Raw genomic sequence first — 72,089 nt, 5'->3', positions numbered from 1 at the left:
GATCAGTACCCGCATGCAGACAAATCACTATTCACTGCACAGTCCAGAACACTATGCAGAGTAACTATTCACAAAAAGCAAGGGGACAAGACACTGTTCATATATATATATATATATATAAACGGATCTGATTTTCTTTACAAAACTAATTTTTTTATCTATACAAAAATAGATTTGGTTTCTTCTTAATGAATCAAATCACTTTTTTTTTTTTTTAATTCACAAAAATATATCTGAATTTTTCTAAAAAAGAGGATGCATTCATAAGATAGATTAATGTGACTTTGTTTGGTTAAGAGTATCATGTATGCAATATATCATTCATATCATGCATAAAGGCTATATTGGTCATTAGAGTCTAGAAGACCAGAATCTAGGTGCCTAACACCTTCCCATTCTGTAACCTAGCCTCTAAATTTAGTTCTTTTGGATAGGTAGACCTGTGCTTTGTCTTTCTTTTACTTTTGGGTAGAATGTAACTAGGACAGAAGGTCATGTATTCGTTTGGTAGATTGTAACTAGGACTCAGAGCCTTGTAAGATTCAATTTATCAAGGTTGTATTTATTTTTATTCAATCAATAACAATGAAGCATTTCAATCATGTAAATTTGTATTTAGTTTTTTTTTCTTATTTTTTTATAAAAAATAAGTGGTGACTCCACACCACTTACCCAAAAAGAGAGGTGCCCTGAAAAAGCACCCGAAAATCTATTTTTTGAGAGCACCCCGTTTTTCCTGGTCATTCACAGGGATCTCTGGTTATTTTCCTTTTAAAGGGTGTTTTATTGGGTTCTATACATCTATTTGTATTCACTTCTTCCATGCCTCCAAGGATGAAGGGATATTGACTGGTATGGTGAGAACCATAAGTCAGAACCAAGTGCAGATCACATCTCCATGCACTCTAAAGGCGCAGAATCCTTAGGAGAGGCTGGTCATCATGAGAACAGGGGGATCATGGCCGCCATTGAAGATCTTCAACGTTCTCAGGCTGCCATGTAGGCAGAGTTCCAATCCCTGTATAAAGAGACAACCATACCTCAAGCCCCTCAAGGTGGTCAAGGTCCTCAAGGATCTCCTTATCTAACTAAGGAAGATATACATGCTATTTTGTTCGAAGCCAAAAAGATGGAAAATGCTGTTTACATTGACACTAGACCTCCTTATCCTGAAGAAATAGCTAGGAAGCCTTACCCTACTAACTACATGCCCTCTATATTTCTTGGGTATGATGGCATAACAAGGAACGCTAGGGAGCACATCAGATGGTATGTAGATGTGCTGACAGCTTACTCTCATGACCATGAGTTGAGGCTTAAAGACTTCTCTAAGTCCTTAGAAGACCGAGCTTTTACTTGGTATACCAGTCTTGCACCAGGGTCAGTTCTAAGTTGGAACGATTTGGCAACACAGTTCATGAAAAAGTTCATTGCTTTGGAAGAAAAGCTCACATTGTCAGATCTGCAACATGAGAAGCAAAGGGTGTTTGAGGAGTTGTTGGAATATATTCGCAGGTTTCGAGATCTCTCTTTGTTGTGTTATGACCCTGTGGGGGAAGAAAGACTAGTAGATGTTTGCATCGCGGGTATGTTGTATCAATACCGGCCTTACCTAGAGAATCTTCAGATCTCTAGCTTTACAAGGCTTGTGGAAGCTGCAAGGAGGACAAGTATGTCTATGAGGAAGCCTTCAAAAGGTTTAGCTTCGCAAGTTATGAGTGCTCCTAGACAACCATGGAGAAGAGAAAACAAAAAGGTGGAAGTTGCTATGGCAGAAAAGCCTAAGAAGATGGTCAAAGGAAAGAAGAGGGAGAGAGGTGGAAAATTCCCCTTCCTTTCATTGTGTCTACTGAAGAATTGTATAGCATCTTAGAAGCTTGGGTGAAAGATAGTGTAGTGGCATTGCCTGAATGTAAGCATGAACCTACAGAAGAAGAAAAGTGAAATCCACTTTATTGTAGGTGTCACAGGAGATGTGACCACCATACTATGGATTGCTATGCTTTGAGGAATATTTTCCATGATAGAGTAGTCAAGGGAGATTTAGTTATCAAGGCAGGGAAGAGGGCTGACCCAAGGATGCATAGACTAGAGGTAGCAACGACTTTCTTCATGGGTTGTGAGGATCCTATGGAAGAGAAAGCGGAGAACATGGCTAGCTATAGCTCAACACCTCCACCTTTGGTAGATGAAGAGATGTTAATGAGAATTCAGCAAGAAGATAAAATACACTTATTTCTTGAAGGAATAGGTCTCAGACCAATGGCTAGAAGGCACAAACCTTGACCAAGGTGATGGAAAGGAATCATGAAGTGGCCGTCGTTGAAGGAAGTTTGATGTAAGTGGCATATCAGGAAGCAAAGGATTCAGTCACCTTTTTTAATAAAGATCTAATCAACTGAGTTGTTGATGGCGACAAGCCTTCATATGTTACTTCCTTTTCGGGAGCATCCTAAATCAAAAGGGCATTAGTAGACACTGGGGTATCCACCAATATTTTGCCTCTACCAACTTTTGATGCCTTGGGAATTCCAAGGGAAAGAATTATTCTTAAGCCAATGCAAGTAGCAAGAATAGGGGCCTTACAACAGAGTACCCTTGGGTATGTGTCTTTGGATCTTAGGGTTGGACCACCCACTCTTATGCATGTGATGTAAGGGAATACATCTTACCACATCATTTTAGGTTGTCCATGGTTAAAGGCGTATAAAGCGATGGCTTCCACATATCATCAATGTGTGAAGGCCATTTGGAGGAACAAGCAAGTGGTTATTGAGGCCATTGAGATGCCTTTTGATAGAGCAGAGCTTCATTTTGCTGAGGCAGCACCTTACTGTAGCAAGTTACTATTTTTTTTTCTCTCTCTCTTATGCCAGACTGCCAAGTCTCTCTTTTTCTTTTTCTTTCTCATTGCCTCTTTACCTTTGGCCGTCTCCCTCTTTCTCTTTTCTTTCTGTCTCCCTTTTTCTCAAAGACAATGACATATCAGGCTCCAATTTAATCAGCATCACCACCATCTCCGCTTGCTAGATCCTCTCAAGCGAAACCATCAATGGATGGTTGTTGATAATTAACTCACTTGGAAAGCCTCCGCAACCTGTGAAAAAGGTGAGGTTTTCCACCATGATTACAGCGGCTAGGTTGTTTTGTGGTTGTGGGTCTGGGTTATGGGTGGGTTTCAGCGGCCTTGGGTGGTTTGCTAGGTCGTGGGTTTGAGTTGATTGGGGTGGCTTTGGGTTGTGGGTGTGGGTTGATTGATTTAGTGGTTGGTTGTAGTGGTTTGTTGTGGGTTATGCTGTGGGTTGAGGTCGTGGGTTGTGTCGTGTGTTAAGGCCGTGGGTTGCTGGGTAACGATGGTGGGTTCAGTGGTTGTGGGTTTGTGGTGGCTTGGGTGGTGACATTGAGTGGGTGGTGACTTGGGTTTTCTAATGGTGGTGGTGACTGGTGGTGATTGTGAGTGGTGTGTTGGTTGTTTTTGCTTGGAGAAGAGAGATGCACACAGAGAAAGAGAGAGAAAGAGATGTCTCATGGAGAATAAAAAAGAATTAAAAATATTAAATAAATAATATTTTAATGAAGTGGTAAAAAAATAAAATAAAACCTTTGATATTGGGTGTATAATAAAGTCGGGTGTTAAAATTAATAAAATAGTGTTTTCAGTTGTTAAAAACTATATTTTTTGACATGTTTGATGTGAATGCTCTAAAGGTTTAGAATGAAGATATTGATTCAAAAAGAATTCTAGACAAGTTATATCTGAGTGAATGGAGTTCAAATCATCCCTTTATTTATTAAAGAAAAGACAGCATAAATTACAGTTTTTCTTGTAAATGTTATTACTCTAAACTTGTGTTTATGGAATAGGAAAAAAAAAAACATATTTGAAAGAAAAAATATATTTTTTTTTTGAGTAAATAATAATACTTATTAGAACACATATGAAAATAGTAATACTAGTGTTTTAAACTGAGTTTATAATACATTATATAACCAGAGTACAACTACAAAATGGTCAAATCTTTGTAGTTGTAGACTGTAGTTATAAACAGCGGACACTAGACACACACAACCAATGTGGGATAAATATCCCTATTTTTTTTTAGTGAACAGTAATACTTATTAGAATACACACGAAAATAGTAATACTAGTGTTTTAAACCGGGTTTATAATACATTATACCGGACTTACTATTTTTTTCCCATATTTTAGATCAAACTAGTTTTTGATGGGTTATTTATTTATTTATTGTGTTCTAAAAAAACTAAGATATTGTCAAGATTATCATATTTAAGTTTATTTTAGTTGGGTTTAAAAACAATTAGGTTTAGGGGTTCAAAATTTTATTTTAAGAGCGTCAAATAAAAAAAATTATATAAATTTTTTTTTTTTTTGGCCCAGCTTAGGGGGTTCATTTGATCTAGGGACGGGCCTAGTTAAGGGCCCAAAGGGGCCTGGGCCCCCTGGTCCAAATTATTATTTTTTTTTTTTATACTTTATATATATATATATATATATATAATTTATATAGTTGCTCCCCTTCCGAAACATTAGGCCTCCTCCAATTAGCAACTATCCAACTCAAAAACTTAACAAAAACAATAAAAACATTCACAATGGTGATTGTATTTTAGCAGAAAGAAACTATTTTACCACCAAAAAATTATGTATTATTGGAGAGGCTAAAACTAATTTTCTTATAACTACAATAAACTGGTATAAATACCAGTTGACTGTAGTAAGTTGTTAAAAATAAAATACAATATTTTATTAAGATTATCTCTCTACCTTCAATTTAAAAACTCTAATTCTCTCTCTTCCTTTATTATTTTAATGAGTTGTTTATATTATTTTAAATGAAGTGGTAAAAAAAAAAAAAACATTTGATGTTGGGTGTATTGTAAAGGGAGGTGATAAAATAGATAAATTAGCTTTTTGAGGTGGTAAAAGCTAAATTTTTTAACACCTCTACTATGATTGCACTAACTTAAAAAAAAAAAAAAAAAAAAAAGTTTTTTTTTTTTTTTTTGGTAGATGATTGCATCTTAAAGTATTAAGATGTTAACACTATAGTGATGTCTATTTAGAGTTTTTTCCCCCTTCTATTATGGCCCCCTCTACCTTAAAATTCTGGGTCTGTCCCTGATTTTGATCCCCCTGAATTGTACCTAGAGCCGCCCATTAAATTCTGGGTGTTTTATATGCATCTCGTGCTCTTTTATGCAATGTTCAAAACAATTAAAAAAACAAGAAGAACTAGATCAATCATCACCAGCCTAAGTATTGCCATAAATTTTCTAGCCATCAAGTTACTCCTACTATAAAAATTTTCTTATTTTGAAATTAAATTCAAAAAGATAATTGAGACTTAAACCCTTATGTGTTATAATGGTTGAATGATTTAGCACCTTTAAAATAAAGATGAAACAAGATTAATATTTGTTTATTGTTAAAAATATTTTTCTTTAAATAAGAGTTGTCTAAGAGTTGACTTTAAAAGTATGAGAATTTTTAAATTAATTGTGCCTTTTAATTACGATTTTAAGGTTTCATAATAGTTTATTTTAACATATGATTCTTTACAAAAGCCAAGTACACTCGTAAGAATACAATTTAAAAATGAACATGTGTGAAGCGAGATTAAATAGTTATTATAGATTGACGAAATTACATTATTAGTCCTTAAAGTTTACTTTGTGAGCGTTATTAATTCTTTTAAGTTTCAGATGAGTGTTATTGGTCAATTTGGTTTAAAAAAATGAGAACTATTAATCCTTTAGTTAATTTCTCTTAAACGATGAATTTGCCAGGCTAGCATGTAAATCATTATTTATTATTTATTTTTTTGTTAAAAAAATTCCACACGTGTTCCTGTGAGCTGTGACTTCCCCCTAAGCTTTATCTTCCTCCTCTCCCAGCTGGTGGTGCTGTCACTGTTGCTACCGTTGTTGCAGCTTCAGCCACTCCCACTGCGATTAGCCACTGGGGATTCAAACTGTTGTCATTGCCACTAAATCAGCAGCACAAAACATCTCTATGTCCTTCGCCAATCACCACGGATCTCCACGGCTAATCTTGAAGGATCTTTATGTATCTTTGTTCTTAAGATTTGTTTCCAATGGATCTATAAATAAAATAAAGAGGTTTAAGTATTATATTTAGATTTGTTTTCTTTTGAAAAATGTTAAAGATTGTTTTTTATTCCTCGGCCCAACCAATCTTTGTGGGGATCAACGGTTGCCTTTTAACAAGAAATATTGTATTCATTGAATCCTTTTGTTGGGTTTCGTGCACCCAATCAATAAATATTTGTGTCCAATGAATCTTGATATGAGAGAGAGAGAGAGAGAGAGAGAGAGTTTTTTATAAGACTTTGCATGGTCAAAGGTGGATCTACTCACTTTGCCAGCAGATTTGGGTTGCCTTTGATGTGATTTGGTGACTGGATTGGAGGTTTGGAAGACGGCGGAGCAGAGAAAGAGGAGGGAGGGAGGGGCTGAAGCCAATCTTTCTTCTTTTCTTTTCTTTTTTTTAATTTTTTTTAATATATAAATATTAATGAAAAATTACGAAGCAAAATTAAATAGCTGACATGTCATTACATACCCATCAGTTTTTGTCATTAGATCCATGTAGACAATAATCCTAACAGATTTTACAAAATGACTAATGGTGTTCATTTTTTAAACTTAAGGAACCAATAGCACCCATTTGAAAGTTAAGGGACCAAATGCGCTCATAAGGTAAACTTCAAGGATTAATGGTGTAGTTTCGCCTTATACATTCATATAAAGGTCATTCTAAAGGTTTAGAACAAAAATATTGATTCAAAAAGAATTCTAGACAAGTTATATTAGAGTGTATGGAGTTCAAATCATGCCTTTATTTATTAATGGACAGTCAACATAAATTACAGTTTTTCCTATAAAAGTTAATACTATAAACTTGTGTGTATGGTAAATAAAAAAGAAAAAAAAAACTATATTTGAAAGGAAAAAAAAAAATTGATTCATACTATTATGAGATTGTTAGCGTATCATCCTGAGTAGAACACACATACATGGTTCTACCCCTTGGAAGTAAGCCTTTGCTTAATGGATCAAACCTACCACTTGGTTTAGGTCTAGGAACTAACTTGGCCCTTTTGGGGCTCTTATAGAGAGGTCTATGCATCAGATATTAGGTTCGGGATTAGGGTATGAAAATGGGAAGATGTTTGGCACCTAAACCCGCTTGGCTTGTGAGTTAGTCTTCATTATGTGTTAATGGAAAAAATTGCCAAACAGACTATTCCTGGGAAAAAATTAGGCGCGTGGCACATGTTCAAAGTTATTTAGTAAGTTAGACTGTTTTTGAAAGTCGAGTTTGCCAAACTCGACTTTGGGCTGGAAAACAGACACTATAGTGGCGTTTTTTTAGTGGCTATAGCAGCGTTTATAGAAAACGCCACTAAAAAAAACGCCACTATTGTGTCTGTATTCCAGCCCAAAGTCGAGTTTGCCAAACTCGACTTTCAAAAACAGTCTAACTAACTAAATAAGTTTGAACGCGTGCTGTCCGGCTAAAATTTTTCAAAATTTTCACTGTTTGGCAAATTTTGCCTGTGTTAATAGGTCATATTTTGTCAAAGACATTATTAAAAGAGTCCTAATCCCAAAACATAATCACAAAAAGCATATATTAAAAAGAACACAAAAGATATGTCAAAGATAACACACACACACACACACACACACACACACACACACATATCTATATATATAATAATAGGTAAAATTGAGAGAAAATCCAATTAGATTTCAAATTGGAATTCAACTAAAGTCTAATTTTACACTACGTGTCCCATCCAATCTAAGTTTTTAAATTTTTGAACCAAGTGAGTTAATTCAATGTAAAAATTGGATTTCAATTAGAGTTTAATTTTAAGACATGTGTCCCATCTAATCTAAGTTTTTTAATTTTTGTACCAAATGAGTTAATTTAGTGTAAAAAAGAGGAGCCCTATATGAATAAACCATAAAAAAAAAAAAAAAAAAAAAAAAAAAAAAAAAAAAAAACATAAATTTTGAATTATTTTATATTTATGAGCTTTTTTTTTTTTTTTTTTTTTTTGTAGAACTAAAAACAATTCGAGTTTATAAGTCATCTATATATATATATATATATATATATTAATACGTAAAACTGAGACAAAATCTAATTAGGTTTTAAATTTGAATTCAATTAGAGTCTAATTTTGCGCCACGTGTCTCATCTAATTAAAAATTTTAAATTTTTGAACCAAGTTAGTTAGTTCAGTGTAAAAATTGGATTTCAATTAGAGTTTAATTTTATGGCACGTGTTCCATTTAATTGAAATTTTTAATTTTTGTGCTAAATGAGATAATTTAGAGTAGAAAACAAAAAGTCCAATATAAATAAATCATAAAAAACATAATTATATATCTAACACTATATATAAAATTAGAGGAAGAGAGAGTTTAAATGATTTTATATTGTCATCAATATATATATATATATATATTAATTAATAAGCAAAACTTAGAGAAAATCCAATTAGATTTTATAACTGAAGTCCAATTTTGCGTCATATGTCCTAAATTATTTATTTTTAGAGAGAGTTTTATTTCTTAATTTTGGAATCAAATGTGGGACCATATCATAAATATCCACATTCTCCAATCTTCATTTCCCAAAGACCTTACCCTTGTCCTTCCCTTTGCCTCTGCCTGTTGAGAACATTGCACCAAATGTCTCAGCTCTTAATCCACCTCCTCTCCCATATGAGAACAGATGACTGCTCCCAACTACCCTTGGTGGTACCAACCCCCTTCGAGGCTGCAAAATACACAGAAACTCCATATCAAGATCTGATCCAGTGTTTTATGTAAGTATAAAGGGTGGTGTTTGTGTTTGTGTATATACCTAAGATAGAGGTTTTCTTATGTCCCATGTTTCCTTAGGAGTATGAGAGGGCTGGCTGCATGAAAACCATTGAGCTGTAGGTGCTTTACTTGGTGGTGGTCTACTTGAAGTTGAAGCAGATGTTTCAGTTGGTTGCCTTAGTGGCTGCCAATGTGGCTGGTTAACTGGTTGACTTACTTGATGGGTGGTTGGCTTTCTTGTTGAATGACTAGCTACCCCACTTGTTGGTTGATTGGTTGTCTGCTTGGCCTTCTTGTTTATTGGTCCAGGTGGGTGTCTTGCTTGTTGGTTAACTGCCTTGTTTGCAGATCTAGGTGGCTGTCTTGCTTGAATGGTGGTTGCCTGTTTGGCCTTCTTGTTTGCTAATCTTGTTGTCTGCCTTACTTGCTCATTGGTTGCTTGGTTAGCTACCTGAGTGGTTGGCTACCTTGCAAACCTCATTGGTGGTTGCCTAGGTGGCTGGCTGGCTGGCTTGTTGGCTGTCTAGTTGGCTGGCTGGTTGGTTGTTTGGCTGGTTGGTTGGCTGGTTGGCTAGCTAGCTGGCTAGATGGCTGGCTGCTTGCCTGCCTACTTGGCTGGTTGGCTACTTGGTTGACAAACCAGGGTGGCTGCCTTGCAAACCTCTTTGGTGGTTTGCCTAGGTGGCTGATTGGCTGGCTGGCTAGTTAGTTGGCTGGCTGGCTAGTTAGTTGGCTGGTTGGCTGGTTGGCTGGCTGGCTGGCTGGTTGCTTGTTCCTTATCCCTACAAATAGAATTGCCTTGCAACAGAAATAGATTTGTAATATAATTGTCATAGTGAACACATTCTTGCTTTACTAAGAAATTTTTTTTGCCTCTCAAGTCTCTACCTCCTTTGTCATGGTGTCTCATCAGTTATTCCAGCCTTACACCTCCTTGAATTATGCCCCTCCTGATGGCAAAACCCACATTTTATAGCTCTATATGACCTAGAAACTTTGTATGAGTTGTTTGGCTCATCTGCATCTTTCTTCCTTTTCATTGATGGCCTGCTTGGAGGCTTGTACACAATTGGAGCAACAGGGGCAGGAAGGTTGGTTTCAACCCATTCATCTTGGCCAGGCAGTGGAGTAATAATCTTCTTATATGCATCCACATAGGCATCCTTTCTAAAGCATGCATGCACATAATCCTTAGGCCTTTCCAGGTTCTTATAAATTGCTGCAACACCATGTTTACATGGGATTCCTATCAAATCCCAAACTCTACAAGTACAACACTTTCTTGTAAGATTAACCATATGCCTCTCATACTCATTATCAACCTCATATATATAGCAACCTAATGGAATAGTAGAAAATGACTTAGAATCAACTTTCAAATGCTCAAGCTTCTGCACTATGTTTGGACATATGTCACTAGTGAATTTTTTAATCCCAGACCTCTTACTGTACATTCTAGTCATCAACCTAACCCTAATTCACTCTACATAGTCCCTTAGCTTCCCATACTGCAACATCTCATCACCTAGTATGAACTCTCTAACTTTCCTCTTAGTTCTATACACTTGATTTATGCTCAAGTCCACAGACACATCCTGCATAACTCGATGCTTCACACCAGAAACTGCCCAATCAGGGTTTCTGTTGAAATCATCCAAGTATTTTCTAGCCACATATGTAGAAGTGACCTGGCTATGCTTGAATGTCCTCCCACATGTATAAGTTGGAACCATAGTCTTTATCTGGAAGGTTAACTCCCTTGCAATCTGTGATGCATATACCCTCCAACCACATTCATACTTGCAGTGCACAGAAACTTTGGTCTTCTCATTAAGCTTGAATTTAATGTCCACAGGCTTTTTCATTGCATATTCCCTCAAGGTAGCCCTAAACACCTTCCCATTTTGGAACTTCATACCCTTGCATAACTCTAGGTTACTCATGCCAGTCTTCTCATTAAACTCTAGACATCTCATCATTTCATCCTCATCCTCTGAACTGTTTATGCTTCTAGTGTCATCATCATCAAGAGCTTTTTCAACCCAATCATTATTATCACCAGCTTGATCACTGGCAACAGCTTGATTATTGGCAGTAGCTTCTGGTCTCTTCCCATTATCTGTAATTGGCTCTCTCACACCATCTCCCTCATTTACATTTTCAATATCTCTTTCATGCTCTCTCATATTGGGCACCTCATTGTTCTGAGCACCAAATCTATCATCAGGATAATCTGGTCCTTCATACCCTTCCTCTAGCTAATCAGGTTCATCCACATGAACAGCTTGATCATTGCCAACAATTTGTCCATGGGTAGCATGGTCATCCACATGCATAGCTCCACCAACACTGCCATCCCTTAAACCCTCAATAGGTTCTTCACTAACATCATTTTAGTCAATCACAGATGATCTAACAGTATTGGTCACCTCCTCACAATCAATATCATCCTCACAATCAATATCATCATCTTCATCATTCATTTCCCATGACTGGTTTATTGCAACTGGTTGATCTGGTTCAACTATAGGTTCTTCAATAGCAATTGGTTCAACTTCAGGTTCTACATAAAGTGTGATTTCATTTATTAGCCATTCAGCATATAGTTCACACATGTAGGTCACATCATCATCTAAAGTAATTAACCTTAACCCTTGCTCTAAGTCACCATCAGGTATTAAATAATAAATCCTACTATTAATGGGTCCCCCAGTCTCAGCAACAATGTCTTGTATCTTAAAATGACTTAGTAGATCTGGATCAACATTAGCTATTGTAGATACCTCACTACCTACATACTCTAAACCAGGGTTCCACTCAAAATTCCCACTATGGTGAATGGTAAAATCAAAACGAATTCCAACAGCCATCTGCAGGAGTTAAAACACATACACAAACAATAGCAATTAAATACATAACCAACACACGCATAGAGAGCACCAATGACAAAAGCAAAATAATTTTAGTTGCACAACAAACACCAGGTAACGTGGGGTCAGAGACAAGAAACACAACCAACTAAACAATTTGTCTCCATGGGACTATAGACAACCTAAATATTCCTAGGGATCACAGTCATCAATGTCAACTATAAAAGAACAAAACCTAAACAATGGTAAACCACTAATTTTATGACAGAAAAACTTTAATCCGAATCACCTTCATCAATCGTTACATATTGAAAAAGAATAAACACAACAATGGTAAACCCTAGAAACTCATTTCATACTTGATATAGAGGGAAACCCAGGCTTCAGCTTCAGCACACCTCCTCCTTGCTTGCAAGTGTTCGGAAATTAAGCTTTGACAATCAAAGTAAAGAGAGAAAGGGATTATGGGTTTAGGGATTTTTGGGGGTTCGAAGGTAGAGAGAGGGAAGAGAGCTCAGTCCTTTTTTAGGGTTCTAATTGCATTCTAATTTTGGCTTATATAGTAAATGAGATTTTCTAACAGAAAGGGCAGAGGTGGGTAACGGGGGTCTAACGGAGCCCACATCATGTGGGTTAAGTGACAACTTTTAAACCACAGGTGGGCATTGTTAAAATGGGTCAAACCACAGGTGGGTAAAGTGCAATTTTTTCTATATTATATATATACTAAATTTTTTTTAAAAAAAATCCGGAGTGCACTGCCCACGTCCAACAATAGCTCCGTCGCTGGCCACAAATACTACCACATTATCAGATATGGCAATTACAGACAAACTTTCATGTTCTGCATCTCCTTTACCAAATCTTTGAACCCAAGTCAGTTCTCCTTCAATAATCCCAATATCCCTAATCCTACATCTCCATTCTCCATCCCAAACCATATTAAAAAAAAACACATTTGAATTCCCTCCAAATAAGCACCACCCACTATGAACACAGAAAGGATAAATTTGAAGACACTGTACCAACCATGACAGAGATATTGAACCCATCAAAAGCCCAAAACCCTGACCTCCAGCTCCAAACTCTAGGACCCTTTTTCAGAATCACGGCCAAGAGCTTGGGAAGGCTGAGGGGCTAATAAGGGTCTGATTGCAAGGGACAATTCTTCCCTTTGGTATTGGTTTGTTCCTTGGAGCTGTTGCTATTCGATATGGATATGATTGCGGTTGCAAAACAGCCGAGTTACTTGCAATCAATGACTCTGATCTTTACCATTCCAAGGTTTTTGTCTACCCTATAATCTTCACCTTAATCTAGATTGTCCATTTGATTGAAAAAAAAATGCTAGTGGAAAAGCAATACTTACCTTAATCTATTCGCAGCCAGTAGATATTTTCTTTTTGTGTGGTCTCCCTTTGTTTAAAAGTATAATGTGTCGAATGCAAGCAGTGCCAGAGTTACTCGGTTGTTTCCTTTGCATTTCTAGTAACAATAAGTTAGTGTCAATAGGAACACATTTTTTTTTTCTTTCATAATTGCTGAGTTAACAAGTTATGAATTGCTGAGTTAACAAGTTATGAATTATAGAAAATTAAGGGGCTGTTTGGCCAAGGTTTTTTCATCACTCATCACTCATCACTCATAACTCATCACTCATCACTCAATTTTTCACACCCGTTTGGCATCATCACCCAATTTCCATCACTCAATATTTTTCACACTATTTGTGGGCCCATACCTGTCAGCCGGTGCAACTTTTTTTTTTTTTTTAGTACCCAAACTCACCGAAGCTAAAAAAAAAAAAAAAAAAAAAAAAAAAAAAAAAAAAAAAACCAGAATTTTAGACCGAACAAGGGAAAAAAAAAAAAAAAAAAAGTCAAAAGGTGGTCAAAAGTTGCGACTGTGGGTCCCTCCATGTGTGTTTATTTACGGAAATGCCATTGAGTTATGAGTTATGGAAACTGAAAACAGCCTTTTTGCTATGATGGAAACAAAGTTATGGAAACAGAGTTATCGTCTGCCAAACAACCTTTTTGTTATGGATCCCACTATTTTTGAATCATGAGTTATAGAAACTGAGAATTGAGTTATGGAAACTTGCAATCCAAACAGTCCCTAAATCATGCTAATAGTTATCTTATGTGAAAATCAATAATATATTGTAATCTCAAAATATATTATGAAAAATATTGTGTCTGTAGCATTACTGTTCAATTAAATACGTTTAGTAGCCATTAAATGGCCACAGAAGATACCTATTAATTAGCTTTGGCACCTGTCCTTCGTCCAGTAATGTGTGTTTTTAGTTAAATTCTCCTTGAAATAATGTATTAAACAGTTACTCAGATGACTGAATCTTCTATTAATATAATAGATTTTACTTTTTCAATCTCGTAGCTTGTTAGGTTCTACACAAGAATTGGATTTAAGGCTGTGCATGAAGTAACAGGTTCAGGATTTGGAGATTATGCCCACATGTTGGTCTGGGTAGGAGTTGGGACTCGAATGGATGCTAATGTTGAAGAACTTCTTGTAAAATGGTGTACCAGGTTCAAACCTCGGAAGTGATTCACTGGTTGAGTAATTTCTCTCAATCCATTTCAAATTGAGCAACGTCTCTTCTAATTCTATGAAGCACAGACTAGAAATTCTACTGTCATTAAAAACTGCTATCTGAGGTGGAAAATTAGTGTGTTTGGTTGGTGGCATTGGTTCTAAGTACTACTCCTTATCGTGTGTATGTGACCCTAAGTTGCACGGACACGGACATGGGGATACGACAATTTTTGAAAAATAAGGACATGACATGGTGGGGACACGGCGGTTAAATAATTAATTAAATTTTATATTTAGGCATATTTTTTAATATTTTTAGACAAAATACATTTATGTTTAGAATTTAAATTATGTAAGAACTACAAATAAGTAAACTAATACCCAAAGTACTACAACAATACACAAAATCTTCAAGCACTTTCAATATTCATTTTAGTAAAATCACCTACAATATTTAACTTTAATAAATAAATAAAACTATAGTAGGACACACAAAAACAAATTTAAGTTATAACTAAAAAAAAAAAAAAAGGACAGAGGACACACAGGCCATAGCAGCAGTTAAAAAAAAAAAAAAAAACACAAAACAAAAACAAAACGCGTTATAATAAGTAAGTAACAGTACATTCAAGTTAATATCAGAAAGAAAGAAAGAAGAAAAAAAAAAAGGGAGAGAACAAAGAAGAGATCGGTCCGCGCCGAGAGAGAGAGAGATCGGAAGGGACAGAGGACAGAGGGCACGGCGTCGATGTCGGAGCTCGCCGATCGGCCCGATCTAACTCCAGCGAGGGACAGAGGGCAGCGGCAGCGATAGAGGGAGGGTAGGTTGAGAAGAACTTGAGATGTGGTTTCAATTTTCAGTCTAAGAGACTCTAAACTTGCTATATTATTTTAGGGTTATCACAAAATCAATGGTATTGGTAAGTTCACCGGTCAAAATCTGTGTTTTTTTTTTCTTCACTGCTGGCGTGTCGGAATTGCGTCGGCGCAGTGTCGGAGCCGTGTCAGAGAAGTGAAAAAAAAAAAAAAAAAAAAAAAAAAAAAAAAAAAAAAAAAGAGGGGACACCGTCGGACACCGGAATCTGGCGCGTCGTCCCCATTCCGGTGTCCGACACATGTTGGACGCGGACACGATGCCAAAAATGGCGTGTCTGTGCAACCTAGATGTGACCATGCTGAATTCCCAACAAGTATGTCCTTAGTGTTCAACTTCAGTTTTGATCTGAGGATATTTTTACCCCGTGGGTTGAACAAGACCATGAGGAAGGAGGAGATCTTGCCTTGTATGATTATATCATATTGGTATGACTTGTGAAGCTCATTTAGTTCTTTCATGTTTGGTTTCTACTTTCTATGCTCAAGAAAAGGATTCAAAGGGCTTCTAAGCCATCAGATTGAGGCAAAATGAGCTCTAAACCATAAAGAAATTTCACCAAACACATGGCATGCAACAATATCAAAAGTCAACAACACTAAAAAGTTTTGAGGAAAACATCAAACTCACAAGTACGACTTCTAAATAAGTTTACAAAGGTTAGTGTTCACTCAATTTTCAAAAGTGAACGCCAAAATATAATGCAAATGATGTATTACTCCAACAACTAACGGCAATGCATTCTTCCATGTGGTTTGGGTTTCACATTTGACCAAAATCAATTAAAGGAATAAACTCCTCAAACAGGGCGTCCAACAAATTTGAAGGTCTAAAACAATATATTTAAATGGGGCCTTTTTGTCATCACTTAACTAATATTTAATATCATAATTTTTTTTTTTAAACAAAAATCTATTCTTTTTATTTTGTAATATGTTTTCTTTCTTTTTTTTTGAAAAATGCTAAAAGTATAACAAATTTTACTACAAAAACACTTACAAACGATATAGTAATGATGTGATTAGTGACACCTCAAGAAAATAATAAACAAATATTTGAATGATGTTAGGAATAAGATAAATTTTACAACGTGAAAATTACAAAGATGTATCATTAATCACAAAAAGTAATTCAAAAATGCATTTAATAGGTTGTTAATGTACACAAATCATATTATATGTCACATCAATTTGTAAAGGTTTCGAACTAAAACTTATAGTATTTTTGGCATTTTTCTATTTGAATTATTTCTTGTGATTACTGACATATATATATGTGTAAGACTCATTTATTTAAAGTTGTGTTATCTCTAACATTATTCAATTCTTTGAGACTTCTTAAAAGTAGAAAAAAAAATGTAAAACTATTATTTCCCTAGATCTCCAAATTTTTTTTTTTCAAAAATATATATTAATTTTTGCCCAAAAATTTGGAGTCTTTCTCTAATAGGGGCCCTAGGCAATTGCCTAAGTGGCCTAGTTCTAGGGCCGGCCCTGTCCTCAAAAATCCATTGAAACAGCATATTCTCTACAAAGGTAGTGTCACTTACCAAAACTTATTAATAAAGCAAATAGTGTCACCTAAGAAGGCGACATTGTTGTCACAATAATTACCATTCAAATGCCAAACCTTGGAAGGCCCATAAGTCCATAACATAGGATTTTTTGTTGCAGTTTGGCTGGTTGGTTGGTTTGTTTTTGTTATTGTTTTTGTTTGTTGTTGTTGTTGTTGTTTTTTTTTTTTTTTTTTTTTTAATTATTATTCAATATTTCATGTAACCTTCTTAAATTTATTTCTCATTTTTTGTTTAAAGGTTTAAAAAATATATATATATATATATATTATTCAATATTTCTTGTAACCTTTGACATAAAAACTGTTGTGTAAAACTGTAAATTAACAAGATAAATTAGTCATAAAATTTCTTGAAGACTCAAAAATATTTACCTAAAACTATTTTTGCAAAGTTGGGCAAAGTGGGGTTAGGAAAGAAAAGAGAATTTAAATTATTTATATCCATTAAAACAAATGGGAAACTAAAATTTTAGGGAGACGAGTGAATATATAGAGTTTCATTATCTCCTTACATACTATAAAGGGGGGGAAAAAAGATGTGTTTACAAGACTGAAAGATGTATGGAAGACCAGAGATTTTTATTATCAGAGCTGAAATCTGTACATATTGTGACACACGGCTGAAATAAGTATATTGCACATGTTGCAATAAATGAATAGAAGAATTAATCACTAATACACTGGATTTTCGCTATAGCATAGAAAACTATTTACGGACAACAACATATAGATTACGATGCTAAAAATTCTGACTACTCCTAACAAAAAATAGATCTATTGGAATATGTCCCTTATCTTTTGGAGAAGCCCTCTGCTTTTTTCGTTTTCTTTGGCTTGCGATGTTATCCTTTGGGGAAAGCCTGATGAGGTTTCAAACTTGTCAATTGTCAAATCAAATATTTGTTATATATAGACTGAAGATGAAAAAAGCAATCCTATAAATTTATCATAGAGATGTAATTAACAATGGTGACTCATTAGCTCTAGGAACAAATTATTTGCTAACAATATCAAACTGAGAGTTGACACTCAGAAAAACACAAAAGATGTTGCATCTTGCATGAAGATCTTATCAGCACTGGAAGGCACAAATCCATGTCCCAAGCAGAGAAGGAGGGAGTGGGGGGGGGACTTTGCTAAAAAAATCAGCTTAATGTCCAACTATAAATTGGGAGAGAATAATGACATTTATGAGAAAAAATTAGTTTGTACATTTACAAATCAAATGCCATAACTCTAGCCGTAATCTTCAATTTCACACCTTATTCAACTCCCCCTTTTGCTGATCTCCATAATTTGCACATGGACGCAAGGCAAGTTACAGTGTTACACAGATGGAAGAGGTTTTCAATTATCAGGAAGGATACTAGTTTATCATGCCATATAGCATGCATATTTAATAAATTGGGAAATTATCTAGTGGAAACTAATTAGGCAATCATTTTTTTGGTAAATATTAGTATCATTGATTTTAGTCATCTAACTAAGTTGAATATTTTATCACAAAGCATTTAAACTGTCCGCATACCACTCAAACCCAACCTGTTTATCAATCACTTCCAAGGCTAACAAGCAAGGACCCTATAACCAGCATAACAACTAGAATTCAAAATACCTGTGTCTCAGCATTCTTGTGTCACAGTGAGATTCCTCCTTCTGAAGTCTCTCAGCAAGATGAAAATCAAAGTGCTCTTGCCTTTCCTCAACAAAACAAGGTGGTAATTCAATCCCACATAGTGAACACTTGTAATCATTTACCCACAGAAGTAGCTCTCCCTGATTGGATGAAGAGACTGTATCATCATCCGGCAAGTTAGCCCTCTTGTTCTCTTCATCTAGGCTACGAAATGCAAATGGCACAGAAGAAGAATCTGCTTTCAACTCAGACACTGCATTTTGATAAGATTTTCGTTCTGGGGTATTCACCTAGACAAAAGCAAAATCCAGAAACGGAGAACAAGAAAAAACTCGAGTAAAGCGACAACTCAAGAATAAAATAGAAAGCATTTAAATATAGATCTCAACAGAAACTACACATAAGAGTAACTAAGAAATCATTTGAATTTACATTATCAATCAAAATTCAAATTATAGCCAGGGTTCTAGCAATAATCTTTTCCTCGGAAAGAGATTTGGGCTATTTTGAAAGCTGGGTTCTTCACCATATGTAATCTTATTAGAAAAATTAGCTCCTTTTGAACTGTTGGCTATGTTAACAGGTCAGAGAATCAGCAAGCATTTGTTATTGCATTGGTGCCTTTTGTTCTCATCATTTGGTAAGGTTCTTCCAGAATTGGTAACTCAGATTCTATAACAAGGGAATGGCTCCAATATGTTTGTTGTGGTGCTTATGGATGGAGCAGACTCAGAATATTTTAAGGGAAAGAGCTTTCTGGAGTTGAGCTAAAGGGGCTGCTTTGCGCAATCTCTCCTTGGACTTTGGTTTTCTTCTATAACACTCTAGCTTTTAGAATTAGTTGACACCTCATTTTTTTGCTTGGTAATTTAACTCAAGCAACCTGCAATGTTAGGACTTAAAAACTGCTGTCCACCATCCCATTATTTAAGGTTGACACTTTAAATTCTTAGTTGTTGTTGGTTGGAAATGATGGGAACTGAACCTGCACATGGTGGATTCACCCCATGGGTTCTTTGAATTCTATGGACAGCGTTATTACTGAGATTCAACCCTAGGAAATTAAAAAAAATTACATTCTGGTCTGAGTCAAGATTATGAATTAGTCTTTTGAATTCTCGCATACCTTGTTTCCATTTTCATCATTCAAAGGCTCATGAAATTTCAGCATTTCTCCATCATTGTTGCCAATAGCACAATTATCATCTTCCAGATCTGGAAAGTGGCTGCTGTCCAATAAATCCCTACCACCATAACTACAGGCCTCATGGCTACCCATAGAAAAACCAGTTTCTGTATCATTCATGAAGTGGTGATCAACAATTGAGCCCATGGAACTACTATCAACCATACTTTCCCTAGACGCATCTCCAGATATCAAAAAATTGGTGAGAGTTTTTTGTGTAGGATCAGCAGGAGCAACAACCTTGTCTGCATTGAACTGGGACAATCGCAAGCCTGAAATAAGCATATATAGCTGCAATGTCATACACAAAGGTACACAAGGTGCAAGATTAAATTTTAACATGGACCCTTCTCCATGGAAAATTTAATAAATATTGAGCTATTTTCATAAAGAAGAAAATTAAGCACAAATTGAGTGGTACCTATCAGTCTTAAAGAGACTGGAAGTTCAGCCTTTAGCAGCTTTGATGCATATTTCAAAATATCCTCGCTTGAGCAAATATACTTTTGCAAAGTCACAGCTCTGGTCCTAACCTGTTTGTCACATAGTCCGTAAAATTTTAAGCACAAAAAATACAAATTAGTGATGACTAACGTTCCATTTATTTCATTGTAAAATATTTTCAGTGTTTTATAGTGTTTTTTTCATTGTAAAATGTAGTCAAACTTGTAAAACATTTTCTGGTTTGTAAAATGTTTTATGGCCAAAAAATCGGTAAAACATTTTACAAAATGGAAAAGAGCCCCGCCCCTTCTCTTCCACTCTCTCTTGCAGATCCCCCTCCTCTGCCACTCTCTCTCACATACCCACCCCTCCTTTCTCTCTTTCTTGCTCACGAAGGTGGTCAGCGAAGAGGTGGGCTCACAATTGTGGTGGAGAAGCTTTGAATTGCACTACTCCCATCTTGCCACCACTCTGATCTTGATCTGCTCCAATCTCGCCACCGCATGGGATTTCAGATCGAGAACTGAAACTGGTTTTTTCCCCCCTGATTTGGGTTTTCGGAATGATTTGTGGATCGTGATGGTGGCTGGGTTTGTGGGTTGCGGTAAAGGGCTGACTGTTTTTTATTTCCCTCTGATCTGTGGATTTGGGTGGTTAGAGTGGAGGTGGGTGGGTTTATGCCGAACTGGTGGTGGTTGCCTGGATTTAGGTGGTGGGTTTGTTTGTGCCGAACTAGTGGTGGTTGTTTGAATTTGATGGGTTGTGAGATTTAGGAGAGTTTTATCATTTTACTATGAAACAAACACTTAAAAATGATTTCTTGAGCATTTTTAGGTACACAACCAAACATTGTAAAATGAAGACCTTTTCAATAAAATGCTTTCAATGTAAAATATTTCAAATGGAGCGTAAAAGACAAGGTGGGAATAAAATGCATCCCCCCCCCCCCCCCCCTGCCTCTTCCCCTCTTATTTATTTCTCACAATTAAGAATAACGACTATTTAAGTAGAACGCGATTTTTTTTTTTTTTTTTTTTTAATTTTAAACAAGGGTTTCTAGAGACCCAACTCCCAAGCGTGTGTAATCCCCTTGTCCCACACACATTAATCTCCAAGGAATCTCATGGAGGTGATCCCAAGATGTTGACTAGAGGTTTTGAACCCAAACCTCATGGAATTTATGAGACTTTACTTGGGGTTACATACACCAGATATGGGTTGTACATGAATAAATCTCTTATGAGTTCGTATTGACTCTATTTATACAGAGAACCATAATGGAGCAACAAAAAGCACCTCAAAAGTAGTTGTTTTCAATTTTAGAGTCAATGTTCGCCCAGAAAGACCTTCTTTCTGCATGTCCACAGATAGCATCTTTGCAAGATCAGCTGCAAACATAACCATAACAAGGCTTACTTAATAAAAAAAATATATAATTCATTTTCTACATATCCTTTTGACCAAGAATGTCATCCATATTAGCCATAAAATCCACAGAATTGATATACGTACACATAAAATTGTAAGAATTTTAAAAGCTTTAAAAACAACTTCAAATGCCAGTCAGCATTTTATTCACTAGGCTTTGACTAAAGGTTTAAGCACAACCTAAGTAGTTGGAACAATAAATGAATCTTGGGTGAACTGAACTCAGCCACATCTTATTATTTGAAGTCTTGAGGATTGGTCTAAATATTTAAGATGTGTTTATCTGGCTCATAAAATTGGCTGGGCAGGGTTCTAGAGTGAGACATTTCACCCCAAACTAAGCCCAGTTGGGTATTACAAAGCAATATATAACACATTTGTTAAGCAAAAGGGCAAAAAAGGGACCACCTACCTAATTTCTGATAAAATGATGCCTCATCCTCTGTGGATGAAAATGTTCTCTCATTACTGATACTTTTCCGTGACCTGACTTGAGGAATCTCAGTTTGCCCAAGCCCCAGTCCCACAGAGAGGAAAAAATCTGCAATGAATATACGATATAATCATTGTGGTGATATACTAATAAACAATAAAAAAATTTCAAAAAGAAAAAGAAAAAAACCAATGGTGTGTAACAGTGTAAGTCAAAATGTAATAAGAGAACTAGATATGGCAAGAACATGTACAGGATTAAGAAAATAAGGACATCATAAACTGAATAACTACTGCTCTGACCAACCACTGTTGACTGATCCCCTTCCCCTAACAACCCCCCCCCCCCCCCCCACCAGGGGTTTTTCCCAAAGGGTAAAAGGAATAGAAGAAGAAAATACAAGAATATAAACACCAGCAAAGGGGAGAAAAAAGGACATGCAGATCTTGAACTGAAACAAGGAGCTGCAATCATATAAAATGCAAGAAATGATAAAATGTAAAGAGTATAATTTCTGAGTTTATATGACAATATAACAGGCGCACATGAAAGCTATGTGTTTCAGTTGACAATAAAACCACGGTAGAAAGAACTGACCACTGCTCTAACCTGCTGCAGAACGAGAAAACAGTGCACAGAGGAGACCACCTTTTTGAAGCATATCCTCACATGTATTTATTCCTAAAACATCCCTTAAAATATGTTCAGTGACCTTACCGATGCCCCCAATCTGTAAAGAAAGTTGTGTATGATAAGAAATGTAAATCAAATTGAGGACTTCATCAAAAACATTTACAAAAGAGAGCAAGTTCTCATTCTGCAAGCTATCTTTATTTATTAAAAAACCATGTTAAGTTGACTGCAGCAGATCATAATTAACAAATAATTAAATATACCTTCCGTATGGGAAGTGAGGATATAAATGTCATGACAGCCATCCGATCATTTGGTAAGACAAATTGTCCATTTGGCTTGTTTATATCTGAGCAAACCTGAGAAAACAGGAATATGAAGAGTTTCAAACTTTACAAACATAAAGGACCTTAATCACTTTGGTTTGATTGTATTACTGCCATGGAAAGTTAAAGTACAGCTAAAAGATAACACAAATCTAGAAATTTGACTGCACCCTGTTTTACCAGGGATGATTGATTAAAACCTCATTTTAAATAGATCAGTTTCTTTTCTCTCCACTCTTGGCAGATCACTTCACTCTGTTTTCCCAAAAAAGGCTGTCCAGAGTACTTCCAAACCACTTCCCAATTCTATTGGAGGGGGAGTCATTAGTGAGGTAGAACTCCTTTTCGTAATGAAAATATGTGATTGAGGGTGGAGAATTTTGTTGATAAAGTGAAGGCTTGGTGGGCATCTTATTTGCTCCAAGGAACTAGTTTTATGCTAGCTAAGAAGTTGGCAGCTTTGAAGTTGGATCTAAAAAAGTGGAACGAATCGGAGTTTGGCAATGTTACTTTTAAGAAACAACTCTGGAACAAATTGAATGATTTGGATGATAGAGAGGAGACTCATCCTTTAACAATTGAGGAAAAGTTAGAACAAGTTAATCTCTAAACCGATATTGAAAAGCTCACTCTTTTAGAAGAAATTAGTTGGAGGCAGAAGTCCAGGGTGCTGCACTTAAGGGAGGGAGACGCCAACACCAGATTTTTTCACAAAGTGGCTAATTCCAATAGAAGAAATAACGGTATTGAAAGCCTTATGGTTGATGGCAACTTGTCTTCCGATCAAGGTATGATTGCTGATTGTATTACCCAATTCTTCATGAATTTATACTCTGAGCAGCAAGTTGATCGACCATTTCCAGAAGTCTTGGTATTTCCAATGATATCCGGCGATAATGCAAACTAGCTAGATTGACCCTTTGAGGAGGCAAAATTTTTTGATGTCATACAGAATTTTAATGGTAGGGTTTCCAATGGCTTTCTTCCAAGCTTGTTGGGGGATTCTCAAACTTGATCTTATGGCTGTGTTTCATCATTTTTTTGCCAAAGGTCAGTTTGAGAAAAGTTTGAATGCAACATTCATCACTCTCATCCCTAAAAACAATGCAACAATTGAAGTCTAGGATTTTCACCCCATTAGTCTTGTTGGGGGGTTTATAAAATCATTACTAAGGTCTTAGCCACCAGACTTCGCATGATCATGAAAGATATATTTCAGCTTCACAAAATGCTTTTGTGAGGAACAGACAGATTTTTGACCCTGTACTTATTGCTAATGAATGCCTTGATAGTAGATTGAAAACTGGTTTGCTAGGGCTACTTTGCAAACTAGATGTTGAGAAGGCTTTTGATCATGTAAACTGGGAATTTCTTATGCAGTTACTAGAACGAGGTGGGTTCTCTGCTAAACGGAGGTGGTGGATTTTCTTTTGTATATCTACAATTCGCTTCTCTATTCTACTTAATGGCTCTCCTTGTGGATGGGTTGAGAGATCCAAGGGATTGAGACAAAGCTGTCCATGATGGTCACATGATGGGCACATGTCAGGCTTTGGTGTGGGTAATTAAAAGGGAAGATCCTTGGTGGTGTTTCATCTTCTCTTTGCGGACAACACTCTAATTTTTTGTGAAGCTGATTTGGATCAGATTTTGTTCCTCCGCATGATCCTCATTTGGTTTGAGGCGGTGTCTGGTCTAAAGATAAATTTGGGCAAGTCAGAGTTGGTTCCTGTTGGTGTGGTACATAATTTTGACTTATTGTTGAATGTCCTTGGCTGTAAACAAGATACTCTTCCAATGAAATATTTGGGTCTTTCTTTGGGAGCTAAATTTAAGGATAAGACAATATGAAACCCAATTCTGGAGAAGATAGAATGGAGATTAGCGGAATGGAGACGTTTGTATTTATCCAAGGGAGGTAGAGTCACTTTAATTAAAAGCACTATCTAATTTACCCACTTATTTTCTATCTTTATTTCCTATACCTGCTGTTGTGGCTAACCGAATTGAGAAATTTCAGCAGAATTTCTTATGGGGTGGCATTGGTGACAAACCAAAATTTCATTTGGTTAAATGGGCTACTATTTGTACTCCCATTTCTTGGCAAAATTTGCCAAATAGTAGCTTTTTAGAAAAAAATTTGGTACATAGCATACGGATGAAACATTTTAGTAAGTTGGACTGTTTTTGGAACTCGAGTTTGAAAAACTCGATTTACTCTTGGGTGAAACTCAAGTCTAGGAAACTCGAGTTCCATTTGAATAGAACTCGAGTTCCTTGTGAATAATTTGTACCCGCTTGGAACTCGAGTCTAGGAAGCTCGAGTTACATTTTAATGGAACTCGAGTTTCATAGACTTGAGTTCCATTTTTTTTTTTTTTAATCCACATCAGACTTCGCACAAGAGGAAACAAACTCGAGTTCCAAAAATAGTCCAACTTACTAAAATGTTTCATCTACATGTTTTTTTGCTAATATTTTTCCAAAAAGATGTTGTTCAACAAATTTTGCCCCCATTTCTTCGGGTGGCTTGGGGATAAGGAAGGTCAGACTTTTTAATGAAGCTTTGCTTGGAAGTGGCTATGGAGATTTGGGATGAAAAAGGTTGCCCTTTGGAGGCAAGTGATAGAGGTGAAATATGGCTGTGGATGGGGTGGCTGGTGTACTAGGTCTGTTAATGGTCCATATGGTGTTGGCTTGTGGAAATACATTAGTTGGGGATGGCCTTCTTTTTCTCGCCACATTCTATATGATATTAGGGATGGGTTTAGGATGAAGTTTTGGCAAGACCATTGTGGTGAGACATCTCTTGCCTTCAGCTATCTTAAATCGTTTAGATTTTGCCAAGATAAGGAGGCCAGTGTGGTTGAGCTTATGAAGTTTGCTAATAGAGTCCTCTTTTGGGATTTAAGTTTCTTCAGGGGTGTGCATGCTCAGGAATTAGAGGCACTGTCGGGTTTCATGGATTACATATATATGGTGCTTTAATAAAGGGGTTTGGTGAGGATAAGATGTGTTGGAAACCTGATAGAGAGAAGGGTTTCATGGTTAAGGATTATTATAGTCTTTTAGTGGGCTCCAATGACTATTGTTTTCCTTGGAAAAGTATTAGGAAACAAAAGATTCCTTCTCGAATAACTTTCTTTGTTTGGACTACTGCTTTAGGGAAATGTTTAACGATTGACAATTTACAAAAAATGAAGATTTGGATATTCGATTGGTGCTACATGTGCAAGTGTAATGGTGAATCAGTTGATCATCTTTTTCTTCATTGTCCGGCTACTATGGATATGTGGTCTATGGTGTTTGGTTTGTTTGGAGTAAGTTGGGTTATACCACAATCTGTAGTGGGGCTTCTAGCATGTTGGCAAGGCTGATTGGTCGTCATCGAAATGGGTATATATGGTTAATTGTTCCCTATTACGTATTGTGGTGTCTTTGGAGGGAGAGAAATAGTAAGTGCTTTGAAGATAATGAGAGATCCATACCAGACCTAAATTTATTTTTCTATAGAACTTTAACGAATTAGTTGGCTGCTTTGCAAAACCAATCATTTTTTTTTCTTGATTTCCTAGATTCTTATAATTTTTGTTCTTGAATTGTTTAACCCCTTGTACACTCCCTGTGTACTAGGGTGTTCCTTTTTTGATATCAATAAACTTATTACTTATCAAAAAAATATATCTAATTTTGGGTTGTTCCTAAAAATTTTGTATAGTCTCTCTTTTTTTTTTTCTTTTTTTTCTTTTTTTTAATCTTGCCTTTCCCATATTAGTTGCTTTTTTATATAGGTTAAAAAGTAATATTATTAATAGAAAAGAATAAAAGATACATAGAGTTCACGGTAGTGAACAAAGAACAACATAGCAACAAAAAGAAATATAGGAATCAAAATCCTATTCTAAGAGAGAAAAGAATATCAATAATAGTAGAACAATTCAAAAGACCCCCACACCGAGACCAATGGAAGAGAATCTGTTGGCACAAATCTAACAATTGGGCTATTGATTTCTCGATATCCTCAAAAGAACGTCAATTATGTTCGGTCCAAATAGTCCACATCAAACAGCCTAGCATGACCCAATCAATCCCAAACAGCTGAATCATATGCATCCACATAGAATGAGCTAACGGACAAAAAATAAGAAAATGATCCATAGATTCCTCATTACAACAGCACATATAACAAAGATTTGCCAAGGGGTGACCACAGAGCATAAGATTATCTAAAATGAGAATCTGACCATGGGCTACTGTCCACATAAAAAATTCCACGCTTTTAGGAACCTTTACTTTCCAAATGCCCTTCCAAGGGAAATTAGAAGGAGTAACATTTCGAATCTTATGATAAAAAGACCGAGTGTCAAACTTCCCACTTCCATTGAGGCTCCAACAAAGACTGTCACCCACTTAAGGACTCAAAACATTAGAAATAGAAGCTTCCTTATTGGCTAAACACAAAAATAACTGAGGATAAAGAGTTTTTAAAGAGTTATCCACAATCCACTTATCATGCTAAAAAAGAATACAAGAACCATCTCTCACCACAAAAGTGAAATGCTTAGAAAAGCTCTCCCACCCTTCACTAATACTTCGCCATAACCCACACCCATGAGCCCTCAGACAAACTCTAGTTCACCCCCTTTTTCCTTCCCCATATTTCATGGCAATAATCCTCCGCCAAAGATGAGTAGATTCATGGCCATATCTCCAAAGCCATTTCCCGAACAAAGCTTGATTAAAAGGCACCAATTTCTGAATTCCCAAACCACCCTGCTCAAGCGAGAAACATAACTTCTCCCATGCCTTTAAGGGGTATTTGAGACACTCCTCTGAGGAACCCCACAAAAAATTCCTCTGAATGCGTTCTAATCTAATAGCCACGGCTTTAGGAACAGTAAATAGAGAAAGATAATAAGTTGGAAGACTTGAGAGGGTACTTTTCAACAAGGTGAGCCTACCACCCCTTGATAAATAAAGATGCTTCTAGCCCAACAGCTTCTTCTCCATCCTTTCCAGAATAGGGTTCCAGATAGAGGCTGTCTAATAGGAAGTACCCAGGAACATAACCAAACATGTCATAAGTACACTACCCACCCTGCATTGAAGAATGTTAGCCAAAGATTGAATGTTACTCACCTCTCCAATAGGGACAATCTCACTTTTCCCCACATTCACCTTCAAACCAGTAAAGGCTTGAAAACAAGTCAAAGCCAACCTAATTGAGAGCAACTACTCCCTAGAAGCATCACAAAAGAGAATGTTACCATCAAAAAGCAGATATGAAATACGAATACCAGTAGAATTAACAGGTCCTACATGAAAACCCCGAAGAAGACCACCTTCCTCAGTTTTCTTTAGAATCCTACTAAGAACCTCCATGATCAAAAGGAAAAGAAGAGGAGACAATGAATCACCTTGTCTTAAACCTCGAGAACTTCCAAAGAAACCAACAGGAAATCCATTAACCAAAACTGAAAAACGTATAGTAGAGACACAGGCCTTTAACCATTTCCTCCATCAAACCCATCCTCTCCAACAGATAAAATAAAGCATCCCAATTCACATGATCATAAACTTTTTCAATACCTAACTTACAAACAACTCTTGGAGTACGAAAATTCAGTCCGCCATCAAGGCATTTGTTCAATAAGCACTAAATCCAAAATCAATCTTCCACCAACAAAAGAATTTTGCGATTTAGAGATGAGTTTATCTAGCACCCTCCTCAATCTGTTTGCTAACACCTTAGATAAAAGCTTATAAACATTGCCCACTAAACTAATAGGACGAAAATCTTTAATATTCAGTGCATTATTTTTCTTAGGAATTAAAGATAGGAAAGAAGCATTCAAAGACCGTTCAAACTCTGAACTCCTATGAAAGTGATCAAAAAAAGGTCATAACATCATTTTTCACAACACTCCAGCATTTTTGAAAAAAAGCCATAGTGAAGTCATCAAGACTAGGAGCTTTGTCACCCTCCATCTCTTGGAGGACCTGTACCACCTCCTCAAAAAAATCCCTTTCAAGAGAAAGTCGCTCATCTTCTTCAATGCTGGCAAACTCTAGACCATCCATGGTAGGGCGTCATGTATCAGACTCCGTGTACAAACCTTGATAAAATTGAACCACTTAAGAACGCACATCCTCCTCATCCTCATAAAGGGCACCATCCACCTCTATACCTCTAATGTGATTAGTTCTTCTATGGGAGTTCGCTATTCGGTGAAAGAAAAGACTGTTATTGTCACCCTCCTTCACAAACAAAACCTGAGACTTTTGTCTCCAAGAAACCTCCTCTAAAGAAGCTAAATGAGCAATATCACCTTTAATTTGAGTACGACGAGTTTGTTCCTCATGTGAAAGACCCAACAAGTCTTCTCTAGCATCCAGACCCAAAAGCTCAAACAAAAGGCTTTTCTTCCTAAATGCCAAATCACCAAGCTCCTCCTTATTTTAGTTCTTCAAATCATCCTTAAGAGCTTTTAATTTTTGAGCTAGAATAAAGCTAGGAGAACCCAAAAAACAATACCCATTCCACCATTGCTGAGCTCTCTCCACAAAACCCTCATCTTTCAACCACATATTCTCAAACTTAAAGGCACTACGACCTTTAAAGACTCCACCAACTTCCACTAGGAGTGAACAATGATCCGAAACTACCCGAGGAAGTACCCTTTAAGACACATTCCCGAAATGATCCACCCAACCCAACAATGCCAATGTCCTATCAATTCTTGGCATACAATCTGTCCCTGAATCTCTAAACCAGGTGAAAGAAGCCCCTTCAAGGGGTAAATCAACAAGATAGTTAGCCTCAATAAAATCTGAGAATGCAAACATAGTCGGGATAAAAGACTTGCAACCAAATCTCTCACTCGGATATCAAATGATATTTAAATCCCCATTAAACACCATGTCATATTCCACCTAGAGTGCACCCTTGCAAGCTCCTCCCACAAAGCATCCCCATTGGTTATCATCATTAGGACCATAAACTCCTGTACATGCCCATACAAAATCATCCACAACCCCCTTTAGTAAAACATTAACAGAAAAATGACCTATAGAAACATAAATTTTTTCATATACCCTTTTGTCCCATACAAGTAGAACCCCCCCTGCAGTGTTAACTGCATCCAAAACAGCCCAGTCAAGGAACTGACTACCCCAAAGACTCCGAACTACAGAAGAGTTTAAAGAAGCCAATTTGGTTTCTTGGAAGCAAACAATATCACACGTCCGCTCCTTAAGAAGATTCATACATACCTCTCGCTTTTGAGGATTATTTGATCCCCTAACATTCTAGGATAAAAGTCGTAAACTCATTTAAAACTAGCGATCGCCCCTAAACTAGCTGAAGAACCTCAGTTCCTCCTTTTAGAAGAGACCACAGTCATAGTTAACTGTAGAAATTAGACCTCTAAGTTCTCTAAGCCCTTTCTGCCTTGAATTTACTGGTCCCTTAGAAGACCCAGAATTATCCACATCAACACAGTCTTGTTCTAGAAGATGAAACAAAGCCAAACATTGAGCTTCATGTTTTACAATAGGAAAACCCACAATTCTGCAGAAACTTTTCATCAAGCTCACCACCAATTTGGAATTTATCACCTCTAACCCCAAAATCTCACCCTCTTCGACTTCCAGGGTTGCCACCAACTCACTCTGCTCGTTAGAATCCCACCTAGATAATGGTGGACAATCCAGAGAACAACTCTCTTCCTCCCCATGAAAAAAACCACTAGAATTGACACCACTGTGTTTCCACTGTAGAAGCAGAGGCTCCGAACCATCCTGTAGCAACTCAGCCCCATCCAAGGACCTCGGTGACACAAAATCAGCTTGGGGATTACACCATTGATCTCCGCCTTCACTTGATACTTCTGTGAAAGCATCCCTCTCTCCAGAACAAAAACCCGTCTCATTACCCATATCCGAAAGAGGAAAAAACCGATTTTGATCAACCCACTGACTCAGACGAAGAGAATTGATAGCCTTAGACTCAATCGGCATCTCCTTCGCTACCGCTGGACCAAGCCCACAGTCATCGGAGCCAATTTCTCGGCCCCCATACCCATACTACCCACCACATCGCTAGTGAGCCCAAAATAGCTAACCTCCGACACTTTCGCCTCTTCGTCGGGGAGATCTCCCTCCATCCTGATAGATTGTGAATTGGTGAAGGCAGAGGAGCTTCCACCTTGATCCGGCACTACCTCAATCACCGATGCCTCGGATGGCAATCCACTATCTCTCGAACACTTGCCTAACACCTTCGTATACGTAGAAAGTGTATTCTCAACACTTAGAAGTATTGGGTTGGGCAAGTCTAAGTGGCCCTTGCCTTTTGGGCTAGCTGAAGCCACGGGTTGGGCTTTTGCATGCCCACCTGTTGGTTTAAAGAATTCCAGCCCACCACTTAAAACATTGGGCCAACTACGGGCCTTATAACTGAAACATTTACTGTAGTATCTCCATGAATCACGTTACTTCCAAAAATGGCTCCCATATTTTCAAAAAAACCTTGACTTCTGCTAGTTACCATAAACAGGTAAATTTTTCCCAGCTACTTGACCATCACCACCAAAATTCTTGGAAAGTGCCCCGGCCATAGTTGCAAGTTTTGCACCATATAAAAAATTTCTTAGTTTTTTATGGATCACTGACCAACCAGCACGATTGAGACTTGCTGGTATCATAACGCAACCTCTCCGAGCCTCGCCATAAAATATCAATATAGCAATGAAGAGACCAGCCTTATTTGATCTACCACAAAACTCTATCAACTTCCCATCCTCCCTGAGTGTCTTACAATGGACATCATGTCCTGGCACCCAATCACGTATATCGGCAAAACAATTAAGAATCCATTCCATGCCTCTACGTCCAACCCAAATATAGCTCTAAACATTCCGGTGTGTCTCATGCAAGGCATATGAATCAGACCGCCCCCATCAAAAGAAAAAGAAAATAATTTTGCTTCAATGCAAAAAGACCTATTACTACCCCCTTGACCTGAAGATCGAGATGTAGGAGAGATCTTTTGTGAAGTTTCTACAGTGGATATATTTGGTGTGGTGTGTGGGACGGGTACATGGTTAGGTAGTTTAGGCAAAGAAAGGTTAGACACCTGAGGTGGTGGGGATGGGGTAGACAAAATTGAAGGAGGGGGATAAAAGTGAGGATATGCGAAAAAACCAAACTGTGGTGGAAAAAAAAAAGGAAGAGGAGGAGAAGGATTCATAAGCAGACTTATTTCTAGTAGATATAACTTTTTCAAGCAAGATATCAACACGTCTATTCCTTGCAACTTGTCTTCCCATGAACTAAAATGACATGGATGACATGGCTTCTTACAGAAAATATGAAGTTCTCTAAACAATACAGAATGGATACACCCATTATGTTTATTAGTTACATGCCTCAAATTAAATTATGGTGTTGAGAAGATGCAAAATAGATATGAAGACAATATCAAGAGAATAGAGTGTAGAACCTTAGCAAGCAAGCGGTTTGATCCCACTCCAGCACTACATGTAAGACCAGTCTCCTCAAAAACGGTGGTTCTAAGTTCTTTAGCAATCTTCACAAAGACAATACCAACAAAAGCAGTTTAACATTAAAAGCCACTTGATGCAATGAACCCATGTAAAAATACCAAATGTGTAGGCATAAATTTATTATATGTGGTAACTTACTTCTCCACTGGTCATGCTCCTCTCTTTGCAGACATCAGTTATATCAAGGTATGCTTCATCCAAACTAGCAGCCATAAAATTGGGATCATACTTCTGGAAAACTAAGAACAAGATTACAAGCAAAGCAATGATCAGAGATTAACAAAAAAGCTCTAACAAAGAATCTGTCTCAAGATTCGGACATCTAACCTTTTCTAGTTAAATCACTGCAATAAGTATATTTCTTAAAATCTACGGGAACAAAAATTAACTCAGGACATAGTTTACGTGCAATGAAACCGGGCATTGCAGCACGAACACCAAATTTCCGTGCCTGCAGAGTGAACAGATCAGGTTTCAAATAGAAATTAAGGAACCAGGTAAAGTTAAAGGTAATCAAAAATTTTAGAAGGGAGTTTTTGAAATGGAATTGGCAAATCAATCCCATGATTGGAAATGTCCAGAATGACATACACCAATCGAAAATTGAAAGATTACATCATGCATTCCCAACCTCATAATTAGCCGTAGAAATCATAGACATGCCACCAACAGCCATTGGCTTGCCCTTCAAGGATGGGTTACTTAATGTTTCAACAGCTGCATAAAAAGCATCCATATCTACGTGCAGCCAAATTCTTGACAAGTCACGTTTAGTTTCTAGTTCTAATATTCTTCTATCTGCCACCTGTGAATAGGATAAATCATAAACCAAAATACTGCGTGCTTCTTCAATAGGAGTATCTCACACAGATAGCTAACAAATAAAGAAAAAAATAAAAAAAATTAAATAAAAAGTAAACACTTGGAATGATTTTTGCACTCTACGCTGTATCAGAGAAGACGAAGGAAGAGTTCCAGTTTGTAACTTTGCACCCATAAAGTCAGCACTCATAACAATTATAATTCTTGTACAATAACATTTCAGCAAAATAATATAAAATCTTCTCCAATTTTCAATAGATTTCATACATTATTAATACACATGAAAAAAGTGAGCTCATATCTAAGTAGTCAGTATATCTAAAATAGATTCTCCCCATATCTTTTTACAAGCATTCTCCACTTCACATGCTACATACCTTCTGATACTGAGATATAGCAGTTGGCGTGAGCTTTGCGCACTGAGCACGCATGTTGTCAATTTTCTGCCTCATAAAGGCCTCCTTCCGTTCCTCGTTCTCGAAATACTTAGAGCCTTTGCTCATGTCATACACTATTCTTTGCACTTTCTCCTTGTCCACTCCATCCATACCTAGAATCCCACAAATAACACAATATGCTAGATTAAGTGTGCATTTGCCGATTACCTTTTTGTCTTCACTTTTTTTCAAATTTGTCTCAAATTATACAAATAAGCTACGGGAAATAAACAATTCCCAAACAGACGCTAAATGATTAAATTTATCACGGTATCGGAGCATAAGTTCCTAGGATCAAATCCTGTCTCCACCTTACTCCTAATGAAAAATATTATAAAAATAAATAAATAAATAGATAAACCCATGTTAGATTAAATGGTTAAATTCATCATTTTCTACAAAGACCACCTATTTCAACACAAACATACATACATATATATATATATATGAAATAATTAAACCCATAAACAAAGGTTTCAGTTTGTGTGAATACGAGAATCAAAAGTTCAAACTTTTATCTGTGTAGTATAATCAAGTAAATGATCAAACTAGCCTTAAAAATGGTTAACAAATTTAATAGACGGAAATTATTATTTTTAGGTTCAATTGTGTATGGAGAATTGCAATGATTATGATGGGTTGGGTGTGAAAGAAATGGCTACCTGCTTTTGCGTTGGTGTAAACAGTATGAAAAGACTGCCATGGGCGAGGCGTTTCAGTGTGATCAATATCGCCTGAACAAATGCTTTTTTCGCTCTTCTCCTTCTCCTTCTCCATCTCTCTCTTCCACTTTCTTCAAACGCTTCTTCAACAAGCCACAGCCACAGAGCGCTAAAAATGGAAATGCTCGACTGTTATGGGCCACATTGTCATTGTCCAACATTTGAACGTCGATCTGATTTTGAACTCGTTGCAGCAATAGAAATATGGGAAACAAACACTCGGCCCAATTCGCAAGTTCCAACAAGGTTTACCAGATCTTATTGGGTCTGGGACTGGGAGTGAGTGCACACAATTGTAGATGATTTGGGCCAAATGCAAGATCCAGAAAAAGGGCTTTTAAATTGAGGAGAAATATCAAACAAGTCCCAAGCAACCCAATCATAAGATGCTGATATACATGGCAAAAATGGCCCATTACCATCAATTTTCAAAATAATTTGCCCAGAAATACTGTTTCCAAACTATATAGCAATATACCACTTTTTTAGGTACTCGAGCTTGGCAAGCTCGAGTACCATGTTTTTTTAATCCACTATCGCCCCATATTCAAGGAGACCTATAGTGGCGTTTTCAAGCCCTATAGTGACGTTTTCGGGCCAAAAAACGCCACTATAGGGCCCCTTGAACCTGTTATGGGACTTATAAAAAAATTTTGCAGGAAAACGCCGCTATAGGGACCAAAAACGTCACTATAGGGCTTAAAAACGCCACTATAGGTCCCCTTGAACCTGTTATGGGGACTTGTAAAAAAAATTTTGCAGGAAAACGCCGCTATAGGGACCGAAAACGTCACTATAGGGCTTAAAAACGCCACTATAGGGCTCCTTGAATATGGGGCGATAGTGGATTAAAAAAACATGGTACTCGAGCTTGGCAAGCTCGAGTACCTAAAAATGTGGTATATTGCTATATAGTTTGGAAACAGTGTTTCTGGGCAAATTATTTTGAAAATTGATGGTAATGGGCCATTTTTGCCGATATACATAGATTACACACAAAAAAACAGTTCACAATTTTTTGACACATGCTTGTACTGATTTTTTTATTTTGGCTTACTTTTAATGTTACTTTTTTTTTTTTTTTTTTTTTACCTATCATTAACAATCTGCCAACTGTCATTAGGAGTGTGCTTAGATCAGGTTAAGGGGTTTTTGCAATCCTTCCCACCATGGTTGAGTTGAAAAAAATTCAACCTAGCCCAACCCAACTCACCGGGGTTGGGCTAGACCCATTGGATAATTTTTTTTTTTTTTTTTTTTTTTTTTAAAAATTGAGCATTAGAACAACATCGATACAAATAAAAGCAAATTTATAACTTAATAAACTTGAGCATAGCACTAAACCAACATGAACTATTTTCCCCCTCAAAAAAAAAAAAACACGAACTATTTTATTAGTGCTTCAAAGTTAGTAAGATATCATGTAGTTCTATCCTAACTCAATTTATAAGAATAAATAAATAAAAATAAAAAAGTCAAAAATAAAATTATTTAATATTTTTTAAATATATATTAAATATAGGTTGGTCAGGTTAGGTTAGGCAAATTTGTGAATTTGCTAATCCGCACCCAACTTGGCCCACCTTAAAAAAATTTTGACAACCAATTTTTCAGTCACAACGCCAAATTAGGATTGGGGTTATAGTTCATGACTGTCACATAATGGTGATTGCTTCAATAAGCAAGAAAGTTACAACCATTAGGTCCCTTGGAGGTTGAGGCTAAAACCTTTGAAGAGTGTTTGTTGTTTGCTCGAGACATTGGTTTTCAAGAAATTATCCTTGAGGGTAATTCTCTTGTGGTTGCAATCTGTATTGTAGAAAAATCACATCTACCATCTTCAATAGTCACACGAGCTCCGCACTTTTCAAGTGTCACACACAAGGAAGAATGGTGACCAACTAGCCTCCTTGTTAACAAAACATGCCCAAAGTGTTGAGCACTATATTGCTTCGATTGAGGAGAACTTCTTAAAACATACTTTCTCAAATGATGTAATTTTATTTTGTTTGATTTAATAAGAGTTCCATTTTTCTATTAAAAAAAAAAACACTTAAATAAATTTCCTCTCCCCCCCCCCCCCCTTCCCCCTCTCTCTTTAAGGCATTAGCAAAGGTAATTTTTTTAGTACTCATTCTTTTTTATGTTTTCTTGCTTACATGTTTGTTTGTACGTCTTAATCTTACAAAAGTTTATAATTATGAAAGGATTCTCCCTAACTCTCTTTAAGTTTAAGCCTACATTTAGGGGTTCACAAAGGAATGAAATGGAATAATCATAAAGGAATGGAGTGAAATGCATTTAAGTAAAGAAAATGAATGGAAAAGAAAGAAATGGAAATAAATTAGATAATCTTGTTTGGATATTTTAAAATAAAAGAATGAAAATGAATGGAAGGTAAGTAACCTTATTTGAGAGTAATATAAAGTTAAAGGAATAATATCATTTTATGACTCTATTACTATTAAAGTCCTATTTTAAAATAAAAGGTCGAATATATAGGAGTATTTTGGGAGTTTTAGTAATAAAATTCATTAAATCTAATTTTATTCCCTCCAATTTAAAGAGAATGAAAATTTGAGATTTTGTGTGAATAGAGAAGAATGAGTTTTCCCTCTTAAGCTCTACCCATTATAGTCCCTCCCATTTAAACTTCCAAGCAAGACATTAAAATTTCTGAATAAGGGAAAAAATAGAATATTTAAAATTTTTTTTTATTCCTATTAATTCCCTTCTTCCAAACAAGTTGTAACTTGTAAGTTTTCCCAAAAAAAAAAAAAAATTTTTGAGAAACCTATTTTCAAAATTAAAACACTATTTTATACTAGAATTTGGATTCTTGAAAAGAAAAATACTAAAATTTGTGTATATTTCAATTGGTCATTTTGTATATAGAAATACAAAGAAAAAATAGGATACAATATAAAAAATATGAAAAATTTTTAATTTTTTTCTAATAAAAAAATTAAGAGCCATATCTTTACTCTCATCTGATACTAAAATTACTTAATAGTAAGTTAGTGCAACTACTCTCACTGCCACGAGAGAAGAAAATTGCTTCGACCGCTCTCCCAGTCCTAGAGAGAGAGATAGCTGCTTCAATATCACTTACCATTATAAGTTTTTTTCTTGACAAGAACTTGGAGGAAAGAGACGAGGGAGAAGGGAAAGTCAAGAGCAAAGCGTAAATCAAGGTTGCTGCAACCGCAAGTGGTTGTCAACTTGAAAATTCAGGTTGGTGCGTTAATGAGTGCTATGATGTGTTTGTGAAAATGTCTGAATGAGCTTTATTTATTTATTTATTTATTTTTGTTATTTGTTTGTGTTTTCAAGGTGCTTGTCTCGCCTGTTCATATGTGGGTTGGTGTTGGATGCTCTTCTTCGGTTCCATCACTACCTTATGGTAAGATTTACATCCAGTTTCACTTTCTCACTCTAATTTGTCACAATCTTTTACACCTCTAATTTCCCATCAGTTTTTCTTAGCTATAGTCCCTTTGAGTTTCCCAACTTTGCGTGCCGATCAGCTAATAGACAAACATTATTATGTTCTTTTGCATTTTATGGATATGACCCTGTTTCTAATTATTCCTCACCTTTTACTTCACCAGCTTTGGTGGGAACTGGGAGGAATCAGTTGGATTTGTGCTTTTGAAATGATTTAAAGTGAAATCCTCTCATCTGTATTCAATGTAAATATTTTTTGATAAGTATACTCTTGTGTAAATATTATGCAACATATGTGTAAATTCATATTCCCTTCTTCTTTTGTCAAGAAAATTTGAAGAATTTTGGTGCTTTTGTTTCAATTATAGTTAAATCACGAACCCATATAGAAATTTTCTACATATTCTATTACATGGTTGATTTTTTTTTTCCCTTGTTTATTTTTTATGTTAGATAAAAACAAATTAATAAAAAAATAGTTGGTAAAGGAATAGATCCGTCAAGATTATCACGGAGAACATAATCCCTTATTTGGTTATGGAATATATATGTGTGTGTGTAGACTGATAATTCATAGATAGGCATGCTGTCATTAAGTGCAATGAATGTGTAATTAAACCTGAATGTCATGATAAGGTTCCTCTAGGCTCTTGCTAAGTTCTACCTTAATTATTCATTTTGTTAAGTTAAGATAGCTTGACCCTGGTAAATTAATTCAATTATCCAAGTTGATTAATTAAGTCAAATTAAATGCAAATTGTGGAGGCACCAACAAATCACCAAATAAACTAAATACAACGGAAATTAAATTGACACGGCGATTTGTTGACAAATAGGGAAAACCTTTTGCAAGGCAAAAACCTCACTAGGTAAATTTAAGATCACTACTCAAAAATCCACTAATCAGTAATCAAGCGGTTACAAGTATAAGGAATCTTACCACTGCCCTAGCCTATCCCAAAATACCAACCTATAGTTGAACATTCGCTCCAATGCCTAATTGGACTTGATCTTGTAATAGCCTTCTTTCATTTGATGCATAAATCTACAATCTATGACTAACTCCTTTGCACATATCCCAGTACGTAACTAACTCCAACAACTTGAATGATTGTTGTTAGTTGCAAAGTTCTTCACTTCATAGATGATAAAGATCAGGAATCACTTGATTACAAAACTCTATGGCCTACAAATGCAGTAGTTTCTCACGGAGAAAACTAAATTCCTGGTCACTGTATTCATGTGTGACGGCTCTTAAAATAAGTCATATATATGTCTAGGGTTGTGAGAAAAGAAACCCTAAAGAAATACATCAACATGGGCCGAAATTCAGATTTGGAAATTCTGAATTCGTAAAGCTCGATAGATCAAGCTTATGTCGAGTTGCCCAGTAAATCTCGATAGCAGCTTTTTGTCGAGCTATCTGTCGAACTTCAATAAAATAGCTTTTTTTCACTTGTTTTTTGGATCAATCTTCATGTCTTTAATACAACTACTTGATATATATCAAACCCAAATTAGATCTACCCAATTTACAAATAAAGAACATTTTGTCAAAGGATTAGTCAATTACATAGAAAATATGACCCTAACAATCTCCCCCTTCAACAATCCGTGACAAAACCACAAGCATAATTATGAGAGAAGTATAAAACAACAATCTCCATAACTATTACACAAAGAACTACATAAGCCTAACTAATACAATGAGCTCTTGAAAAACTTTGCAAGAAAAGAGATTACGGCATGAAAGACTTGCAACCTGTCTTAACTGAAACACTAAAACAAGATCCATCAAGGCATTGAGTGTGAAATATAGATAAGTTATATAAAAGAATAGACATGTTTATAAAGAGAGAAAAGAAACAACACATGAAATAAAAGTGAAACAACATACATCATCATATATAGAGAGAGAAGAAGTACAATAATGTATGTAAAGGTCACAAGACCATAAAAAATACAACAAAACCTCACCACATTTCTCAAAACACTCTCCCCCTAACTAGTGTAACTCGATGCTAGCTCTCCCCATAACAACATGACTACTCTCTTATAACCAAAACTACTTCCCCTTTTTGTCTTGAGTGATAAAAGGTGAATCACTAAGAAACAGTCATCTCATCATCGCTAGAAGAGCCAAAAGCATCATTATCATCATCTCCACCATCAAAAGAGTCCTCAACAGTCTCGGGAGAGGGAGAATAAGCAAAATCGCCAAGACAAGACTGTCGACGAGTGATGCGACCAATTCTAGTGTTCATCTGACACATCTCATCAGAAAGATGGTCAAGACAACTACCAAAATTGGCACGCATGTGTTGAAGTTAATCCAGAATGGCAACAAGAGATGCCTATACTCCAAAAGAGGAAGAAGGAGCAGAAGATGAAGAAAGTCGAGAGGCATAGGCAGCATCCTCCTACTGGGTTGGAGTAGGCTTCACACGAGGCCACTTAGCAGCCAGTTGTGCATCACTCCTTCGTATAGATTCCTTACTAATAGTACCTATGGAGTAAAAGAGAAGGGAGGAAGGAATAGGGTCGTACAAATGTGTGAGAATACGTGTGATAGCTAAAGGAAAGATAAGCTTATCACGTGTGGCAGTGTCTCGATAGATATCTATCATAGATACTATCATATGTGAAGGAAAATCTATAGAAAGATTCTCCAAGAGAGAAAGAAGAAAACGAGCACGAGGCTCAGTGATAGTGTTAGAATGTGACCATAGTGTAAGAACAAAAGTTATCACCATATTAAGAATTCTTGGACCATTAGCAAACTCGGTTATGGAGAAATTAAGAGTATCTACCCATACCATGGCGTTCCTCACAAAATAGTGAGGCCAGCTCATCATGAGAGATAGTACATAGACGAGGGTGACTAAGATAGTCTGGATGAGCCACCCTAGAGACATGTAGTATACCGAAAAGGAACTTTGGAGTAACTACAATATGTGTGCCTCTGAATACCGTGGTAAACTAAGGAACAGAGGTATTGATGGCATGTATGTTGGAGTATAACTCATAAATAAACACGCCGGGACACCTCAAAGGTTTCTTATAAAGAGATTCCCATCCTGAAAGCTAACCGCACCTGGAAGAAGAGTGTTTGGAAAATCAGACAGAATGATTTGGCGTTCTGAATGAATCGCCTGGTCACAGAAGTTCTCAACAAAATCCTTTTAGGAGTCCACATCACAAAATCGAACTCTATCAGTAACAGAGGGAAGAGAAGAAGAAGATGAAGAACCACGATGAGAGATCGGGTTATTTGAAGGTGCAGATTTCTTGGGTGCCATAGTCAGAAAACTAAAAGAGAAGAAAAAGAAGAAAAACAACATAGCAGAGAAGATGCTCAGGAAAGAGAGAAAGAGAAGTGCAATGCATGGAAATGCATGAGCATGTGACGTGCAAAACAATTTGCATCATGGGCAAAAATCCAATCCAAACTACAACACTCACATTGATTAATCAAGCACACAATTCTAGAATGCATGAAAATGTGATTATAATGAAAGAGAATGCAATGCATGATCATATGATAACAATTTCACAAGACCCTACCCACAAATTTTAGCAAAACCACAAAACCCAAAAGATCCCAACAAAATCAAAAACCTAGGTCTAAAATGCATGAATTGCATGAAGAATGAAGAAAAGAAGGGATTTAGACTTTTTACCAATGAATTGGAGCTTGGATTAGGCCGAAATCTTGAAGAGAGGAGTTGTGATGAAAATGAAGGGTTTGGATCGAGAGAGAAAAGAGAAAGATCAAAATATTTGAGTAAGAAGTGAACTGGGTTGAACTTCGAGTATAAATAGAAACAGGTATCTCGATAGATTGAGAATGTATCAAGTAGGTGTCGAGAACAAAATCTCGATAGATCGAGAGGTAATGACGGCAAAATATCTTTGATAGATTGAGGAGGCGTCGAGCTTCTATCGACCAGACAAAGACTTCAGGAAAAAGGCTCGATGGATCGAGCTATCTATCGAGAGGTATTGAGAAAAGCCTAGAAATCCTTGATAGAAGAGGCTTGTATCGAGCTACTATCAAGTATCTATCGAGCTACTATTAAGCTTCTATCGAGCATCCAAAAACAAGGTTTTTCAAGGAGGAAGAACAATATAAGATGAATGCAACCAAGATAGACACCAAATCAAGCAACAAAGAAGCATGTTAATCACTCAAACACATCAACAACCCTAGATGCAAAACATTCCCAGATCAAAACACACACTAAACAAGTATAACCAATTTTATTTTCAAAAACAAGTTAAGACAATTTAGTAAGCTTATACTACCACATGTATTCCTTGTGATAATCAAATCACATTGTACCTATATAATAGTATCAAGAGTAGCAAAGAGTATGTGTGTTGTGTGTGAAACTTTTGCAAGAGATCATAAGTGTCTCATTGTAAACACTCGAATTCTTTTTGTTTTTCATGTTTATTGCATATTTTTCTTTTAGGTAAAAAATGACATAACATGCATGGGTATATAAGAGAGAAAAGAATTACCCATTTATGTAAACCAAACTTCTTGTTTTTGCTGTGCAGGTGCTACACTTTACCGAGCACAGCTTTTATAAATTGCACACAGGTGTTTTATGATTGATGAGTTTTAGTGGTGAGATGGTTATTTATACATTTCTATTAGGATTTTCTAGTCCTTCCCATCAAAAAGAGTGATAAAGATATGAATGATAAAAAATTAATCAAATCATACAAATCACATAAAAGAGCCACAAATCTCACATTTCTTAGTTGTGTATGAAGATGCTCATCTAAGCTACAAAAGATATAAAGTTGATAAATTTTGTTTCAAAGGCCATCCAAGGGACACAACTAGTGGACCATCCATTGTCTCTCCACGGATTATTCAAATTTCTATTCCACTATTCTTGAACAACTTGGCATCAAGGCCTTCCTTCTTTTCTCATAATTGAGAAGTCAATAGATGGAGGAGAAAAAAAAATAATGGAGGCTTTATTATAGTTTTATTACCGTACAAGGACATAATTTTTTTTTTTTTTTTTTTTTTTTTTCCAAAAAAAAAAAAAAATCTGTATAAAATATAAGACTATCAATTTAAATGCCCTTGAAACAAAAAAGAAAAAAAAATACGAAAGGATAAACACAAAAGTGTCGTTATCTTTTGGGCTTTTGCTAAGTGCTGAATATGATTCTGTGAATAGGTCCAAGATAAAACAAAATCAAAGTGTGTAACTGTGTATGGGAAGTTTTTTTTTACCTTTTTTTGGGTATCGTAACGCTTTCCTTCTAAAGAACTGCCTTTTGTTTTGTTTTTCTTTCGTGTCAAGATGATCAAAGCATTTCCTACTTCCTTATATTTCCGGTTGAATAGAGTTATTACCAAGGATGTCAATACCGTACCGGTTTGGCCACCGGTACGATATATTTCGGATACCGGTCAATACCGGTGTACTGTTTCGGGTTTACCACTATTTTTTATATTTATAAATATATATATATATATATGTGTGTGTGTGTATGTATGTGTCTGTGTACATATATATTATAATAAATATAAAAGTTTACCATAAAACATTTCCTCAATTCAGAACTAATTATTCATGGTTTTAGACTTTAGTATCAATTAAAAGGGAAAAAAAATAAAAAAATAAAATAGAAAGCTTAAAAGTTATCATTGCATACTAAAAAAACAAATAATACTCATAAGTTAATACAAATAAGTTACCATTCTATCCTAACAAAAATTCAAAAATTACAAAACTTAAAAAAAAAAAAAAAAAAAAACTTTTTTCTGTACCGGCCGGTATTGCCCGAAATTGGCCGGTACGGCCGGTATTTTTTTCGGTACGAAACAGGGGGGTCGAGTGTACCGGATTCCTGGCCGATACGGTATATTCCGGCCAGTACGGTACGGAATTGATAACCTTGGTTATTACTTCCTAAATTCTAGCATATATGAGAATTTTTAGGAGTTAGAGGGCAATTGCCCCCTCTTGCCCCTAGTTCCTCCTCTGGTTTTCACTAAAATATTGTTTAAAAAAAAATATGTATGTATATATCAATGTGTATAATATATATGTATATATATTTCTTTTATGGAAAAAGTTAAAGAATATCCTAAGGGCATTAGTTTTTAAGAATTTTTTTTAGGAAAAGAAGTTTTTTTGACAACTTTTTATATTTATCACAAAAGTTGTATTAACTAAAATTGTTCATTAACAAATGCTTTAATAAGGGTATCCATTAATAGGACCCTTTCTTATCACAGGGGCGGCGCTACACTTTGTTCAGGGGGTTCAAATGAACCTCGTGACTTCAATTATATATATATATATATATATTTATATATATATATATATAACATAATTTTTTTGTTAGTTTAATACTTTAATTTATTTTAAAAAATATTATTTATGCACACCTTGACTTAAATTTTATACACCTTTATTACAAGTATTTTCAACTCTAAAAGTAAAAGTAAGGCCTGTTTGGCTATGTTGTTTAAATAACAGTTTTCGTTGTTTAAATAACATAACATGTATTTCCACAATACTTAAACAATGTTACTAGAACAACATTACCAAACGAACTTCAAGTGTTTGTGAATTGTAAAGAGTAAGTGTCACTCTTTATTATAAATTTATATTATATGTGTGTGTGTCGAATATTGATTATGTGCATTACTTTTTTTTTATAATGTTATTTGTGTAAATAATGATGTGTGTGGAAGTTTGTGTGTATAGTATAAATATAAGGAAAATGTTTTGACACCACTTCCATGGGAAATATAACAATTGTCTTAAAGGCATTCATTAACATGACCTTAAATATAATATAACTTTATATAATTTAGTAATTAGGAAATAGAGAGGGTTTGTTGCATATGTGTGTATTGTTATTATGTTATAATAACTTTTTGTTAAAAAGTCAGAAAAATTCAAGAAAAAAAAAATTGTAAAGTTAGTGATTGTTCAAGTATTTGATTGGTTAAATAAACACGTAGTATATTATTTATGTATAAATGAGTGTGGTTGTGTGAGTCAATAATTAATACAAAGCCAATGAGTTGAGTTTATTCATTTAGTTTTAAATATTTTCATAAAAGCAAAGACAAATAGATAATAACAATTGCATAAAATAAAAATAAAAATGTTAGACAAATTTAACAAAATAAAATGGTCATAGCTACCCACAATGGCAATAAATACTCATAATGAATTATCATGTAACAATTCAAAATTTGAAAACTTGTAGAAGAAAATTGTAAAGCTTTTTTTTTTTTTTTTGGTCGATAACTCGATATATTCAAGTTCTCTTTTTATTAATTTTTTTTCATTTAAGTTTTTTAATGACCTCCCTAAACAAAATTCCTATAGCCACCACTGCCTTATCATTAAAAATTTCACAAACTCGACTCAGATTGAATGCCTCCATTGCACACTTGCCCCGTTGCGATGGCAACACGCGATTAAAAGTGAGATACGAGTTCATTTCTTCTGCCCAAAATTTTTTACATTTGAACAAAAATTGTTGGCTCTCTCTGCACATAATATAATTAGACAAAACACACATCAAAGGGGGACAGTGAGAGCAATTTAGCCTTTGGTACGATATACTATGTTCCTATAAAATACTAAATTAATTTCATGCACATTTCAAAAACCAACAGTCACATTTATTACCACCGTTTAGTTTTCTATCTATACCGACCAAGCTCCAATTCCAAAATCCCTCACCACCATTAAAATTCCCAAATCTCTCTCTCAAAACCCTTGCCAAACTATTTTTAATTCTCAATTTCTTTTTTACATATAAATAGTACTTAATGCACTTTTCATTGTAAAAAAAAAAAAAAGTTATATTTTGAAAAATGTTTTGAAAGAAATGTAAAGAGTGTCTCATTCTATATATATTATGGGAAATGCTAATGAGTGCCCTAAGGGCACTAGTTAATAATCCATTTAATGAAAGTTTTTATAGGAAGTGAAAAAAAAAGTAATTAATATTTTGACAGTTTTTTTCATTTCCCATAAAAGTTGTATCAAAACTTTCTTAAAATGGATTATTAATGAGGGCACTCGTTAGCATAACCCATATATTATTTATGTTTTGCCTCTACTCATGATACTGCTTTTCAATCTCTTTTCGTTATTTTTTTCTTCCAGTGTTTCAAATCCCTTGGTACTCTCTCTCTCTCTCTCTCTCTCTCTCTCTCTCATGCATTTTATTACTACATGGTTTTCATTCTCTGGTTCTTATTGAATTCAGGGTTTGCAACAATATGCTTCTGCTGCTGTTCTTTTTTACTCTTCCCTATGCAAGTTTTCTCTCTCTATGTGTGTTTTTATATGAGATTCTTTCTTGCAAATAACATGAGTTTCTTCTACTATATTTTATGTAGTATGAAGAGTTTAAATCCCAAACTTAATTAAATCTCAATACCTGTTTTTTTTTTTTTTTTTTTTTTTTTTTGGTGGAAGACATTCGATATTGCACCCAGGCTCAAATTTTTTTTTTTTTGAGAAATAATTACAACATACTTAACCCCGTAGTTTGAACCCTTTCCCCCCTAGACCCCTAAGCACTTTGTACATGGGGAAGTGTCAATTCAGCTACAAGACCTTTGGCACTCAGGCTCAATTTTTGAATTAAAATAATAATTTGCCTTTTTAGAAAGACTTTTGACCATAAGAGACTTTATTAATTGAATTAAAGTAGTAATAATAATAATAATAATAATAATAATAATAATAATTGATAGAGAAGCGGAAAATAATCCATCTCCAGCTCGTCCAAAGGGTTCGTCCAGAACCTACAGCGCAGGTTGAACCAAGAGTCAACCCAGAATTAGGAGAAACGTCCATTAAATAATAGCACCACTCCATAAGTTTAAGTCTCCCATGGACGACAGGATCGTCCATAAGGTTCGTCCATGAGAAATCGTCAAATATCCTTGGACGACTAAACCACCCTACACCAGACGGACGAAACCTCAACACTTAGACTTTCAGCAACCCTCAACTATCTCGACAAACCCTTCGAATAAGTTAACTTCCATTTAGCAGTTACCATTTTATATCCGTTGAGGGAGTTAACTCCGGAGTTGTTGGATTCCACAAAACCTGGGGAGGTTATTGAACAAATAACCGCCCCAGGCTCCCTATATAAGGGACCGGTCTGGACCCGACAGGGGTAAGTCTTTTCTTTCAGACACATTTCCAAAACACTTGGAACTTACTCTACAAATCTAACTTTTTCATCGGAGGGGGTTCGACCGGTCTTCTCCGGTCTCCTCTTTGATCGCATTCTCTTCCTTGCAGGCCATCAACCGCTTGAACAGCCCACCGAAGCCAGGCCATTCCACCTTACTGATTTGAAGCACCATCAATAATAAATCAAAACTCATTAAGACCTTTTTTTTTTCAAGTTTTCCTCCCAAAAAAAAAAAAAAATTCCTCAAATATGTGAAACTACACTGGTAGTCTCTAAAATTTATCCTGTGAGCGCAATCAATCCGTGAAGTTTCAAGTAAGCACTACTGTTGCTTTAAGTTTTAAAAATGAGTTGTATTAGTCTTTTTGTTAACAGCTGTTAATGGTGGTGCTTATATACCTAACAGAATAGTGACTTAGCATTCTTTTAATGATGTGGCAATTTTTTAAAATAAAAAAGTTGCAATATTTTTTACATGTAAGAACCAAATAGACCGAGTTCCAAATCAAATCTGAAAATTGAAATCCCAACCTGGTTCCAAATATCCCCATCCCTAATCGAATTTTGAAACTGAAACTCATGAGAGAGAAGGTGGTCTAGCCCGCAACACTACCTCCCTCAACCGAAGAGGTGGCTTCGCCCTCCACGCGACCCATCCTTCTCCAAGCGACAACCACTGCCACTATTGGCAAAGCCTCTCCCACACACTCATCGTCACTCCCTCCTCCCAGCTCTAGCCAACTCATCTCAACTATTACACTTTTATTCTCTCTTAGTAGTTGTGCAACCCAATTAGACCCAATGTGTATGACTGTGTATGAATTTCTTTTTTTGTTTGTGTTTGTGTCTTTGATAGGTTGGACACTTTTGGGACCAAGCGTATACAATTTAATATTTGGTTGCTGATGATGTTAAAGCTTTAATTTTTTGTGGGGCAATATCTATTTGGGGTTCAATTTAGTTGGTGTCCTTTGTCTAGTAGTTTTGCTAATCCTATGGTAGTTGGTGTTTATTTGTTCTTGGAAAGTTAATAAGTTTCACACAAAAACCAATATTGGGATTGGACATTGAGTCATAAGGTTCTTCGTTACTTATCACTTTGTTAAACTACAGATGAGATGCATTCAATTAATCGGTACTATAATTTGAGCGACAAATGGAAACTTGAAGAGAAAAGCTAGGGTGTGGAGTGAGGACGCCACTTTCACTGGCAGAGGGAGGCGGTGTTGCGGGCTAGGCCACCTTCTCGTACGTTTCAGTTTTAATTTCAGAATTAGATAAGGATGGGATTTAATTTGGATCCGGGTTGGGATATCAATTTTCAGATTTAATTTGGAATTGGGTCGTGGTTCTTACGTGTAAAAAATATTGTAACTTTTTTATTAAAAAAATTGCTACATCATTAAAAAAAATTGCTAGGTCACTATTCTGTTAGCCACATAAATAACACCACTAACAGCAGTTAAGTAAACTTTAGGTACCAATAGTATCGTTTTGCTTGCCTTTTCTTTTTAACAAAATAAAATAAAATTTCTTCCTTTTTTCTTCTTCAGCTTATATTTTACCAAAAACCTTGTTAGAAACCACCGACATGTTCTCAGATTATTATACTAATTTTTTTTATGCAAAAGGTTTTTTTTTTCTTTGTGGTTTTTCATTCTGACATGTCTAATTTAATTCTCTTAAACCCTAATCAGATACAAGGTATTATTTTTATTTTCTCAAACCTTAAACTATAGCTGCAATTATGTTGCATTCGTAGTAGTTCTACTACCACAATTAATAAAGGCATCAATAGGTTGGAAACCCATCTAGTTAGGTCTAAATATATTGCAGTAGCATAGAAATATATCGTAGAATGGGCAACCCAAGAAGCTCTTAAATTGCAAGGCATCCAAGATGCTCGAATGGTGAAAAAAAAATATAATAGAAATCCTCATAGCCAGTAGAGCTTAAAACTAATGCATTATGGTCGTAACCTATGATATTCTAAATATTTTCTTTTTTTGGGATAATGTTTTTTTTTATTAACTTTAGAATAAAAAGTCAGAATAAAATCCCTTAATATTAGCTTACGTTAGTTTATCAATTTTACAGTTTTTGTGGGATTTTTCCCATTTTTAGCATTATTTCTTGCTTAACAAGAATTAGGGTTACTTTTAAGAGTTTCATATATATACTAGCCTCTGAGCATGCGCTCACGTGCATGCTCAGAGGCTTTTTTATTTTTTGGATAAGAGTTAATTTAGAGCATTTATTATAATTTGGGATTACTATATTTTCCAATCACAAAAAAAAATTTAGGGGTGTGATGAGTGTCATGTGTGGAGAAATAATTTTCCAATCACACCCCTAGATTTTTTTGTGATGAAAAATTATTGTGATTGGAAAATTATTTCTCCACACATGACACTCATCACACCCCTAGGTTTTTTTTTGTGATTGGAAAATGTAGTAATCCCAAATTATAATAAATGCTCTAAATTAACTCTTACCCAAAAAATAGAAGAGCCTCTGAGCATGCGCTCACGCGCGTGCACAAAGGCTACTATTCCGTAATTATTATCCATTTTTGCCAACTTTTTTTTTTTTATTATATATTTGTAGTAACCAACGTGTTATTGATTGGAAGCTGATGCAATAATTTAGTATTAACCTTTAGGGGGAGGAAAAAAAAAAGATCATCTGAATAAATCTTATAAATAGTGCATATATTGAAAATGCATAATAAAAAATTGTAACAATAAAACTATTTACAAAATACATGTGATGACCTTTACAAAAGCTATTATGAAGAAGTTGATGGATCAATGTAGAAAACTGAAATATTTACATCAGGTAAAACTGTAAAATAATGCACTACATCTGGAATAGGTGAACTTATTAATATTATGCCGGCTACGGTGGAGAAGTTGGTGGGGCAATGCTATTTGTTTCACAATCTAATTGCTTTCCAGCAATATTTGCCATGAACCTATGATACAAAATGTGTTAGTTTGTGTTATTAATAGAGACTTTAAAACGTACATAATAATGATCACCACAATAAACATCAAACATAAACTTGTAAGATGAAATATTTGAACTAACCTTGTTATGATATTGCATAGCTCCATGTATGTGAAATGGTCTACTTCAGCTTGGGACTTGAAGAACTATCATTTAATTTCCAATTTTTTTTTTTTAAAAAAAAAATTTATATAAAAACTATGTAATGAAGTTTTTTTTTTTTTTTTTTTTTTTTTTAAAAAAAGAAAAGAAAAAGTAGACGTGGTAATGATTTGTACTTGTTTTATTATCGCATCGTCCTTGACTCTCATTTTCTGTTTGTCTTTACTGTTTTGGGTGTTGAAGATTGCATCGTTCTTGGTTTTTTTTTCTTCGTATCTTTTTTTGCTCTTGGATGTTGGAAACCACATTGTCCTTGATTTTCATTCTCTGTTTGTCTTTGTTGGCATAAGTGTTAGAGATCACAACATCCTTCATTTTTCCTTTGTCTTTATTCTTATGGATGTTGGAAACCTCATTGCTCTTGACAGTGATTTTTTGTTCGTCTTTGTTCTTGAAAATTCAAAATAAAGGAAAAAAAAAAATGTTTGTATATTAAGATTATCATTTAGTTATTCTCCTATTTTAAAAAATAGCGTAACACACCTTTCCTATTCTTGTGACTCTAAAACTCGTTTCACTTCTTTTCAAAGCTCTTTCTTGTCAGCTCGAACAGTGAATCCCCAACCAGGTGAATAAATTTGCAATTTTCGAATCTAACCCATACGTAGCATGACATTTTTAATATTAATTTTGATAAAACAATAGAAAGGGATGCTGATTAAAGATATCATTAAAATGAAATATACCTTGTTATCAATGGCCTCCATGTTCGATATTGATTGATCATCCTTCCACTTCTCCCAATGAGCAGTAGGAACAGCATGCACTCCATTATTTAGCATAGTGGACTCAATCCTCACATTTGAGTTGGCCATCCTTCCTGTTACCAATTAATTGTATATATAAAAAACTTCAAGAAATGAAATATTAAAACGAAGATAGCATAACCATTAAAATTTGTAAATTATTAAAATAAATCTATAGGTAAGACAGTTCTTTTCAATTGTTAATTAATACCTATGATGAAGGGAATGTAAGCGACTAAATTTCTCGGTTCGAAATAAATCAAACAAGTAAAATAGTTTCACAAAATGCGAATTTGTATTGATGATTGTGTGGTACAATTCTCTGTAATTACAAAAGAGTTATCCTCTGATTTGATCTCCTTAAAAGACTTGTTGATTGGATTTGTAGTAATGTGATTTTGATTCGAACACCCATTGTACTTCAATTTGGCTGAAGAATGGATTAAAGATCTTTGGAACAGAATTACAATGAATCTCTGGCTATGAGCTTGTTGGAAATCCTTTGTTCTTCACGTTCTTCGTGTTCTTCATCTTCGAAGGTTTGTGATGGAAGTTCTCCGGGGCTTTAAAGGCTTGAATCCGGGGAACTTCACTGATTTGTGGTTGTTTGAGGTTTCTGGAGGCTTTTGAGCTTGATTCCAGTGACCTTTGAGATCTAGGCAGGTAGTTTGGATGATTCTACTTCGAATGTTCTTTGTATTCGAAAGTTTATGGTGGAAGTTCTTCGGGGCTTTGGAGGCTTGAATCCGTAGAGTTTCCCTGATTTGTGATTTGTTGATGTTTTCGGACCTTTGAGCTTGATTCCCGCAAACTTTAGGATCTAGGCAGATGGTTTGGATGATTCTGCTTTGAATGTTCTCCGATTTTGGGGTTAAAGTTCTTGAAGTTCTTGGAGGCTTCAGGGCTTGATTCCAACAGAGCTTTTTCACTTTTGAACCTTGGTCCTTTTGAATCTTGGTCCTCTGGATCTTGGTCCTCCTGAATGTCTCAGGAAGGCTTCTATTTATAGGAGTTTGGGGGTGGGTGAGCGACACGTGGCAGAGCTTGATTGGTAACACATGTCACAGCCTGATTGGTTCGCTTATGTCATCGCTTACACGTGCAAGGTCGCTTGTGTCATCGCTTACACGTGCGAAGCTGTTTGTGTCACCGCTTACACGTGCGTTGATGTGTGATTGGTTTTTGCATGACACTTGGCAAATTTCTGTTGGCTTTTGAATAGTGATAGCAAAACCTAGCAGCAATACATGGTGCTTTGTAATTGGCTGTATTTTGTGGACTTGGTAATGTGACATGTCAGCTTGTGATAGGTCGAGAATTTTCCCTCTCTACAAATGCCCCCTCGAGACTCGTTCACGCACACAATCTCGGAGTGTGGTGTGGGAATGAGTTTCGAAAAATGGATTTTTGGTACTTAACTCTTTAAGTGAAGTAGTTGAAGGTGGTGGAGCTTTCAACAGGATGAGATAATTTTCGAAGAGTAGACCCACCCATATGAAAAGCTTTGATGAGACCGAAAAAGGGTCTACGAGTACTTGAATGTACTCGCATGATGGAGCCTTCTCAGCAGAGGTTAAGTTGAAGTAATTTCAGGAGAGTATTTTGGATCGTTGGCGGCGATCACAGGGTATAGAAGATGGGGAAGATGAGAGAATGGTGGCTGGATACAACATGCAAAGTCATGGGGATAACCTCGTGTTCTTAAGAACTTCTGGTGAAGTTATTTCAGAAGATCATGCTTTGGATTACAGTGAGGGCATGTGGGAAAGTGGTTGAATGTGCGTGTGTAATTGTATCACTCAAGTTAAGTTGAGGTAATTTCAGAAGCTTATGGATTCTGAGTATGCTGGTGGTGGCAATGAAGAAGACGGAGATGAAGCAAAGCAAATGGGCAAAACATATGCCACCATGGTGCTGGCCCTGTATGTTGGGGAACTTCTAGTGTAGATGTTTATGGGAAGTACACCTTTGGATATGGGACTGATTGCATGCTGAATGAGGTCCGATGGCTAGTAATTGAATGTGCCTGTGTGATGGGACCATGCCGACGGACGTTAAGTTGAAGTAATTTCAGAAGAGTACCTTCTGAAATTCTTCAAGCTGATTTTAAGTTGGAGTAATTCCAGAAAGTGAGTTTTGAGGTACCAGCAACAATGACCTTTGGGTCCCATAGTGGTAAGGTCATGGAATAAGGCTTTGGTGACCATTTACCGGCACCAAAGGCTGAATTCTGATGAGCTAGTGCCTTGGAGGTTGTTTTAAGTGTTGGATGGAAGACAATTTGTAGGATACCCCAACACTTTTTACCATCTTCACCTACTGCCACTTGTTGGAAAAGCATAGAAAAATGAAAGATGGAGTTAACTTGTGATTCTGGTCTTAGAAACCAGTCAAGTTGCTGTTTGTTCAGAAACCATTGCTTCTGTTGGAAGACCAAGCAATTGGAAAGAGACTACAGGAGCCCTGAGGTTAGGAACAGACGTGTCCGCTGGACTTGGGTTTCTTGGCCAACCAAGTCCACGGAAGCATGGGAGGACGATGTAGGCCTTGTTATGAGTAATTTTATGGACAAAAGTGGTCGTTAAGTGGAGAAACAAAGTTTGTTTGGATCTTAAAACTGCAATAATGTTGTAAATAGGGTTTCGACCGAACCATGAGAGGGTTGATCTCAAACTGATCATGAAGCAAAATCGGTTGCTAGGTGTTGAGAATGATGAGGCCATAGTGAGAAATGGCTATGAAAAGGAGGACTCGAAAATCTGAAAGAAGCAAATCTTCATTTCATGATTCAGTGTTTTTGTTTTGTTTTTTTTTTTTTTTTTTTGATGAGTTTTTGATGAACCCGGCCCTCCTATTTATAGTAGAGAGATGAAGAATGGTAGATAGGTAGTTGAGAATGGTAGTTGAGAATTTTTGGTGAGAACGGTAGATGGGAACGGTAGGTGGGAATAGTAGGCACCGAACGGGAATGGTAAGTTGGAGACTGGTAGGCACAGAACGGGAATAGCAAGTTAAACTAATGACCCAGTGTAATTTCAAGACACACTCGTGAGAGTTCATTTGTACTTTGAAAGGGAAGTCTTGATGAAGTCTGGAGATTAACCTTGAAAGGATCCCAATTAAATGGATGAATCTCAAATTTTGATCTTAAGAGCCTAAGTTTTGAACACTTGGAATTGAGTCATTTTTGCAATTTTCGAGTCTCAAATGACGGAACAGACTCCAAAATCGGAATGTACGTGAAAAATTGAGCAAGATAGGTCCATCTTAAAAATTTTGACATTTGGTCAACATTTGCACAAAGGTCAACTTTTTGGAAATTGGACATTTGCACAATTTCTAAGCTTCGAATGAAGAAACGGGTCCCAAAATTGGAATGTACTCAAAAAATTGCGTGGGACAGGTCCGTATTGAAAATTTTGATTTTTGGGTCAAGGTCAAAGGTCTACTTGGTCAAAGTATTTTCTCTCACTCTTTTTTTTTTTTTTTTTTTTTTTTGCAGGCGGTTCGGATCCGTGTCAAACCGGGTCGGTCCGGGTCAAATCTGGACCAACGAGTCAGCAGGTGTGGAGGATGACGTCATCCATGACGTCATAGGGCTGAGGGCACGTGCGGCACGTGCGAGCGCTGGCTGTCCTTATCGGCGCATGAAACTGAAGGCAGCACCGCCGAATCCTTTTGGCGGCGCGTGGAGGCGCGTACCTAGGGTTTTGGGCCTGAAATTCTTGGGTTTTGTTGATCCAAGGCCGTAGAAGACCATGGTCTAGTCAGTTTTCCAAAATCATGGGCAGATTTGCACAGATTTGAAGGACTAGGCCGCGGATCGTCGCTAGTCTGTGGCGGCGCATGGAGGCGGATGCAGCCGTTTCTGGGCTTGAAATTTTTGGGTTCTGTAGATCGTGGGCCGATGGATCTAGTGGTGGCACCCGTTTTGTGAAAATTTTCTTAGACTTGTGCAGATTTGAACGAGAAACCCGCGGGACGTTTAGGAGTTTGTGGCGGTGCATGGTGGCTACGTCGCTGAAGATCCTTCTGGGTTTTGTACATCAAAGTCCTTAGAAGATTTCTGTGGGTTGATTTTTTTGTGAAATCCTGTCAGAGATTGCAGAAATCTAGAATGGAAGACTGCAGACCTCGTTGGAGTCATTGCCACCTTGGTCTACTTTGGTGGTGGCCATTCTGACAACATTTGACAATCCAGGTAGGGAGTGGTTCTAGGTAACCAATAAGTGTCTCTGCTGTTCTCAAAGGGGTTGGTGACACAGTAGAATAAGAAACTTCCCTTTGCCGACCTAGAACCTCATTCACAGTCTAGTGCCATAGTTTTTCCTCTTTGCAGGTTGTTTCTGAGGTCTAGTGTACTATTTTCTTTCTGACAGCATGATACATTTATGAGCGCCCTTTTCTTTTCAAGGTTTGGTGCAGACTTCCTTGACCTTGAGTGTTTGCAAAATTTGACTTTGAGCTCCACAAATCTCTATATAAGGCCATTCGGGGCATATATTGAGTTGTACAAATAGCCTTCAGTGGGTAGTATGATACTTTAAGTGTAGAGAAATTATGTAGAGATTTTTTTTTTTTTTTTTAATGCTTTGTTTGTACTAACCTTTTTTTTTTTTTTTGACAGGCTAGTGATTAGAAATGAAGCTCTCTCTTTGATTTATTTATTTATTTATTTAGACGTGCCATGAGATTTTCTTCTGATAATCTCTTTGTTGTTGCTTGTTTTTGTTATGCAGCATGCTTTCCTTGGCAATTAAGCTGCACCAACACTTGTCTTTTCAACACAGCCATTTCAAGAGCCTTTGCAACGTAGCCGCATCAAGAGTTTTTACCACGAAGCCGTGCCAGCATCTGTCCTTGTATTGAAGCCATGCCAACATTCAACTTTGTCATGAAGCAACGTCAACACTTCATTCGTGCCAACATTCATCTTTGTCATAAAGCTGTCTCGACATTTTATTTGCATTGAGGCCACATCTACACTTCATCCATGTCGAAACCGTGACAACATTCATCTTTACCATGAAACCACGTCAACACTTCATTTATACCGAGGCCATGCCAACATTGCATCTTTGCCATTGAAGCTACGTCAACACTTCATTCGCCGAAGTTGTGACAACATTCATGAAGCCACGTCGAAACTTCATTTGCACATAAGTCATGTCAACATTTATGAAGCCATGTCAACACTCCACATTGCCATTGAAGCTATGTCAACACTTTATTCTCACCGAAGCTGTACTAACGTTCATCTTTGTTATAAAGCAATTTTTCAGAGGTAACATCGCTCAAACATCAAGGGCGTATAGCACTGTAGCCAGACATCAAGAATCTTTACCTTGAAGCCATGCTAACATTTATCTTTGCCATGAAGCCATGTCAACACTTCATTTTTGTCATGAAGCCATCACAACACTCCATTCGCACTTGCACTTGTATTGAAGTCATACCATCATTTGCACTGAAGCCATGACAACATTCATCCATGCCATGAAGCTACGTCAACACTTCATTTTTGTCATGAAGCCATCACAACACTCCATTCACACCTGCACTTGTATTGAAGTCGCACCAAATTTTTTAGAGGCAACATAACTCAGACATCAAGGGTGCATAACATTTGAAGACGCCAGAGCATTTTACCAAGATTTTGAAGATGTTGAAACATGCTACCAAGAATTTTGATATTGCACGAACATGCTCGTAGAGGAGAGATGATGCCACACCGACTTCAGATATATAATTTATCATCATTCCGGAGGAAGTTTACGTCATCCAGATTTCAGAGACATGATGTGAAATGACACCACTCAAAAGGGAGATGATGTGGTTCTAATTTCAGAGTTATGAAGTGGCACAACATAGAAGAGAGACGATGTAGCCTAGACTTGGAAGGTACAAGGAGATGCCCCCAGGAGATAAATGATGCAAAGTATACCTCAGAGATGTGGGAGGATGGCCACAGAAAATGAGCAATGCTATGAAGACTTCATTTCTTGCAAAAGAGGTTGGAGATTTTATTTTACTCCACAACCAAGCATCAACCTATGTTTATCATCATTTCAAAGAAAGTTAAGCAACGTCAACTTCTTACAGTCTTCATTTTCTACTACGTCGATCTTTGATCATCCTATTGAGCAATGCCTTGCCAACCGAAGGGACCTTAAAAGCGCATTGATGACTGTTGGAAAACTCCTCAAGTTGGACTGGTCATCCTTCTTCTTTTCATGTGACTGAACTTAGTGACGAGTACTAAGCTGCCTACGTACCCCGGAGAGGGATCAAGTCATCACGTAGTTCAACAGATTTTTTTTTTTTGATGATTTCCTTTTTTTTTTTTTTTTGATGATCTTTTTTTATGATCTTTTTTTTTTATGATTTTTTTGTTTTTTTTTTTTTGATAATTTTTTTTTTTAATGCGTTACTGAACTTAGCAAAAGATACTAAGTTGCCTATGTACCCTTGAGAGGGATCAAGTCATCACGTAGTTCAACAGATTTTTGTTTTTGTTTTTTGTTTTGTTTTGTTTTGTTTTATTTTATTTTTTTATGTGTTTTTTGCAAAAAGGGGGGCGTAGTGTGTAATAGTGGGTGTCACCACTAATCGAACCCGAAACCTTGGCCTCAAGGGAAACACGGGCGTCCAACCGCTACGCCACACTCGCAATTGGTGACATGGAGTAGGATTAATTTTTCCTTATTGGTACGCTTTCAAGGGTAATGGGAAGATATCATGTACTTTTGCAGTGCTACAGTGGGTAGTTTAAGCTCTTACCGAGGAGCAATCCTTGATGTTCAAGCATAGAAGTGTTTAAGGAACTTCCCATTGATGGAGCCGATCCTTGCATCATCATTGTTGATCAACTTGTGAGCTTGGTTAGTGTTTACCCCCTGCTTGAGAGTTGGAAGTACATCACAAGCAACGGTCACATGGTTTGACCCAACAACTTCATCAAAGTTTAGATCAATCTTGTTTTCTTTGGCAAGCTTCATGATTTGTTCTTTGAAGAAAAAGCATTTTTGGATTGGGTGGCCAATGATGCGATGATATTTGCAGTAGTTAGGGTCATCAAATTTCCCCATGTCTTCTGGCCGCTTGCATTCTGGCAATTCAATCAGCTTCAATTGCAATAGTTGTTCTAAGATGTTTGGCACATCTTCATCGGGGAACGGATATACTTTTTGCTCACGTTTCTTAAAAGTCAAGCGATGCCACCTCGTTCTTTTGCCATCCTTCAAGTCGTTTTTCATTTGCATTTGCTCCTCTTCTTGGAACCTTAATTTCGGCAGTGTTAACAACCATTGGGTCTTTGAGGCTGACTTTTGCATTCCTGTCATTCCTCCTTACTTCCTTTATGCTTTCCTCAAGTATGGGAGGGTTTGTGCTTCCGCGGCTAGCAATGCTCAACTCCATGTCATGAGCACGAGTTGCTAACTCTTCAAATGTTCGAGGTTTTATCCCTTGAAGGATGTAAAAAAGTCTCCAATGCATGTCTTGGATGCACATCTCTACAACAGATATTTCAAAAAGTCTATCCTTGCAATCTAGACTCAAAGAACGCCACCGATTGATATAATCAACGACGGGCTCATCCTGCCACTGTTTAGTATTGGTAAGCTCCATCATGCCTACCATACACCGTGTGCTGTAGAATCGGTTGAGAAACTCTCTTTCTAGTTGTTCCCAACTGTCGATTGACTTAGTTTCTAAGTCTGTATACCAATCAAAGGCATTTCCCTTGAGCGAACGAACAAATTGCTTTACAAGGAGACCTCTTTGAGTCCCTGCATTCTCACAAGTTTCTATAAAGTGAGCAATGTATTACTTAGGATTTCCTTTGCCATCAAACTGAAAGAACTTGGAGGGTTGATACCCATTTGGCATTCTCATGTTGTCGATGCGCTTTGTGTAGGGTTTTGAATATGTGAGAGAACTTGTAGAAGAACCTCCATATTGTGCTCGGATGGTATTTGTTATCATGTCTTGTAATTGTTGGACTGACAACGAAGCAACCGAAGTAGATTGTTCTCATCGGGGAGTGTTTTCTATTTCTCTCCCTTTGTCATTCTTCGTAGATGTGAATTTATGACCATGGCTTGATTCACCAAGATCTTGTACTTCGAGTTTGTTCATCAAAGTTGCAATTCGGAGGTCCTTATCTTCAAGTGCTTTTGTGAGAAGGACAACCCTTTGTTCCATTTCGGCCATCTTTTCTTCCATGGTAGAGGTGTTAGTCATCATGACTGACACAACTTCCCAAGATGATGGAGAAGAAAGTGATTTGATGTGAGCACGTGAAATCTCATCTTTTGGGTTCCCTTCGGTGGGAGAGAAATCGTGTGACCAACTTCTTCTGAAGGAAGAAGGGGATTTGCCCCCATACTTGAGGTGTTCCAAGGTGGAGACGTTCTTGTTGATGACCTTGTTTCTTGTAAGAGGGTCTAAGGAGATGATTGTCTGGACCTTGGCTTCCTTGGTTGTTTGATATTGAAGTTGATTGTTTGCTTTGGGTTGGCTACAATTGATTACACCAATGCAGTTGTTGGTGGTAGCCGTACCAAGTCTAATTGAAGTAGCTATTGTTGAAGCTTGAATGTTCTTGCTAGAGGCCATTTGAGCTGGTAGCAAGATGATGAAGATTTCTTTCTTTCTTTGAAGGAGAATGAGATGAGAGGCAGAGATGTCCCACCGGGCGTGCCAGAATTTGTAAGCGACTAAATTTCTCGGTTCGAAATAAATCAAACAAGTAAAATAGTTTCACAAAATGCGAATTTGTATTGATGATTATGTGGTACAATTCTCTGTAATTACAAAAGAGTTATCCTCTGATTCGATCTCCTTAAAAGACTTGTTGATTGGATTTGTAGTAATGTGATTTTGATTCGAACACCCAATGTACTTCAATTTGGCTGAAGAATGGATCGAAGATCTTTGGAACAAAATTACAATGAATCTCTGGCTATGAGCTTGTTGGAAATCCTTTGTTCTTCACGTTCTTCGTGTTCTTCGTCTTCGAAGGTTTGTGGTGGAAGTTCTCCGGGGCTTTAGAGGCTTGAATCCGTGGAACTTCACTGATTTGTGGTTGTTTGAGGTTTCTGGAGGCTTTTGAGCTTGATTCCAGTGACCTTTGAGATCTAGGCAGGTAGTTTGGATGATTTTGCTTCGAATGTTCTTTGTATTTGAAAGTTTATGGTGGAAGTTCTTCGGGACTTTGGAGGCTTGAATCCGTAGAGCTTCACTGATTTGTGATTTGTTAATGTTTTCGGACCTTTGAGCTTGATTCCCGCAAACTTTAGGATCTAGACAAATGGTTTGGATGATTCTGCTTCGAATGTTCTCCGATTTTGGGGTTGAAGTTCTTGAAGTTCCTAGAGGCTTCAGGGCTTGATTCCAGCAGAGCTTTTTCACTTCTGAACCTTGGTCCTTTTGAATCTTGGTTCTCTGGATCTTGGTCCTCTTGAATGTCTCAGGAAGGCTTCTATTTATAGGAGTTTGGGGGTGGGTGAGCGACACGTGACGGAGCTTGATTGGTAACACATGTCACAGCCTGATTGGTTCGCTTATGTCATCGCTTACATGTGCGAGGTCGCTTGTGTCATCGCTTACATGTGCGAGGTCGCTTGTGTCATCGCTTACACGTGCGAAGCTATTTGTGTCATCGCTTACACATGCGCTGATGTGTGATTGGTTTTTGCATGACACTTGGCAAATTTTTGTTGGCTTCTGAATAGTGATAGCAAAACCTAACAGCAATACATGGTGCTTTGTAATTGGCTATATTTTGTGGACTTGGTAATGTGACATGTCAGCTTGTGATAGGTCGGGAATTTTCCCTCTCTACAGGGAACAAAACATCTTTATACACAATATTTCTTGTGTGAACACCTTCCTCCTCAAGTGTTCTTCCTTTTTGCACCAATAGTTTTGTGGTGGATTGGGAGACTTCCCTTGACAACGCCACATATAATTGGCCATGACTAAAAACATGATCAGGAAGATAAATTCCAACAGTTGGAATTTTCTGACCTTGTGCTTTATTTATTGTAAGTGCAAAGCTCAAACGTATAGGAAATTGTCGTCTGATCATTACAAGTGGCAGGTGTACATTTTCTGTTGTCTTCAAAGGAATTCTTGGCAAAAAAACCGCATATACCCATATATTGTCTAGTCAAAATTTCAGCGTCAATTACGTTGTTAAAACATCCCCGGCATATCAATCTTTTACCATTACATAATCTGGCTTTTGGATCTATATTGCGCAGCAACATAATTGGAGCACCTTTTTTAGCCTTAGTATATGTGGTGGTAAACCCCCTGGAGATATAGAATTTAGGAATTCTTGTTGATATAGATGTTGAGTATCTCCTTCAACCTCATCAAAAGAATATAACGTAAACTCATCTCTTGAAAACTGTGAAATTATCTTTGCATTAAGCTATTCAACAACATCATTTATAGGTGTTAGCAAAGCCCTATCAACCATATACCTTGCATCATTGGCATGTTCTTGCAAACTTGGAAAAACTTGATCAATCAAGTTGTATATAGAAAGCTGACCCTCCCATTGCATTGCCATTGAAAGGGGTAGTTTAATCAAATCATCCATTATATATGGTTCAATCCATTCACCAATGTGTTGTATATACTCAGCAAACTCTTCATCGTTGATAGACCTCATATTCTGCTTCAAATGTAACACTTTAACATCTTTCCATAATGGGGACTTGACTATGCATGCATCAATCATTTTTGCCTTTATACCCTTTGGAACAACCAGAAGTACTTGACGAAAATCTCCACCCAAAATTAGCACCTTCCCACCAAAAGGTAAATTTACTTCCATAATCTATACTACTATTTAAGGGGCTTTTCCTATTTGGATTCCTCAATTTTTATACCCAAAATACCCTCAAATTCATTCTAAGGCTAAAATTATAGGGTTAAACATGTAAAATTAGTAATTTAAAAAACCCTAATTTTTAGATAAATTAAAAAAATAAAAAAAAAGTTTTTTCTCCCACTTCCCCATTTCTCTCTCACTTTAGTTTTCCTTTTTTTTTTTGATAACTTTCCACTTTTTATTTTATTTTATTTTGATTGAACGTTTTCAACTTTTTTAATTAACAAAATCATTTTTCCCCTTTTTTTAACCGATTAGATTTACCATGTTTCACTCCTGAAAAATTGCTTTTAATTTGCCAACTACGTTTTCCACCTATACAATTACTAAACTCAAATTTTTTTTTCCTTTTAAAACAAATTGTAAACCAAATTAATTGTAAAATACATTTGTCATTAGTTCCTTTTCAGTTTCTTCGCAGTTCACACTTTCTCCGCTAGCCACTATTGATCAGTTATTATGCAGCTATACTGCAAAATAACTGCACTTTCTTCTCTAATAAAATTTTTATTTAAAAAATTGAACTTTCTTCTCATCTCTTTTTTATTCTGTATCTATTTTGTTTTTACGTGGAGAGAAGAAGAGGCTGCCAAAAAGAGATTTGGCCAGTGGGGAGAGAAAGCAGATCTAGGCCATTCTTCTTTTCTATTGCCACTCTAGAGTCTAGATCTAGAGCCATTCCGAATCCGCTCATCTACTTGACTTTGGTAATTGGTAATGTCCTCCCACCGAACAACCTCTTCTCATTTTTTTTAGTCTCTTTAATATCTATTTTGTTTTAATTTTACGGTATTGGTTCTTGCTTTAAATATATATATATATATTTTCTCTAATTGTTCTTCATTTTTTTTCTTTTATATTTCTACATTTCATAATTTGGGGAATGTGGTGAGTTGAGTCTGTTGCTTTTGTGGTTAAATACGTGTTCTAGGAGTTTGTAAAAAATATTTGGTTTGCAAACGTCTAAAATTTTTCTTATTATTTCTCAGGTGAGTGACCCATTTTTAAAATGAGGCTAACATTGTCTCCAAAGATGTTGAGCTCGGGCAGTGTTGTAGTTGATCATCAACGACATAGTTGTTAGCATTAATAGTAGTGAGAGAGATGGAAGGGTGTCAGTGATGAGCTATAGTCATTGGAGTAGAGAGTTCTTATTTTTTAAAATTTATGTTAATTTTTCAATTTAAATTTGTAATACTATGAGCATTCGGTTTAGTGCTCAGAGGCTCTTCTATTTTTTGGGTAGCGGTTAATTTAGAGCATTTATTATAATTTGGGATTACTATATTTTTCAATCACAAAAAAAACCTAGGGGTGTGATGAAAAATTATTTCACTGCACATAATACTCATCACACCCCTAGGTTTTTTTTTTTTTTTTTTTTTTTTTTTTTTTTTTTTTTGTGATTGGAAAATGTAGTAACCCTAAATTATAATAAATGCTCTAAATTAATCCTTACACAAAAAATAAAAGAGCCTCTGAGTACATGCGTGAACGCGTGCTCAGAGGCTATATCTCTAAATGTTCTATCTAAAGATCCGAGTGCACGTCGATTTACCATTGAGGCTTCATCCCAAATAATTATGGTGGCACGTCTAATAAGTTCAGCTAAGTCTGATTGTTTACTTATTGAGCAAGTAGATGAAGCATCGGGAGTTAAAGGAATCTTAAACCTGGAATGCGTTGTTCTTCCACTAGGGAGTAATGTTGCTGCTATGCCAGATGTAGCTGTGGCAATTGCATTGTGACCGGCTTTTCTCAAGGTTGCCAATATTATGTGATACAAAAATGTTTTCCCAGTTCCCCCTGGCCTATCGATGAAGAATATCAAGCTTTCCTTACGATCAATAACTGTCATGATTGTCTCATATGCAACTCTCTAGTCATTATTCAACTTCTCAATTAAAGTGAGTTCTTCATCTACATTAGGAATAGTTAGCTCATCTTGTATGAGTCTTGGTACAGCTGAATTATTGCCACATTCTCCAGTTGAAATCGGCAAATCATACTCTGTTATATGTTTTCCATGTTGCAAGAGTAATGCCTCTAAATCATTGAGAAGTTTATTTGTGTCTCTGTTGTAACAGATGTTGATGGGTAATCTTCTACTACATATGGATAGAACTCATTCCACAATTCTCTTACTCTAATTTGTAAACAAAATACCAATATTTTTGCAAACAATCTTCTTAAAGCGGACGGCATTTGAATGTCTCTTGCCTCAAGCAGACACTGCCATATGCTGTTATCATTCTGTAGTAAACCCCTTTGTTCAGCTGCTAGCTTAAAAGTTGGATATGTTATCCCATTCACAATCAATAAATCATCAAATCCTGTTGGCCCCTTGACATGATTAAGAAGAACATGCAGATTGAACTTCTCTCCATCAAATGGTGAAACAGTATATATCCTGCCCATTACTTTTTTATGAGATCTTCTTCGTGTCCATGTTTTATTTTTATAATCCCAACAATAATGCTCAGGGAACTCTCTATATAGATAATTTCATGCATCATGATCAATCATATTCATATAAAAAAAATTTAGTGAGCATTGTATTTTTACTTCGCTCCAAAACATTAGCAATAGGTTCATGTGGTCTAAAACGTACCTGTTGTCTATCTGGAAGATGAATTTGCAAACGAAAAACGGCAGGGTACATTCAATACATAGGAAAAGAAAATATCTTCCAACATGCCTCTGAAGCACATACCCATCTTGCATCAATGTACTGTTGGACCTCATCATAATTTGGGTCTGGTCTAACTTCCATAGAGACACGATCTGGGCCTTTATACACATATTTATATAAGTACTTTACACTCTTGATACTGCAACATATTTCAACATTAATATGGCAATTATATTTCAGTAGTAACCAAGGATTATATGGAACAACCCATGTGTTGTCTACCATAATCCTACAATGATCATTCAATGGCATGACATTATTAGTATCATATCGTTTGTAAACAGAATATGAGTCATTGCCTTGGTAGGTTTCTAGTGAGAAAGGCTTTGGGTATCATTTTTTACATCGCCCATTTTTCATGCATGGTGATCTTAGATTTTGTACTCCGCAAAGACCATGTATCATATGCTTCAGTGCAGCTTTATGTAACTGAGGTTGTTCCTCCTTACACAGTATTTCAACTTTAACAACTCGATCGTAATCCTCTGGATTATGCAATTTATCATCTTCATTGAGAATTATAAGCATGTGTGCATGTGGTAAACCCCTTTTTTGGAATTCAAAGACCTGCACATAGACAATAACTCTTCCGAGAACCCCCTTAACCACAATATCATCTTTCAATTCTTCAAATTTTGATTTAAAAACTCTGGCAAGCAAGTCTGGACGATCTTGTGCGGTTTGTGTGGGTAAAAGCTCATTTTGGATTTCTTCCCATCTTGGATTACATGTCATTGTGATGAATAAATCTGGTTTCCCAAACTTTTGAACCAATGACATTGCATCTTGAAATCGTTGGATTATCGCGCAGGCTTCCCATAAATGATGAAGGTAGAATGGTTCTATGTCCAACATTTTCTAAATATAAGATGAAAATTTTAGATCATTAATAAATATTGATATCAATTTGCCATAAATAAAGTAATGTAAATTTCAAGTGTAAAGTTTACATTACTAGTATCACTTTTTCCTTCATGGAAAGCATCTTGTAGGCCTTGGTATAGATCTGCCCTAATAGAATTTTGATTGTGCTCAAACCACCTAAGCTTGTGTGTTTCAATTTTCATATAATTATCAACAACGTATTGTTATGAAAGGCGTCTTCCATACCAAATCATTGATAGAGCATCGTCGCGAACCTTGGACATTAGTAAAAATAGATGTAAGTTCAGTCATTTTATAGTGTAGGTGGCATTTTGAAGTAAAAAAATTTGAAAATAATAAAACTGTTACCTGAAAGATGTATACATAATAATCATGACATGACACTTTATTTCTATTAGCATCGCGTGTGTTGATATTCCAACCATATGTTCCAAATGGGAAAAGTATTGGGTATTGCAATGGATCATAATATCCTGCTGTATCTTGAACATTGATTAAATTACCACCAAACGTTTGAACCAAAATTTCTCTGCCACTTAAATGACCAGTTTCTTCTCCTCCTACAATAATAGTTGCCACTTGGGAAGCACTGGGAAGGCAATATTGAGGTTGGTTTAGATGTTGTTCTTTAATGAGGAGTTTACATTGATGTAAATTTGGACTTCGAGATAGTTGACAAAATTTCACCACAAATGGGTTATTCATGTCTAAGATCCTTTGAATAAGTCACATAATATCTTCGTGAGCTTCTACAAATTGAGACATTCTGCGTTGTATTTCAAGATCGGTGTCGTAGATATACAATTGTAGATGCTGCACAGTTAGAGGTGTGTGTGGTAAAAGACCACCAATTCTATGATAGATGGCACCTTGGGCACGAAATGTATATATTTCTCGACTATTCAAGGCCATGCTTTCATCCACATGCACACCCATTGAGGTAAATGCAAACAAGTTGTTGCAAAACCGTATATATTGCCTGAAATGTCTGCCCCGTGGTGTTTGCTCACAAATGAGCTCCCTAAATTCAGAACAAATTGGTATGTTGGGTAAGGATATTTTTCCATCCTTGCAACACATCGAGAATGTCTCTCGATGGAACAAACAGGCATTACAAAAGCAACATGTCTTGGTTGTGGTAGTTGGTACCTAATGGTCTCTATACCTTCTTTAAAATCCTTTGCATAATTGTATCTGCCTTGTATACAATTTATTACATGTGCAGTACCATGAAATGTGTTGTCAACACCTAATTTTTATTTTGAGGAAAAAATTAGTGATAAATATTTAAATAAATAACTAATGGAGATCTAAAAAAAAAAAAAAAAAAGGAGTTAATGTGATACATAAAAAAAAAAAAAAAAAAAAAAGAAAAAGAAAAAAAAGTAGAACTCAAGCTTGCTACATACCTAAATAAAAAAATTTAATGCCAAAAACATATACAATGATGGTAAAAAAAAAAAATCTTAAAAAGAAAAAAAATACGAAGAAGGAATGGAAATTTGTGAAACATAAAAAAGAAAGGAGAGAGTTAAACAAAAAAAAGAAAAAAGAAAAAAAGAAAGTAACCCAGAACGTACCAAAATATATGGTTGTTTTTTATTTTCTTTTTCCTTGTTTTCAAAGTTGGGTACTTTTGAAAAAAAGAAAAAGAAAAAAAGTTAGAACTCAAGCTTGCTACATACCTAAATAAAAAAATTTAATGCCAAAAACATATACAATGATGGTAAAAAAAAAAAAATTCTTAAAAAGAAAAAAAATACGAAGAAGGAATGGAAATTTGTGATACATAAAAAAGAAAGGAGGGAGTTAAAAAAAAAAAAAAAAAAGTAACCCAGAAAGTAACTTGTAAGGACATGATTTTGACAGCCCAGGTATGATGTTGGGCTCGTATGTAAAGGGCCCTAACAATATGATTTATAAAGAGTGGGCTTGAAAGGCCTGACCTTGGGCACATGTGAGCGGTTTCGTCGTAGCTTCTATGGGAGCTTATGTTTGGACGGACTTGGCTTGACTAGCTAAGCCCTCCATTAGTACGGGTTGTAGGACTTATGTCCTCAGACAGCGTCCGAGGAGCCTTCTATCCTCCCTCCCTCCCCCCTCTTGCAGGGGGGTGGGGATCCCCTTTTATACTAGTGTTCGTTTCTCCTTTTAGTGTCCACGTGTAAGTTCTACTTTCTGGGGTGCAGACCTGTCCTGTCAACCCATGCCTAGAGTGGTTAGGGGTCGTTGGGAAAGTTAAAGGGCATGGTTTTGAGTATGGGCTTGTCAGATACAGTGTTTTGTATTATGATGTTGGCAGCTTTTTCCCTTGTCCTGCCCCCACACTGAATTTGCCCCTTTCTTCAGGCATTTTGTGAGGTGCTGAGCATGAGGTCGTCCTCGGCAAATGGCTCTCCTCGGCTTGGGCCTCGGTCCCTAATGTAGAGTGGGCCTGGGCCGTGAATTCTCTGGCCCCACAATAGCCCCTCAAAATCCTGCTGCCCGACTTTTTAGTTGGGGAGGAGGGTTTTGGTAATGTGGGGCCTACATCATAGCTCGCCCAAATTCTGTACTCTACTGATATTTGGGTTTTTCCATTTACATGAGAGACGTGCCAAATTAAGAAGCATTCCTTTATCCAATCACGCGAAGTCCTTTGACGCTTCAATACTCAAGGCGCACCTTCACGAGGATCTTCAGATCCTACGGTTGCGAATGGTGTTGGACATTGTGCCATATCTGCCTTGTCCGTAGCATTCCTTGGAAAGCTGCACGAATTGAATGCCACCACCTTACCCTTTATATAAGTAGGATAGGAGGTTATTCTCCTTACATACAAACCCTTCGGCTCTCTTTAAAACCATAATCCTTCAGCTATAATCACAGTTTTCATATTCAGTGCTACCCACCCTTTGTGCAATATGTTTAAGACATGGGTAGGGGTAAAGGAACTATATCCGCCGCAAAGGCGCCGGGTCCTTCCGAGGCTCAAGGTGGCGTGGTCTGGACAGGGGAGGCATAGATTCAAGATAATCTTCCATCTTGACAAAGGGGAAATGGTATTTCTCTCTCTTTCAGTCAAAATCCGAAGCAGGTACTGGTCGCACCAGATTCTGGGTACGTTAGGAGTAAGGTTTTCCGCCATCAGCGCCGTCTGCTCTACCGCAGGCGAGATTATGTGGAGGCTCATCAACTTCCGGCTCCCTGCACCTTTTCTTCAGCGGCGTTAGCCCGAAGTTGGGCTCTCTGCACCTTTTCTTCAACGGTGCAAGCCCCAAGTTGGGCTCTTTTGCTGCCTGAGTTATAGGCATGTAAAAGTATTGAGGAATGGCTTCCTTAGACAACATTTTGGAGCGGCAGCTCGTCTCTTCTCTGCACCTCTTCTTCGGCTTTTTCTTCATTCCCTTGTATCTTTTCTTTTCGCTTATGTAGTTAGTTTCGGTATGAGCTTATTTAAGCTCTTTCATTGTACGCTGTACTGTTTCTTTGTCTTAATAAGAAATGAATTTGCTTACTCTCAAATACTTTTCTTTCTGCAACAACTACTTTGTGTATGAATATTACATGTGTATTTTCTTTTAATGATGCTTAGAGCAGGAAAAATCTTGAAACAAAATCCTACTAGTTTGAACTTATTGACATTATCAAGTATAATAATGATAATTCCCAGTAGATTAAACTCCTGAAACTAACCGAGATAACGGCCGAGTGCTTCGTAATGCATGCGAGGCGACCGTCCGAGAGCGATAAACTCTAAATAATTCATCCGAGAGGGTAGACGAGCAGTGAGGGACTTTGACTGTGTATTTGACAACATATGGCCCTATATTGCATCAATCCCCTTGGTATTGAGGATCTGAGGGTAGACTGGGGAGTCCATGCAGTTTAGGGATTAGCCCAATTATCAATGGGGAACTCTTCCCCGGGGTAGACTCTAAGGACCATATAACGTCCAGGTTGTGTCCAAACCCCGTATTGTCTCTTCTAGATAGTTGGTTTCCCCAGAAGCTTGAGTCCGAGGACCATACAAGGCCTTGGTTTTGTCCAAAACTTGTAGTTTTTCTTCTAAGTAGTTGGTTTCCCCAGAGGCTTGAGTCCGAGGACCGTACAAGGCCTTGGTTCTGTCCAAAACTGGTAGTTTTCTTCTAAGTAGTTCGTTTCCCCAGAGGCTTGAGTCTGAGGACCATACAAGGCCTTGGTTCTGTCCAAAACATGTAGTTTTCTTCTAAGTAGTTGGTTTCCCCAGAGGCTTGAGTCCGAGGACCATACAAGGCCTTGGTTCTGCCCAAAACTTGTAGTTTTTCTTCTAAGTAGTTGGTTTCCCCAGAGGCTTGAGTCCGAGAACTATACAAGGCCTTGGTTCTGCCCAAAACTTGTAGTTTTTCTTCTAAGTAGTTGGTTTCCCCAGAGGCTTGAGTTCGAGGACCGTACAAGGCCTTGGTTCTGTCCAAAACTTGTAGTTTTCTTCTAAGTAGTTGGTTTCCCCAGAGGCTTGAGTCCGAGGACCGTACAAGGCCTTGGTTCTGTCCAAAACTTGTAGTTTTCTTCTAAGTAGTTGGTTTCCCTAGAGGCTTGAGTCCGAGGACCATACAAGGCCTTGGTTCTGTCCAAAACTTGTAGTTTTTCTTCTAAGTAGTTGGTTTCCGTAGAGGCTTGAGTCCAAGGACCATACAAGGCCTTGGTCCAAAACTTGTAGTTTTCTTCTAAGTAGTTGGTTTTCCCAGAGGCTTGAGTCCAAGGACCATACAAGGCCTTGGTTCTGTCCAAAACTTGTAGTTTTTCTTTGTATTTATTTATTTATTTTTCGAAGGTTAGCCCCTCGACCAAGGTGGGGAGAGTTAGCTTGAGGTTGGAAGCCCCTAGAGCTGCCCGTGCCATCGGCACTGCGAGGCGTAGCCCCTAGCGGAAGTTTTGTCGGAGCAACAACTGCATGTCGCTGGAAAAAGAGGAAACCTCACGGACCTCTGCTTGATAGAGACTTAACTCCACCGCCACCTGCGCCAACGCGCAAGCCTTCCCACAGACAACGCCAATTGTAAAGACACGATTTTGACGGCCCAGGTATGACGTTGGGCTCGTATGTAAAGGGCCCTAACAATATGATTTATAGAGAGTGGGCTTGAAAGGCCTGACCTTGGGCACAAGTGAGCGGTTTAGTCGTAGCTTCTATGGGAGCTTATGTTTGGATGGACTTGGCTTGACTAGCTAAGCCCTCTATTAGTACGGGTTGTAGGACTTATGTCCTCGGACAGCGTCCGAGGAGCCTTCTATCCTCCCTCCCTCCCCCCTCTTGCAGGGGGGTGAGGATCCCCTTTTATACTAGTGTTCGTTTCTCCTTTTAGTGTCCACGTGTAAGTTCTACTTTCTGGGGTGCAGACCTGTCCTGTCAACCCATGCCTAGAGTGGTTAGGGGTCGTTGGGAAAGTTAAAGGGCATGGTTTTGAGTATGGGCTTGTCAGATACAGTGTTTTGTATTATGATGTTGGCAGCTTTTTCCCTTGTCCTGCCCCCACACTGAATTTGCCCCTTTCTTCAGGCATTTTGTGAGGTGCTGAGCATGAGGTCGTCCTCGGCAAATGGCTCTCCTCGGCTTAGGCCTCGATCCCTAATGTAGAGTGGGCCTGGGCCGTGAATTCTCTGGCCCCACATAACTGTTCATCAAAAAAAAAAAAAGAAGAAAAATAAAGAAAGTAACCCAGAACGTACCAAAATATATGGTTGCTTTTTATTTTCTTTTTCCTTGTTTTCAAAGTTGGGTACTTTTGAAGTTTGAATGTTGAAACTTGAAACCAGCTGTTGGGATTATGGTAACTATTTATATTTCAATTCAAAATATTTAAATAAAATGTAAATAAAGGCTACTAAAGGAGGTAAGGGAAGCCATACTGTTTAACTGTTCACAAATGATTTTGAATGCTTCTTTTGTAGCATAAAGCAGTCCTGTCTTTGGATCACAATACCTACAACATGAAATTACAATTCATTAAGAAGTACAGTGGTAGAGTATGTGAAGGAACCATTCATTTCAAAATTACATTAAAAAATAAAAATAAAAGAGTTAACGTGATACACATAAAAAAGAAAAAAAAAAAAGATCTCAAAGAAAGTCAATCATAAACAAAAGAAAAGAAAACAAAGAGGAACTTGCAAAAGATAGAACCTGAAAATTTGTTGGAGCTTCTGACAGTAAATGTCTTTAATCTAAAGAAAAAGAAAGAAAGTCGTAGAACTAAACTAAATGTCTTCAATCTGAAGAAGAATGAGGATAGAAAGTGAGATAGAAACTGCATAGCATATGTGAGTTTGTGGGTCTTAAAGTGTAAGAGTTGATTCTCAAAAAAAAAAGTGTAAGAGTTTTAATTTACATATTTATCCTCGTTAGATGAAAACTTGTAAATGGGTATAATGAGGGTATTTTAGGCATAAAAAATGAGGAATCCAAACAGGAGAAGCCCTTAAATAGTAGTATAGATATAAATATATATATATATATATATATAGTCTATTAGGGTTTCTTTAATGATTTCTTTTTTAAGGTAACGTAAGGATTTCTCCATTAACAAATACTTTTTTGACAAAATTTTTATACAACTCAGTTGGTAGAAATTCCTACAAATAGGATTTTAGGTGTCACAATAACGAGAAATTATTAT

The 72,089-nt window shown here is 36.6% G+C and overlaps 2 protein-coding genes and 1 long non-coding RNA gene across 3 annotated transcripts; 1 reads left to right on the top strand and 2 right to left on the bottom strand.

Moving 5' to 3' along the window:
• Window positions 1–17,319: 17,319 nt before the first annotated feature.
• Window positions 17,320–34,544, bottom strand: LOC126705317 (DNA polymerase kappa). The gene is made up of 14 exons (XM_050404216.1): window positions 34,335–34,544; window positions 33,613–33,785; window positions 33,045–33,218; window positions 32,741–32,864; window positions 32,552–32,652; window positions 32,350–32,436; window positions 22,785–22,880; window positions 22,498–22,618; window positions 21,868–21,996; window positions 21,324–21,415; window positions 20,005–20,116; window positions 19,524–19,855; window positions 18,377–18,687; window positions 17,320–17,621 (listed from the first exon to the last, which is right to left on the bottom strand). The coding sequence occupies exons 1-14, from the start codon at window positions 34,447–34,449 to the stop codon at window positions 17,501–17,503; spliced, it is 2,088 nt and encodes a 695-aa protein (XP_050260173.1). The 5' UTR covers window positions 34,450–34,544; the 3' UTR covers window positions 17,320–17,500.
• A 2,760-nt stretch (window positions 34,545–37,304) lies between these two features.
• LOC126705953 (uncharacterized) lies at window positions 37,305–38,252 on the top strand. Its single transcript, XR_007648479.1, has 3 exons — window positions 37,305–37,628; window positions 37,728–37,797; window positions 38,006–38,252. It is a non-coding gene; the product is annotated as an uncharacterized LOC126705953 (long non-coding RNA).
• Window positions 38,253–61,412: 23,160 nt separating this feature from the next.
• On the bottom strand, window positions 61,413–63,735 carry LOC126704957 (uncharacterized). The gene is made up of 2 exons (XM_050403933.1): window positions 63,436–63,735; window positions 61,413–61,790 (listed from the first exon to the last, which is right to left on the bottom strand). The coding sequence occupies exons 1-2, from the start codon at window positions 63,733–63,735 to the stop codon at window positions 61,413–61,415; spliced, it is 678 nt and encodes a 225-aa protein (XP_050259890.1).
• Between the last annotated feature and the right edge of the window lie 8,354 nt (window positions 63,736–72,089).

Source organism: Quercus robur, chromosome 11, assembly GCF_932294415.1.
Source record: "Quercus robur chromosome 11, dhQueRobu3.1, whole genome shotgun sequence".
In the NCBI taxonomy this organism is placed as follows: Eukaryota; Viridiplantae; Streptophyta; class Magnoliopsida; order Fagales; family Fagaceae; genus Quercus; species Quercus robur.
Note: the sequence above shows the minus strand (reverse complement) of the source record. Positions and strands in the feature narration are given on the sequence as shown.

Coding starts and splice junctions, on each gene's coding strand:
- LOC126705317 (XM_050404216.1), bottom strand. CDS start 34,449: ATGGAGAAGGAGAAGGAGAAGAGCGAAAAAAGCATTTGTTCAGGCGAT. Junction 33,786..34,334: donor TTACACCAACGCAAAAGCAG/GTAGCCATTTCT, acceptor GTGGGATTCTAG/GTATGGATGGAGTGGACAAG. Junction 22,881..32,349: donor CAAACCGCTTGCTTGCTAAG/GTTCTACACTCT, acceptor CTGTTTTCTCAG/GTTTGCTCAGATATAAACAA.
- LOC126704957 (XM_050403933.1), bottom strand. CDS start 63,735: ATGACAGTTATTGATCGTAAGGAAAGCTTGATATTCTTCATCGATAGG. Junction 61,791..63,435: donor TTTGGGATGAAGCCTCAATG/GTAAATCGACGT, acceptor TTTGGTGGGAAG/GTGCTAATTTTGGGTGGAGA.